This window comes from Limanda limanda, chromosome 3 (genome assembly GCF_963576545.1).
Source record: "Limanda limanda chromosome 3, fLimLim1.1, whole genome shotgun sequence".
Lineage (NCBI taxonomy): Eukaryota > Metazoa > Chordata > Actinopteri > Pleuronectiformes > Pleuronectidae > Limanda > Limanda limanda.
In genome coordinates this window covers 3,604,051-3,676,139 of record NC_083638.1, presented here as the reverse complement: position 1 = coordinate 3,676,139, position 72,089 = coordinate 3,604,051, and the positions used below count along the sequence as shown (strand labels likewise).

The 72,089-nt window shown below is 41.7% G+C and overlaps 3 protein-coding genes across 3 annotated transcripts in view; all 3 read right to left on the bottom strand.

The window, feature by feature from the left end:
- Nucleotides 1-36,731: 36,731 nt before the first annotated feature.
- LOC132998926 (globoside alpha-1,3-N-acetylgalactosaminyltransferase 1-like) lies at nt 36,732-40,889 on the bottom strand. The gene is made up of 5 exons (XM_061068673.1): nt 40,723-40,889; nt 40,494-40,626; nt 37,440-37,635; nt 36,964-37,183; nt 36,732-36,887 (listed from the first exon to the last, which is right to left on the bottom strand). The coding sequence occupies exons 1-5, from the start codon at nt 40,884-40,886 to the stop codon at nt 36,743-36,745; spliced, it is 858 nt and encodes a 285-aa protein (XP_060924656.1). The 5' UTR covers nt 40,887-40,889; the 3' UTR covers nt 36,732-36,742.
- Nucleotides 40,890-54,603: 13,714 nt separating this feature from the next.
- Nucleotides 54,604-60,211, bottom strand: LOC132998938 (globoside alpha-1,3-N-acetylgalactosaminyltransferase 1-like). The gene is made up of 5 exons (XM_061068691.1): nt 60,055-60,211; nt 56,467-56,599; nt 56,182-56,377; nt 54,822-55,041; nt 54,604-54,745 (listed from the first exon to the last, which is right to left on the bottom strand). Exons 1-5 carry the CDS (start codon nt 60,207-60,209, stop codon nt 54,604-54,606), a joined length of 846 nt encoding a protein of 281 aa, XP_060924674.1. The 5' UTR covers nt 60,210-60,211.
- Nucleotides 60,212-71,449: 11,238 nt separating this feature from the next.
- The window catches only part of LOC132998828 (globoside alpha-1,3-N-acetylgalactosaminyltransferase 1-like), an 8,590-nt gene continuing 7,950 nt past the window's right edge, over nt 71,450-72,089 (bottom strand). The window contains exons 5-6 of the mRNA XM_061068575.1: nt 71,668-71,887; nt 71,450-71,591 (exon numbers count right to left, since the gene is read on the bottom strand). Of these exons, the coding sequence (XP_060924558.1) occupies nt 71,450-71,591; nt 71,668-71,887 (362 nt within the window). The remainder of the gene's footprint in view (nt 71,592-71,667; nt 71,888-72,089) is intronic.

Here is a 72,089-nt window from a genome sequence, read left to right as displayed (position 1 = left end):
ACTTATTATTATTCAGGCAAATGATTTGGCTTTTTGAGGGCTTTAACATGCTCAACTTCTTATTAGGGCCCGAGCACAGACATCAAAGGTGTCTGGTGAGACCCTATTGAAATTGTAAGGATTATTATTTCTTTCTTATTATTATTATTATTCAGGCAAATGAATTGGCTTTTTGAGGACTTTAACATGCTCAACTTCTTACCAAAATTTGCAGAAAGTTAGAAAGTGGTGAAAATTACGTATTCTGAAGGAATTTTCAATGGGCGTCGCAAACTGGCTCAACGGTGCCCCCCAAGACAGCCCAAGACCCCTGGAAGGTGTTCCCATTGACCTATCTTCACAAAAGTCGATATACAGGTGTATCATGACCAGACAAACAAAAAAGTCTCTTGGTGCAATTGGAAAAACACAACAGGAAGCCTGCTATTTTGCATTTAGTGGCCATTTTGGCCATATTCCACATTTTTTCTTTGATACACTTGTACCAGGGTTTTCATCGGATCAACTTCAAATTGAGATGAGTGTCATCACGACAAGATGGAGATAAAAACTGACTGACGGATTTTTTTTTAATCACACGGTTTGACCGTGGCGTGGCGTCAAAGTTTGATTACACGCCATTAAAACACGATGTTCTGTAACGCGGACATACATGGACCATGAATCCTTTGATTTCAGTCTTCCTAGTTAGGGCCCGAGCACTGATCAAAGGATCAGGGAGGTCCCTATTGTTATTGTAAGGATTATTAGGGCCCGAGCACAGACATCAAAGGTGTCTGATGAGACCCTATTGAAATAGTAAGGATTATAATTTCTTTCTTATTATTATTATTATTATTCAGGCAAATTAATTGGCTTTTTGAGGGCTTTAACATGCTCAACTTCTTACCAAAATTTGCAGAAAGTTAGAAAGTGGTGAAAATTTACGTATTCTGAAGGAATTTTCAATGGGCGTCGCAAAATGGCTCAACGGTGCCCCCCGAGACAGCCCGAGACCCCCGGAAGGTGTTCCCATTGACCGATCTTCACAAAAATCAATACACAGGTGTATCATGACCAGACAAACAAAAAAGTCTCTAGATACAATTGGAAAAACAAAACAGGAAGCCTGCTATTTTGTATTTAGTTGCCATTTTGGCCATATTCCACATTTTTTCTTTGATACACTTGTACCAGGGTTTTCATCGAATCAACTTCAAATTGAGATGAGTGTCATCACAACAAGATGGAGATAAAAACTGACTGACGGATTTTTTTTTAATCACACGGTGTGACCGTGGCGTGGCGTCAAAGTTTGATTACACGCCATTAAAACACAATTTTCCATGGACCATGAATCCTTTGATTTCAGTCTTCCTAGATCAAAGGAAACTTTATGTCTTTCACAACTATCAATCAATTTACATAAAATGTTCGTTATTAATTTTTTTTATTAATTGGCTTTTTGAGGGCTTTAACATGCAAAATGGAGATATAAACTTTCAATAATCACATTCACTTCGTATGGTTTTTTTCTGCGATACCTGAAATAATAGCTCGACAACTTCACACATAAGTATTAAAAAGACAGCATCACTCATTAAGTCAATCAATCAAAGTTTATTTGCATTGCTCAAATTCACAAATGTGATTTCTCTCTGTGGGGTTTACAAATATTTCTTAAAGGAAAAAAATATCCACATAAAACACCACTCACGACACAAATTTGTCTTTAAAACTTTCTGACACTTATAGTCTACTATAAAATTAGACATAGTGATAGTGATGTGTCAGTTGAAACTCTCCATCTCAGCTTCCGCACCCGATGAATCCTTCAATGTCCTCTGCTCCACTGCTTGACAATTCCTAGGGCACTCCCTTGCCCAATGCCCAATTTTGTCACATTTGTAACAGGCGTCAGTTCTTCCCCGTCCCCTTCCTCTCCATCTGTGACCATTCCCTTGGTTTTGATGCGCTGCCAGCTGTGCCATTTGCAGTTTATCTGTCAACTGCGCACTCCTTCTCTTCTTTTTGTTGCTTAAGAGTTTTTCCGCACGGATAGCATGTCATTTTGCACCATCTCACTAATCTCCATCTTCCTTAGCAGTCTCTGCAGTTCAGTGCTGGTAGGTTCAAAAATGCTTCAAATTCCCCTGTTTTCTGCACTCCCCCACTCAACACTTGTATGTTAAATGAAGTGGTAGATTCTTCCTTATCAGTGAATGTCAATGGTCTTTGCTCGAGGTTGCATTTAGGGCCATGAATTGTTCTTTTTACATTTTGCTGTGGAATATGGAATATGGGCTGCCACATATGGAGTGGTGTAAGCTGGAAGCATGTCCACATCCTCCGCTGCAACAAGGTCGGAGTCTGGATAGAGGTTAGGGACGTCTGGAGCTGCTGCCTGCGCCCTCTGCAGTGGTAGCAGCTGAGTGTCCAGCTGGTCATCAGGCTGCACCACTGCTGGCTGTGGTTGTTCTCTTGGTGGAGCTGAGTCCAAATCAGGATGAAGTCGGAGACACTGACACTCGGAGATTATTATTAAGTCCCTGATATTCACTTCAGTTACACAACATTCATTTAAACCTGTTTTCTCAAATAGGTTGTCTCAGCAGTTGTCAACCCGACTTTCAGGTTGTTTATTTCTCCTTTAGCTGTTAGCCTCAATGCAAACACCTACAGCTGTTCTAAACCAATGTCCCTGTTTATCGACCTAGATGTAAAAGAACATTCAATCCCCTCATGGTCACTAAAATATGTCGGCGAAACTAGAGTTTCTATGTCATAACAGGTTGTTTTTATATAGATATGGTCAATAAATGTACCCTTCTCAGTTGTTGCTTGGGTGACATGTTGGATATATCCTTTGTCTGCCATAAATTTAGAAGTATTAGAAGATTTGAAAATATTATCATTGAAATCTCCTATTACAGCAACTGTGGTACTTATCGGAATTAACCAATCAATTAACCTGGTAAGATTGTCTTTGAATTGTGACATAGGATATGATGGCGGCCGATAAATGACTGCTATAAGTATCCTGGATTTTGTGTAGTTGTACACCAAACATTCCAAACTCAGATGTGGTACTTTGATGACCTCATATGGTAAACTATCTAAACTATAAATGCCAACTCCACCATGTTGTTGTTCTTGTATGTTTGCCAATGTGTGGTTATTGCTACTATAAGACGCAGTACGTGGCTGGTTTTGAAAGCTATAACCTTGAATACTTACAGATTCACTTGAGAACGCTTCTGGCAGCCATGTTTCTGTAACAGCAATACAGTTAAACTGCAAATGCTTTGTACATGACACCAAATCTGTAATATGTCGGCTTAAATTTTGTACATTCATCAAAAACAATGTGAAACTATGTGTGTTTGCATTTGTAAAGCTTGGCCTTGAAATAGTTTCGACCAAGAAGGGAGGCATGTTTTTAATTGCTTCTTTGATGTCATCCTTGCAATATATGACACTGTCTTTAAAATCCTGTATAACCAACCCTGACAAACGTCTAACACGGCTTAATGCCACATATGCCTGTCCAGGTACAAAGATTTTTTTGAGACACACTACAGCCTCATCAACAGTTAAACCCTGTACTTTATGTACAGTACAAGCCCAAGCAAGTTTCAGTGGAAATTGCCAGCGCATACCACCCTTATTGGTTACTCTTTCCTCCTCTGGTCTAATACCAGTAGAGCCCATCTCAACCGCTTCAGAATATGCACAGCGTTTCCTAAACTCTGCACCGACGTCATTGTCATCAAACTTGACATACACTGTGTCAGGAAACCTTTTATTAGTACTCGGGTAAACAATATGTGTTACAGTACCACATACTCCATTTACCAGCCCGTCTGCTACGTCTACATTCCTAAGAAGCATAACACGGGCATCTATACCCAAAGCCAGTGATTCATCCAAACACGTATTCTCTGCTCGTGAATGATGCCCACTCATCAACTTCAACTTGCCTGTTCTCTTACAATTTACAAAGTCTTGAGCCTTTATCTCATCAAAATCCGAACAAGTCTTTGCAAGTTGGACAACATTATGCTCATTTACCTGTTTGTTAGTAGAAAATATGTGTAAAGCTGAGCTGACTTCACCAGTTTCACAACGTTTCAAAATCTCAATGTCACCAGCTAACATAGGGGTCCCTTTTGAACGAGTTCTAACTCTGTTCAACAACTGAGCAAACATATCATCTTGTTGCCTAATAACTGTTTTTAACTCTACAACTCTAAATATAGTAGACCACAAATCTATACCTACATTATCTTTATACAGTGGTTTCCCTCTAACAGGAGGCAACTGAAAAAAATCTCCAACCGCCACTACACTCACTTTACCAAATGGAGCAAAATCACGACATTGTTTCATCTGACGTAATCTTCCATGGATATAAGCCAACAGGTGATGACTCACCATGGAAATTTCATCAATGATCAAAATCTGCAAACTACTATATTTAGCGCGCAACGAGTTCACCTTTTCTTCACCTAGAGGTATGTACGGTAAGCGGACATCGATCCCAATGCTTAAGGCACTGTGAATGGTAGTAGCATGTAAATTGTGGGCAGCTATCCCAGTCGGAGCTGTTAACAAAACACAAATATCGTCTGGTTGACGACTCACTGTTGACAATAACCTTGTTGCTTCGTACTGAATAGCCTTTATTAAATGGCTTTTACCAGTACCTGCACCACCTGTAATGAACACATGTAATGGGTCTGGCTTCTCCCCCATTACCTTTGCTAAGCACCAATGCCTAATCTGATAAAAAATACACATCTGTGACTCATTCAGAGATCGTATTAAAGCCACACCATCATTTCGACACAAGACATTAGCTCTCTTTTCTAAATGGGCAACTCGCTCCTGAGTCACCGCTAAATCTGGAATGGGATCAGTATACTCATCCAATATCTGATTCTCATCTGCACGTAACTGTACACATTCTAAACGATCCAATTCTGCTTCTGGGCACAATTTGCACCAGGCATCTTCTACAATACCATCCGTATCAATGGTGTTTTGGATGTTATCCAACATATCTGCATCCATTTCAAAAGACTTTCTATTTACATCAACAACTGTCTTAACTGAATGCAGCCATCCATCGTCTAATTGTACATAGCCTCCTCTGTAAAACTCTTCAAATGTCACAAAACTTTCTGGTCTCAGCTGCTCATCAATCCGATAAGGTAAAAACAATTGCAGAATGCTCTGATGGAATAACTCTGGACTCTTGGTGTCTGAAAACCGTACATAACGAACAACGGCCGGTTGTGTTCGTGTTCTTTTCAAAATAAAGCCCAAATCATTGCTCAATGCAATCCTATTTCACTCTTTGACAAAATGCGATACTCTGACGCAAATGTTGCTATACACATATCATTAAAAGTACTATCTTTTGGCCTACTCTTATACCTGTCAACCAAGCTAATCATCCACATCTCTTCTGTGCTGAGGTCCTTTGATGACGACTTCTGTTGTAAAACACTTAAAGGCAAACTCATTTTAACAACATTTTCTCCTACTGGCACAAATACAACTTTCCTAGTTATTATTAGGGCCCGAGCACAGACATCAAAGGTGTCTGGTGAGACCCTATTGAAATTGTAAGGATTATTAGGGCCCGAGCACAGACATCAAAGGTGTCTGGTGAGACCCTATTGAAATTGTAAGGATTATTATTATTATTATTATTATTAGGGCCCGAGCACAGACATCAAAGGTGTCTGGTGAGACCCTATTGAAATTGTAAGGATTATTATTATTATTATTATTATTATTATTATTATTATTATTATTATTATTATTATTATTATTATTATTATTATTATTATTATTATTATTCAGGCAAATGAATTGGCTTTTTGAGGGCTTTAACATGCTCAACTTCTCACCAAAATTTGCAGAAAGTTAGAAAGTGGTGAAAATTTACATATTCTGAAGGAATTTTCAATGGGCGTCGCAAAATGGCTCAACGGTGCCCCCCGAGACAGCCTGAGACCCCCGGAAGGTGTTCCCATTGACCTATCTTCACAAAAATCGATATACAGGTGTATCATGACCAGACAAACAAAAAAGTCTTCAGTTGCAATTTATACATATTTAGCTATGATTCTATTTTTTCCCATCTCATGTGGTCGTTAGCAGGTTTTCATGACAAGTTGTACAGTTCAGAATCTTAAAAAACAAAAATGAAACCCCTTTTCAATTTTCAAGCAACCAGGGAGAATTATATTAGTCATATGGAGTTACCAGTTTTAATTTTCTCTTATAGCCACAAGCAAAACCTTGGAATGACGAAGACATCCAGAGAATTCCTAAAGAAAAAAAAAATTTGGTAATATTGTCTTGTAATTGTTACTTGACAATCTAAGCTGTATCTGAGATGTGATCAATAACGTACAAACCTTGAGTCTAAACAAATATACACATACACAAATATATTTAAATTTGAAATTTAAAAAATAGTCAAACCGCCATCTCACTCTATGCCAGTGATTCTCAAACAGCTAGGGCGCGCGACCGGGAGGGGGACATGTGTGTGTGTGTGTGTTTGTCCAGACAGCACACACACACACTCAGGCCCCGGGGCTCCGCCCCGCCCCCACCCACTCACTCAGAGACACACACAGTGGAGAGCATCGTTCACGTGAAGCAGCCGGTTAGGGACAAACAAGAGACAGTGTTCAAAAACCAAGTTGAAAAGAAAGCACGATGAAACCTGTCTTGCTCTTGGGTTCACAGTCAATGTGGTAGGACATGAGGAGAGACTAGTGTGTATTTTATGTCTGAAAACTCTATGAGACCAAACAAATTAAGAAGACACTAAGAAACATTACACCCTGTTGCATGCATGTGTTCTTTTTGGTTGAGCTTTATCATCTTGTAACAAAGTGCTTATAAGTGGTTATTTGGTTATTTATCTACTTTTGAAAAAGAACAGACTGATGGAGGCATGTAGTGATAAATGTCACCAAAAGTACTTCAATTAAGTTGAATTTAAGCAAAGTTGAAAGAGTTTAACAGAAATAAATGTTGCATGTATTAATATATCTGTTTCCTACAATCATTGTTGTGGAAATCATTGTTAATAATTATTTTGAGGAATAATTAACATTAACTTGATCAGACAGTCTCTTCACATAAATTATTAATAATATTAAAAGGTGATCTGTGCAACTCTGTTATTCAGGACGTTTGTATCAAACAAGCAGTGGTGTATAAAGTACTTTAAAGCCATACTTGAGTAAAAGTTCAGATATCTTACTTGAAAGTGACTCCGGTAAAAGTAAAAGTCACCCGTCAGAAAATAACTTGAGTAAAAGTCTTAGAGTTGCTCATATTAAATGTACTTACGTATCAAAAGTATCTGGTGTTGAAATGTACTTAAGTATCAAAAGTAAAAGTACAAGTACCAAAATTAAAAATGCTAAGTGCTTTTTATAGTAGGCCTATACAGACACAAAACAACCCAAAATTGTTCAGTTCAGGATTTATTTCAACTGACTGAAAAATTTTAACAACACTATATATTGTATAATTTTACAAATTTTGAACCCGAGATGCTGAGGTTAAAAAAGTGTTGGACAAGTGCATCTGAACTTCTAGGGACAACAAAGAATCAACACAACAGAATAAACAAGTGCCTCTTGATTCTACCTAAGAACACTAGACCTGCCACTAATAGACCAAATGAACCTTTTGTGTCTATTAGCTGTATTGTGTAACTGCCTGGATGTTTACCTGCCTGTATATCTGCCCGCCAGCTTGTCCACGCATCTACATGTAAGCCTGTTTATTTATCATTAGACTATCTTCACTGAATGGGCCTGCGGTTGTGTTTGCATTTGTTTCCAGCAGGGTGACAATACACCTGTAGGGTATCTTGCCTGTAGGGACGACAAAGTGAAGACACAACCCTGCTTGAAGTTGTACACATTAGCCAGTTTGTACAATATATATATAAAGACTCAACAGCTTCTAAGTTGTGTTGAGTCCGCACAAAGGGCGACTAAGGATTGGAATTGGCAATATATAGATATATTATATCTTTGCAAAAATTATATTGGCATTATAGTGAGTGGAAAACTGGGCCTGATTACCCAGGGTTCCATTTGGCGAGGTCCATTAAAAAACCTGAATTGTGTGCGTGAATATGCAGTAGTCCACGACACAGTGTTTGTTTTTGGTTGTGTTGGCTGAAAGTTGTTTTTGCGTTTGCTTATATAATTGGTTGTGTTGTTTGTTTTTCCATCTCGACTTGTTTTAAATCTGTTTGTTTTGTTTACGTGGACGTATAGACTAAGTAGACACGGCCAACCAATGATAGTCTATTTGCCAACAGTTTTTGTTTAAACCAAATACTTCCAATATTTTCTTTAAGAAAAGTTAACCACTTGCTGCTTCGAGCTATGTATTTATGTGCAGATGTTGACACGAAGCAGGAAAGGGAAAACGAATGTGAATCGAAATAGGAATACCTTTAAAAAATTATGTAAAGTCACCTAATAAAGGCCCTCAAAAACCAAATTCATTTTTATTATTATTATTATTATTATTATTATTATTATTATTATTATTATTATTATTCAGGCAAATGAATTGGCTTTTTGAGGGCTTTAACATGCTCAACTTCTTACCAAAATTTGCAGAAAGTTAGAAAGTGGTGAAAATGTACGTATTCTGAAGGAATTTTCAATGGGCGTCGCAAAATGGCTCAACGGTGCCCCCCGAGACCCCCCGAGACCCCCGGAAGGTGTTCCCATTGACCTATCTTCACAAAAATCGATATACAGGTGTATCATGACCAAACAAACAAAAAAGTCTCTGGGTGCAATTGTAAAAACAAATCAGGAAGCCTGATATTTTGTATTTAGTGGCCATTTTGGCCATATTCCACATTTTTTCTTTGATGCACTTGTACCAGGGTTTTCATCGGATCAACTTAAAATTGAGATGAGTGTCATCACAACAAGATGGAGATAAAAACTGACTGACGGATTTTTTTTTAATCACACGGTGTGACCGTGGCGTGGCGTCAAAGTTTGATTACACGCCATTAAAACACGATGTTCTGTAACGCGGACATACATGGACCATGAATCCTTTGATTTCAGTCTTCCTAGATCAAAGGAAACTTTATGTCTTGCAAAGGTCACGTCTCTTTCTCTCTCAGAACTGGTTATTTTTGTTTTTTCAGACAAAAAGCATGCAACGCTTCAAAATGGATGTGCTCGGGCCCACCCAGTGCTGCTTTGCAGCCCTAAAAATTTTAGTTAATATTAATGTTGTATTGTCTTCTTTTCTCCATCGCTTCTTATCTTCCTTCCTTGTTTCCTCCTTTTTCGCTTCCTTTCTTTTTATTCAAATTTCAATTAAATGCAACAAAACCAAACTGAAGTTTTCCTCCGTATATTTGTATATTTATTAGGGCCCGAGCACAGACATCAAAGGTGTCTGGTGAGACCCTATTGAAATTGTAAGGATTATTATTATTATTATTATTAGTATTATTATTATTATTATTATTATTATTATTCAGGCAAATGAATTGGCTTTTTGAGGGCTTTAACATGCTCAACTTCTTACCAAAATTTGCAGAAAGTTAGAAAGTGGTGAAAATTTACGTATTCTGAAGGAATTTTTAATGGGTGTCGCGAAATGGCTCAACGGTGCCCCCCGAGACAGCCCGAGACCCCCGGAAGGTGTTCCCATTGACCTATCTTCACAAAAATCGATATACAGGTGTATCATGACCAGACAAACAAAAAAGTCTCTTGGTGCAATTGGAAAAACACAACAGGAAGCCTGCTATTTTGCATTTAGTGGCCATTTTGGCCATATTCCACATTTTTTCTTTGATACACTTGTACCAGGGTTTTCATCGGATCAACTTCAAATTGAGATGAGTGTCATCACAACAAGATGGAGATAAAAACTGACTGACGGATTTTTTTTTAATCACACGGTGTGACCGTGGCGTGGCGTCAAAGTTTGATTACACGCCATTAAAACACGATGTTCTGTAACGCGGACATACATGGACCATGAATCCTTTGATTTCAGTCTTCCTAGATCAAAGGAAACTTTATGTTTTGCAAAGGTTACGTCTCTCTCTCTCAGAACTGGTTATTTTTGTTTTTTCAGACAAAAAGCATGCAATGCTTCAAAATGGATGTGCTCGTTATTAGGGCCCGAGCACAGACATCAAAGGTGTCTGGTGAGACCCTATTGAAATTGTAATGATTATTATTATTATTATTATTCAGGCAAATGAATTGGCTTTTTGAGGGCTTTAACATGCTCAACTTCTTACCAAAATTTGCAGAAAGTTAGAAAGTGGTGAAAACTTACGTATTCTGAAGGAATTTTCAATGGGCGTCGCAAAATGGCTCAACGGTGCCCCCCGAGACAGCCCGAGACCCCCGGAAGGTGTTCCCATTGACCTATCTTCACAAAAATCGATATACAGGTGTATCATGACCAGACAAACAAAAAAGTCTCTTGGTGCAATTGGAAAAACACAACAGGAAGCCTGCTATTTTGCATTTAGTGGCCATTTTGGCCATATTCCACATTTTTTCTTTGATACACTTGTACCAGGGTTTTCATCGGATCAACTTCAAATTGAGATGAGTGTCATCACAACAAGATGGAGATAAAAACTGACTGACGGATTTTTTTTTAATCACACGGTGTGACCGTGGCGTGGCGTCAAAGTTTGATTACACGCCATTAAAACACGATGTTCTGTAACGCGGACATACATGGACCATGAATCCTTTGATTTCAGTCTTCCTAGATCAAAGGAAACTTTATGTTTTGCAAAGGTTACGTCTCTCTCTCTCAGAACTGGTTATTTTAGTTTTTTCAGACAAAAAGCATGCAACGCTTCAAAATGGATGTGCTCGGGCCCACCCAGTGCTGCTTTGCAGCCCTAAAAATTTTATATTATTCTTGTTACAAGTTGAATCACATTTGATACTGCTCCTGTATATATTTATTTTATATATATATTTTTTAGATATATACATTTTATTTTCTATTTAAACATTTTTATATTCTATTTTATTCTATTTTTATTATTATTATTTATTATTATTATTATTATTATTCAGGCAAATGAAATGGCTTTTTGAGGGCTTTAACATGCTCAACTTCTTACCAAAATTTGCAGAAAGTTAGAAAGTGGTGAAAATTTACATATTCTGAAGGAATTTTCAATGGGCGTCGCAAAATGGCTCAACGGTGCCCCCCGAGACCCCCGAGACCCCCAGAAGGTGTTCCCATTGACCTATCTTCACAAAAATCGATATACAGGTGTATCATGACCAGACAAACAAAAAAGTCTCTTGGTGCAATTGGAAAAACACAACAGGAAGCCTGCTATTTTGCATTTAGTGGCCATTTTGGCCATATTCCACATGTTTTCTTTGATACACTTGTACCAGGGTTTTCATCGGATCAACTTCAAATTGAGATGAGTGTCATCACAACAACATGGAGATAAAAACTGACTGACAGATTTTATTTTAATCACACGGTGTGACCGTGGCGTGGTGTCAAAGTTTGATTACACGCCATTAAAACACGATGTTCTGTAACGCGGACATACATGGACCATGAATCCTTTGATTTCAGTCTTCCTAGATCAAAGGAAACTTTATGTCTTGCAAAGGTTACGTCTCTCTCTCTCTCAGAACTGGTTATTTTTGTTTTTTCAGACAAAAAGCATGCAACGCTTCAAAATGGATGTGCTCGGGCCCACCCAGTGCTGCTTTGCAGCCCTAAAATTTTTATTATTATTATTATTATTATTATTTTTTAATTATTTCCCTAAATGAGGTGATCATATGTTTGCTATGGCTTAGAATAAAGGGCATGGGATATTTAAGATGTATATATATAGTTATTATTATTAGGGCCCGAGCACAGACATCAAAGGTGTCTGGTGAGACCCTATTGAAATTGTAAGGATTATTATTATTATTATTATTATTATTATTATTATTATTCAGGCAAATGAAATGGCTTTTTGAGGGCTTTAATTATTATTATTATTATTATTATTATTATTATTATTCAGGCAAATGAATTGGCTTTTTGAGGGCTTTAACATGCTCAACTTCTTACCAAAATTTGCAGAAAGTTAGAAAGTGGTGAAAATTTACGTATTCTGAAGGAATTTTCAATGGGCGTCGCAAAATGGCTCAACGGTGCCCCCCGAGACAGCCCGAGACCCCCGGAAGGTGTTCCCATTGACCTATCTTCACAAAAATCGATACACAGGTGTATCATGACCAGACAAACAAAAAAGTCTCTGGGTGCAATTGGAAAAACACAACAGGAAGCCTGCTATATTGCATTTAGTGGCCATTTTGGCCATATTCCACATTTTTTCTTTGATACACTTGTACCAGGGTTTTCATCGGATCAACTTCAAATTGAGATGAGTGTCATCACGACAAGATGGAGATAAAAACTGACTGACGGATTTTTTTTTAATCACACAGTGTGACCGTGGCGTGGCGTCAAAGTTTGATTACACGCCATTAAAACATGATGTTCTGTAACGCGGACATACATGGACCATGAATCCTTTGATTTCAGTCTTCCTAGATCAAAGGAAACTTTATGTCTTGCAAAGGTTACGTCTCTCTCTCTCTCTCAGAACTGGTTATTTTTGTTTTTTCAGACAAAAAGCATGCAACGCTTCAAAATGGATGTGCTCGGGCCCACCCAGTGCTGCTTTGCAGCCCTAAAAATGTTCTATTTTCATATATTTTAGTTCAGACTTACATTTTGTGCCACAACATTAGCAGATGCTAGTTGTTTTTGTTACTGAAGAAATGTATTCTAAACTGCTGTATTTATACGGTTCAGTATTTCATTTTTATTGTAAATAATTTTAATGTTTCCTTTTTACTGTTTTTCAAATGGCTGTGCACACAGCACTTTCTTCAAGTCATTTTATTTAGACATATATGTTAATGTTCGACCTGGGGCCTTTCAGGACATCCGACAATGATTGTCATCATTTCACTTTGAGTAATTTAGTAGTCTAAATAAGCGTCTGCTGGAAACATATCTAGTAAAGTACCACAGTAACTTTCATACACGAATGCCAAATTAAATCACCAATTAATAGCATAAATGATGTCATATTTATTATTATTATTATTATTATTCAGGCAAATGAATTGGCTTTTTGAGGGCTTTAACATGCTCAACTTCTTACCAAAATTTGCAGAAAGTTAGAAAGTGGTCAAAATTTACGTATTCTGAAGGAATTTTTAATGGGTGTCGCAAAATGGCTCAACGGTGCCCCCCGAGACCCCCCGAGACCCCCGGAAGATGTTCCCATTGACCTATCTTCACAAAAAATTGTAAAAACAAAACAGGAAGCCTGATATTTTGTATTTAGTGGCCATTTTGGCCATATTCCACATTTTTTCTTTGATACACTTGTACCAGGGTTTTCATCGGATCAACTTCAAATTGAGATGAGTGTCATCACAACAAGATGGAGATAAAAACTGACTGACGGATTTTTTTTTAATCACACGGTGTGACCGTGGCGTGGCGTCAAAATTTGATTACACGCCATTAAAACACGATGTTCTGTAGCGCGGACATACATGGACCATGAATCCTTTGATTTCAGTCTTCCTAGATCAAAGGAAACTTTATTTATTATTATTATTATTATTCAGGCAAATGAATTGGCTTTTTGAGGGCTTTAACATGCTCAACTTCTTACCAAAATTTGCAAAAAGTTAGAAAGTGGTGAAAATGTACGTATTCTGAAGGAATTTTCAATGGGCGTCGCAAAATGGCTCAACGGTGCCCCCCGAGACAGCCCGAGACCCCCGGAAGGTGTTCCCATTGACCTATCTTCACAAAAATCGATATACAGGTGTATCATGACCAGACAAACAAAAAAGTCTTTAGGTGCAATTGGATGAACACAACAGGAAGCCTGCTATTTTGCATTTAGTGGCCATTTTGGCCATATTCCACATTTTTTCTTTGATGCACTTGTTCCAGGGTTTTCATCGGATCAACTTCAAATTGAGATGAGTGTCATCACAACAAGATGGAGATAAAAACTGACTGACGGATTTTTTTTTAGTCACACGGTGTGACCGTGGCGTGTCGTCAAAGTTTGATTACACGCCATGAAAACACGATGTCCTGGATATTAAAACACGATGTTCTGTACATACATCGACCATGAATCCTTTGATGCTGAGCCGGTCAAATATCAAAGGAATCCCTGTTTTTTTATTATTTTCAGGCAAAACGCATGCAACGCTTCAAAATGCATGTGCTCGGGCCCGCCCAGTGCTGCTTTGCAGCCCTAGAAATTTTATTGTTTATTATTATTATTATTATTCAGGCAAATGAAATGGCTTTTTGAGGGCTTTAACATGCTCAACTTCTTACCAAAATTTGCAGAAAGTTAGAAAGTGGTGAAAATTTACATATTCTGAAGGAATTTTCAATGGGCGTTGCAAAATGGCTCAACGGTGCCCCCCGAGACCCCCCGAGACCCCCAGAAGGTTTTCCCATTGACCTATCTTCACAAAAATCGATATACAGGTGTATCATGACCAGACAAACAAAAAAGTCTCTTGGTGCAATTGGAAAAACACAACAGGAAGCCTGCTATTTTGCATTTAGTGGCCATTTTGGCCATATTCCACATTTTTTCTTTGATACACTTGTACCAGGGTTTTCATCGGATCAACTTCAAATTGAGATGAGTGTCATCACAACAAGATGGAGATAAAAACTGACTGACAGATTTTTTTTTAATCACACGGTGTGACCGTGGCGTGGTGTCAAAGTTTGATTACACGCCATTAAAACACGATGTTCTGTAACGCGGACATACATGGACCATGAATCCTTTGATTTCAGTCTTCCTAGATCAAAGGAAACTTTATGTCTTGCAAAGGTTACCTCTCTCTCTCTCTCAGAACTGGTTATTTTTGTTTTTTCAGACAAAAAGCATGCAACGCTTCATTAGGGCCCGAGCACAGACATCAAAGGTGTCTGGTGAGACCCTATTGAAATTGTAAGGATTATTATTAGGGCCCGAGCACAGACATCAAAGGTGTCTGGTGAGACCCTATTGAAATTGTAAGGATTATTATTATTATTATTATTCAGGCAAATGAATTGGCTTTTTGAGGGCTTTAACATGCTCAACTTCTTACCAAAATTTGCAGAAAGTTAGAAAGTGGTGAAAATTTACGTATTCTGAAGGAATTTTCAATGGGCGTCGCAAAATGACTCAACGGTGCCCCCCGAGACAGCCCGAGACCCCCGGAAGGTGTTCCCATTGACCTATCTTCACAAAAATCGATATACAGGTGTATCATGACCAGACAAACAAAAAAGTCTCTTGGTGCAATTGGAAAAACACAACAGGAAGCCTGCTATTTTGCATTTAGTGGCCATTTTGGCCATATTCCACATTTTTTCTTTGATACACTTGTACCAGGGTTTTCATCGGATCAACTTCAAATTGAGATGAGTGTCATCACAACAAGATGGAGATAAAAACTGACTGACAGATTTTTTTTTAATCACACGGTGTGACCGTGGCGTGGTGTCAAAGTTTGATTACACGCCATTAAAACACGATGTTCTGTAACGCGGACAAACATGGACCATGAATCCTTTGATTTCAGTCTTCCTAGATCAAAGGAAACTTTATGTCTTGCAAAGGTTACGTCTCTCTCTCTCTCAGAACTGGTTATTTTTGTTTTTTTCAGACAAAAAGCATGCAACGCTTCAAAATGGATGTGCTCGGGCCCACCCAGTGCTGCTTTGCAGCCCTAAAAATTTTATTATTATTATTATTATTATTCAGGCAAGTGAATTGGCTTTTTGAGGGCTTTAATTAGTTATTATTATTATTATTATTATTCATTATTATTATTATTAGTATTATTATTATTAGGGCCCGAGCACAGACATCAAAGGTGTCTGGTGAGACCCTATTGAAATTGTAAGGATTATTATTAGGGCCCGAGCACAGACATCAAAGGTGTCTGGTGAGACCCTATTGAAATTGTAAGGATTATTATTATTATTATTCAGGCAAATGAATTGGCTTTTTGAGGGCTTTAACATGCTCAACTTCTTACCAAAATTTGCAGAAAGTTAGAAAGTGGTGAAAATTTACGTATTCTGAAGGAATTTTCAATGGGCGTCGCAAAATGGCTCAACGGTGCCCCCCGAGACAGCCCGAGACCCCCGGAAGGTGTTCCCATTGACCTATCTTCACAAAAATCGATATACAGGTGTATCATGACCAGACAAACAAAAAAGTCTCTTGGTGCAATTGGAAAAACACAACAGGAAGCCTGCTATTTTGCATTTAGTGGCCATTTTGGCCATATTCCACATTTTTTCTTTGATACACTTGTACTTATTATTATTATTATTATTATTATTATTATTATTATTATTATTATTATTCAGGCAAATGAATTGGCTTTTTGAGGGCTTTAACATGCTCAACTTCTTACCAAAATTAGCAGAAAGTTAGAAAGTGGTGAAAATTTACGTATTCTGAAGGAATTTTCAATGGGCGTCGCAAAATGGCTCAACGGTGCCCCCTGAGACCCCCCGAGACCCCCGGAAGGTGTTCCCATTGACCTATCTTCACAAAAATCGATATACAGGTGTATCATGACCAAACAAACAAAAAAGTCTCTGGGTGCAATTGTAAAAACAAAACAGGAAGCCTGATATTTTGTATTTAGTGGCCATTTTGGCCATATTCCACATTTTTTCTTTGATACACTTGTACCAGGGTTTTCATCGGATCAACTTCAAATTGAGATGAGTGTCATCACAACAAGATGGAGATAAGAACTGACTGACGGATTTTTTTTAATCACACGGTGTGACCGTGGCGTGGCGTCAAAATTTGATTACACGCCATTAAAACACGATGTTCTGTAACGCGGACATACATGGACCATGAATCCTTTGATTTCAGTCTTCTTAGATCAAAGGAAACTTTATGTCTTGCAAAGGTCACGTCTCTTTCTCTCTCAGAACTGGTTATTTTTGTTTTTTCAGACAAAAAGCATGCAACGCTTCAAAATGGATGTGCTCGAGCCCACCCAGTGCTGCTTTGCAGCCCTAAAAATTTTAGTTAATATTTATTATTATTATTCAGGCAAATGAATTGGCTTTTTGAGGGCTTTAACATGCTCAACTTCTTACCAAAATTTGCAGAAAGTTAGAAAGTGGTGAAAATTTACGTATTCTGAAGGAATTTTCATTATTATTATTATTCAGGCAAATGAATTGGCTTTTTGAGGGCTTTAACATGCTCAACTTCTTACCAAAATTTGCAGAAAGTTAGAAAGTGGTGAAAATTTACGTATTCTGAAGGAATTTTCAATGGGCGTCGCAAAATGGCTCAACGGTGCCCCCCGAGACAGCCCGAGACCCCCGGAAGGTGTTCCCATTGACCTATCTTCACAAAAATCGATATACAGGTGTATCATGACCAGACAAACAAAAAAGTCTCTTGGTGCAATTGGAAAAACACAACAGGAAGCCTGCTATTTTGCATTTAGTGGCCATTTTGGCCATATTCCACATTTTTTCTTTGATACACTTGTACCAGGGTTTTCATCGGATCAACTTCAAATTGAGATGAGTGTCATCACAACAAGATGGAGATAAAAACTGACTGACAGATTTTTTTTTAATCACACGGTGTGACCGTGGCGTGGTGTCAAAGTTTGATTACACGCCATTAAAACACGATGTTCTGTAACGCGGACAAACATGGACCATGAATCCTTTGATTTCAGTCTTCCTAGATCAAAGGAAACTTTATGTCTTGCAAAGGTTACGTCTCTCTCTCTCTCAGAACTGGTTATTTTTGTTTTTTTCAGACAAAAAGCATGCAACGCTTCAAAATGGATGTGCTCGGGCCCACCCAGTGCTGCTTTGCAGCCCTAAAAATTTTATTATTATTATTATTCAGGCAAGTGAATTGGCTTTTTGAGGGCTTTAATTAGTTATTATTATTATTATTATTATTCATTATTATTATTATTAGTATTATTATTATTAGGGCCCGAGCACAGACATCAAAGGTGTCTGGTGAGACCCTATTGAAATTGTAAGGATTATTATTAGGGCCCGAGCACAGACATCAAAGGTGTCTGGTGAGACCCTATTGAAATTGTAAGGATTATTATTATTATTATTCAGGCAAATGAATTGGCTTTTTGAGGGCTTTAACATGCTCAACTTCTTACCAAAATTTGCAGAAAGTTAGAAAGTGGTGAAAATTTACGTATTCTGAAGGAATTTTCAATGGGCGTCGCAAAATGGCTCAACGGTGCCCCCCGAGACCCCCGAGACCCCCGGAAGGTGTTCCCATTGACCTATCTTCACAAAAATCGATATACAGGTGTATCATGACCAAACAAACAAAAAAGTCTCTGGGTGCAATTGTAAAAACAAATCAGGAAGCCTGATATTTTGTATTTAGTGGCCATTTTGGCCATATTCCACATTTTTTCTTTGATACACTTGTACCAGGGTTTTCATCGAATCAACTTCAAATTGAGATGAGTGTCATTACAACAAGATGGAGATAAAAACTGACTGACGGATTTTTTTTTAATCACACGGTGTGACCGTGGCGTGGCGTCAAAATTTGATTACACGCCATTAAAACACGATGTTCTGTAACGCGGACATACATGGACCATGAATCCTTTGATTTCAGTCTTCCTAGATCAAAGGAAACTTTATGTCTTGCAAAGGTCACGTCTCTTTCTCTCTCAGAACTGGTTATTTTTGTTTTTTCAGACAAAAAGCATGCAACGCTTCAAAATGGATGTGCTCGGGCCCACCCAGTGCTGCTTTGCAGCCCTAATTATTATTATTATTCAGGCAAATGAATTGGCTTTTTGAGGGCTTTAATTATTATTATTATTATTATTCAGGCAAAGTGATTGGCTTTTTGAGGGCTTTAACATGCTCAACTTCTTACCAAAATTTGCAGAAAGTTAGAAAGTGGTGAAAATTTATTATTATTATTATTATTATTCAGGCAAATGAATTGGCTTTTTGAGGGCTTTAACATGCTCAACTTCTTACCAAAATTTGCAGAAAGTTAGAAAGTGGTGAAAATTTACGTATTCTGAAGGAATTTTCAATGGGCGTCGCAAAATGGCTCAACGGTGCCCCCCGAGACAGCCCGAGACCCCCGGAAGGTGTTCCCATTGACCTATCTTCACAAAAATCGATATACAGGTGTATCATGACCAGACAAACAAAAAAGTCTCTGGGTGCAATTGGAAAAACACAACAGGAAGCCTGCTATATTGCATTTAGTGGCCATTTTGGCCATATTCCACATTTTTTCTTTGATACACTTGTACCAGGGTTTTCATCGGATCAACTTCAAATTGAGATGAGTGTCATCACGACAAGATGGAGATAAAAACTGACTGACGGATTTTTTTTTAATCACACGGTGTGACCGTGGCGTGGCGTCAAAGTTTGATTACACGCCATTAAAACACGATGTTCTGTAACGCGGACATACATGGACCATGAATCCTTTGATTTCAGTCTTCCTAGATCAAAGGAAACTTTATTTATTATTATTATTATTATTCAGGCAAATGAATTGGCTTTTTGAGGGCTTTAACATGCTCAACTTCTTACCAAAATTTGCAAAAAGTTAGAAAGTGGTGAAAATGTACGTATTCTGAAGGAATTTTCAATGGGCGTCGCAAAATGGCTCAACGGTGCCCCCGAGAGCCCTGGAACGTGTTCCCATTGACCGATCTTCACAAAAATCGATACACAGGTGTATCATGACCAGACAAACAAAAAAGTCTTTAGGTGCAATTGGATGAACACAACAGGAAGCCTGCTATTTTGCATTTAGTGGCCATTTTGGCCATATTCCACATTTTTTCTTTGATGCACTTGTTCCAGGGTTTTCATCGGATCAACTTCAAATTGAGATGAGTGTCATCACAACAAGATGGAGATAAAAACTGACTGACGGATTTTTTTTTAGTCACACGGTGTGACCGTGGCGTGTCGTCAAAGTTTGATTACACGCCATGAAAACACGATGTCCTGGATATTAAAACACGATGTTCTGTACATACATCGACCATGAATCCTTTGATGCTGAGCCGGTCAAATATCAAAGGAATCCCTGTTTTTTTATTATTTTCAGGCAAAACGCATGCAACGCTTCAAAATGCATGTGCTCGGGCCCGCCCAGTGCTGCTTTGCAGCCCTAGAAATTTTACATATTTTGATACTGTATTTTTGCTATCATATTTTTATTTTGATGTTGGATCTCTAGGAATAATTTTATTTTAAATCACTTTTTTAAGGTAAAAATCCTATAATAATAACTGTGCTTAATCCCAGGATTCCTTATTGTCATTATTACAGCAGTGTTTGTCTTCCTTTGTTTGCAGGTGTTGGTCTCGGCCCCACAATGGACTTTGTCATCGCCATCCATCCGATGTGTGTGAAGCTACTCAGTGCACAAGTGATGTTTTGAGGTTGTGTACAGGTCCTAAGGAAATTAGTGTCTTTACTGAGAACTTACAGTTTTTCTGGTTTGTTTCTCCTCAGCTACATTGTGACGGCTTTCCTCTGGACCTCGGTGATCTTTGTCTGCTTCACCTTCAGCGCCCTGTACGCCAAGCGCAGGAGCTACCTGTTCCTGGGAGGTAAATCACCTTCTCATGGTTGTGACCTTGTACAAATCATCTTTTAATGTTTTATTTTGTAAATAACGCTTTTTTTGTCCACCAGAGAAATTATATTTTTGGTCAAACATACGTGAAGGCAAAGTGAATATCGAGGACCGGCTCTCATGTTGGATTTCTTCTCTTCTTTATGTTTTTGTATGAACCTGTTTTTTCCTCTCAGTCACCCTGATGTCTGGTCTCTCCCTCCTGTTCCTGTTGTCCATGATGAATGTGTTCGACGGAGATTTGATGCTGTTAAAGGTTGTTAGATCTCACCCACACTGAAGCTTTGATGGGTTGTGTGTCACAGTGGACGTGTCACTAACGTGTGTTTTTCTTTGGGACAGGTTCACATGTACGTGGGGCTGACCACCATCTTCATCCTCATGGAGCTTGACGCTCCCATCGAGGAGGAGGCAGAGAGCGGAGAAAAGGACTGCGTCTGGTGAGGATTTATACTTTATCATCAACACGTCTGGTTGTATATTATTTCTTTAGAAATAAACTGATCTTGGTTCTTCCCTATCCCATAATCGCAGCCTTCCACCACGTCCTGTTGTATTTATTATTATTATTATTATTCAGGCAAATGAATTGGCTTTTTGAGGGCTTTAACATGCTCAACTTCTTACCAAAATTTGCAGAAAGTTAGAAAGTGGTGAAAATTTACGTATTCTGAAGGAATTTTCAATGGGCGTCGCAAAATGGCTCAACGGTGCCCCCCGAGACCCCCCGAGACCCCCGGAAGGTGTTCCCATTGACCTATCTTCACAAAAATCGATATACAGGTGTATCATGACCAAACAAACAAAAAAGTCTCTGGGTGCAATTGTAAAAACAAATCAGGAAGCCTGATATTTTGTATTTAGTGGCCATTTTGGCCATATTCCACATTTTTTCTTTGATGCACTTGTACCAGGGTTTTCATCGGATCAACTTAAAATTGAGATGAGTGTCATCACAACAAGATGGAGATAAAAACTGACTGACGGATTTTTTTTTAATCACACGGTGTGACCGTGGCGTGGCGTCAAAGTTTGATTACACGCCATTAAAACACGATGTTCTGTAACGCGGACATACATGGACCATGAATCCTTTGATTTCAGTCTTCCTAGATCAAAGGAAACTTTATGTCTTGCAAAGGTCACGTCTCTTTCTCTCTCAGAACTGGTTATTTTTGTTTTTTCAGACAAAAAGCATGCAACGCTTCAAAATGGATGTGCTCGGGCCCACCCAGTGCTGCTTTGCAGCCCTAAAAATTTTAGTTAATATTAATGTTGTATTGTCTTCTTTTCTCCATCGCTTCTTATCTTCCTTCCTTGTTCCCTCCTTTTTCGCTTCCTTTCTTTTTATTCAAATTTCAATTAAATGCAACAAAACCAAACTGAAGTTTTCCTCCGTATATTTGTATATTTATTAGGGCCCGAGCACAGACATCAAAGGTGTCTGGTGAGACCCTATTGAAATTGTAAGGATTATTATTATTATTATTATTATTATTATTATTATTATTATTATTATTATTATTATTATTATTCAGGCAAATGAATTGGCTTTTTGAGGGCTTTAACATGCTCAACTTCTTACCAAAATTTGCAGAAAGTTAGAAAGTGGTGAAAATTTACGTATTCTGAAGGAATTTTTAATGGGTGTCGCAAAAAGGCTCAACGGTGCCCCCCGAGACCCCCCGAGACCCCCGGAAGGTGTTCCCATTGACCTATCTTCACAAAAAATTGTAAAAACAAAACAGGAAGCCTGATATTTTGTATTTAGTGGCCATTTTGGCCATATTCCACATTTTTTCTTTGATACACTTGTACCAGGGTTTTCATCGGATCAACTTCAAATTGAGATGAGTGTCATCACAACAAGATGGAGATAAAAACTGACTGACGGATTTTTTTTTAATCACACGGTGTGACCATGGCGTGGCGTCAAAATTTGATTACACGCCATTAAAACACGATGTTCTGTAGCGCGGACATACATGGACCATGAATCCTTTGATTTCAGTCTTCCTAGATCAAAGGAAACTTTATTTATTATTATTATTCAGGCAAATGAATTGGCTTTTTGAGGGCTTTAACATGCTCAACTTCTTACCAAAATTTGCAAAAAGTTAGAAAGTGGTGAAAATGTACGTATTCTGAAGGAATTTTCAATGGGCGTCGCAAAATGGCTCAACGGTGCCCCCGAGAGCACTGGAACGTGTTCCCATTGACCGATCTTCACAAAAATCGATACACAGGTGTATCATGACCAGACAAACAAAAAAGTCTTTAGGTGCAATTGGATGAACACAACAGGAAGCCTGCTATTTTGCATTTAGTGGCCATTTTGGCCATATTCCACATTTTTTCTTTGATGCACTTGTACCAGGGTTTTCATCGGATCAACTTCAAATTGAGATGAGTGTCATCACAACAAGATAGAGATAAAAACTGACTGACAGATTTTTCTTTCTTATTATTATTCAAGCAAATGAATTTGCTTTTTGAGGGCTTTAACATGCTCAACTTCTTACCAAAATTTGCAGAAAGTTAGAAAGTGGTGAAAATGTACGCATTCTGAAGGAATTTTTATTTTTTTTATTGCATTAATGCATGTGTTTGTTCACCATTTCTTTGTCACTTGTGCTCTTCCATGGAACTCAGTGTGTCACCTTACAGGATCATTTCGTTGTCTGTGGAGCTCCAGGTGGTTCCTGTCTAAAACATCATCTTCTGTACAATTAAAATCTCCTTAAAAATAAAAGATCATACATTTTTACTTAAAACCGTGTCTAAATCCTTTAAAAAACAGACTCTGTCGGGTCCTGAGACCGGAGCATAAACATTCATAACCTCATGACCTTTGCCCTTACCACCAGTAGTCTGCCCTCCACCACCTCTTTAATAAAAACATCAAATGAGACAGAAATCTTATGCTAGATGATACCGGGAATCAGAAGTGGATCCTCATTAGAACACCAATGCACTCAATTCACCTCTTGTCATGAGTGCACTCACCTGGTTTTAGGCTGGTGACAAAACCGGTTATTCTACAAGATAGCAAACAATTCCCACAAAATCGGGGTTGTCAGTATCCTGCACTCAGCGATCTACGCTAAACTTGATGTGATGATAAAAAAACTAAATGCTCAAAGGAAGAAAGAGGGAAGAGTAGTGAAGGTAGTGCAGCTCTACCTAGAGGGATTTCTAGTTGATGCTTAGACAGTGAAATAATCACATTCCAATCCAACAATAACAAGCAAAGGCACTGCCTCTGTTACTAGACTCAGACTCAGACTCCTGCCAGGGAGGGGCTAAATTTATAAAGCGGCAGCTTCAAGCCCCAACTCACCTTATTGGGAACACACTTCCTTTACCTGTCTGCCGCTGGCCATTTTGACTTGGGGCACCTTGTTTGGCTGGTCAGTGTAGACGAACACATGCACATCTGTGAAGAAGTGCTGCTCCATGGTCTCCAGAAACTTTTTCAGGAACCTAATGTACCTGTGGAGTAGGTGAGAGGAGTCACCTCCAGGCAAAGGTCAAACCAGAAACTCTGTGTTCATGGGGTGTAGACAAGTAAACACTGTGACATCTTACTTTCCCTGGGCGAACACAGTGGCTGCGATGGTGAGGTTCTTCACCTGGTAGAGGCTGTCGAGGAGAACCGGGTCGAAGGTTCCCTCCCAAACCACTGGAACCGACCAGGACGTCATCGTCTGCACGTCAGTACGACCAGGGGCGTCTCCTGGCATAGGCGACACCGGCGGTTGCCTAGTGCGCAAAACATCGAGAGGGCGCCACAAGAGGCTGACTTATCATGACGTGATACATGCAATGTTGACCAATGCAGTAACATCACCATCCTCCTCTAACCCCAGAGACACACCGGAGGCAGAACCGCCGCAAAGCACCTCGAAAAGCTGTACTCCTCATTTCCGTGCCCATGATAATCAATCGGGCTGTTCGCTCCGGCAGCGAAGTACTGGTAAGTGCCGGGAAGGTACGCGGTCGGCTCATGATCTACAGAGATGGTTTTCGGGGTCTGTTTTATTGTTTCTGCTCACCTTGAGCAAATCAGGTCAGAATAAACACAGAAAAATGGATTGTGTCCAAACAGAAACACACAAGCACACAATCTCTTGGTGGGGGGGTGGGTGGCTATAGGCTTGTGCAGGTCAGTCACCTGTGAAGACCAGCATCATTTACCCCCTGATCCGGCGCGGAGAAATGCACATCATTTATGTTTATTTTTGTGGACATGAATAGCTATCGGCTGTCAGTACAGCAGATTTCAGACTCTTTCTATATTTTTTATTATAAATTTGTATTGTTTTTTATAGCCTACATGCAGTATTTCATTAAAAACATTTTTTTGTAAACTCGTTTTAGTATCTAATAAATGTAACCTTTGGAGTGAAGTAAGGAATTTGTGTGTGTATGTGTTCATGTGTGTGGGTGTGTGTATACGTGTGTGTGTGGGGGTCGGGGGGGGTGCCAATCTGAAATCTCGCCTAGGGCTCCAACATTGCCAGGGCCAGTCCTGAGTACGACTATGATCAAAGACACAAACTGACGTATAAACTACCAGCTCCCTCTACAGGGTGTTGATCTCCACACCTCCCTCATTACACAAGTACACATCATCTGATATGCTTAAATCCAATAGGCATTCAAGTTTATACAGCTTGGAGTTGGAAAATATGCATAAAACTGATGATATGTTCAAAATACCCCTTGCCTAATAATTGTGCACACAGTGTATAGGCAGGTGACATCACTAAAACAGAATGAAAGCGGAAGGACACAAAACAGCCTGTCAGACTAACTGAACAGAAAAATAAAGAGTTACTGACCTTCTTTTAGGTCAAATCTGACTCTGTTTTATGGGATTTATAACTCTAGAAAACAAAAACACAAGATCAATTATTATTTAATAACCAATCAATTAATCAGTTAATATTAAAACAAAGAACATTCGTTTGTGTGTGTTACCTGCTGGAATTCCAGACTGAGCTGTACAACAGTCTGTAGATATAAACAGAAACACAATCATTCAACAGTTCAGTCAGTGTCATCAATCGTATCAATAGCATCAGAATCAATGTCAATGTCAATTTTATTTATACAGCTCATTTAAAACAACTTGGTTGACCAAAGTCCTGTACAGGATGAGTGGCACGGCCAAAGGACAGTTACAACGTGGTACATTAAAATTCAAGTAATACATTAAACATACATTAAAGTTCAAGTGATACAAATAAAATACAATTATTAATGTAAAATCAAAATATATAAGAATATTAATAATAATAAAAATAATAGAACTAAATAAAATATAAATATACGATATGAAAAATAAAATCAGCTGCACTGAAACACACTCAATAGAAAGCCTGGGAGAACAGGTGCGTTTTTAATAATGGTTTAAACAGTGTTGGAGACGGGGCAGATCTAATATGAAATGGTAGGTTGTTCCACAGGTTTGGGTCGGCCACTACGAATGCGCGTTCTCCTCTTGTTACTAGTTTTGTCTGTGGTTTGTCGAGGAGAAGTTGAGTGGCTGATCTCAGTTCCCTTACTGGAGTGTGTATAATAAGAAGTTCTGTTATATGACGGTGCCAGTCTGTTAAAAGTCTTAAAAGTTAAAAGTAAGATTACTCACCCCAGCAGCAGAACACACAGCAGAATCACTGCCCAAGTTTTAATTTTCAACAAAACCATGTCTGAATCAGAACAGGATAGTTCTGATCAACAGGGTCGGAATCCTTAGCCCAGATCAGGTCCACTAAATCCAGGTCCAGCAGTGGGTATTTCCAAATATCTAGTAGATCTAAGTCCTCTGGAATGAATCAGTCCCTGTATTGTCCTGCTTCCGTCTAGTTTCTAAACCAGGATCTAACCCAGGATGTATGACCTGCCAGGTCACAAGAATTTCACTGCTCCGATGTCATTGGTACATGTGACAATAAACTTTTATTTGATTTGATTTGAGATCGGGCAGCTGTGACTGTAACTCCTCCTGTCCGATTAGCTAGAACATCAGGGCCCGCCTTCTCCCTAGGAGCTCCAACCAATAGCCTGTCAGGATGAGACAGGCAAGAGAGTGAAGATGTTTCCAAGGAAACTCTGGACGTCCGACGACACTCTGTCATTAAATCTGAGTTCAGCTCCTTTATTGTCGTTATGCTGCTGGAGTTAACGAGGAGACGTCTCCTTTATTGTCGTTATGCTGCTGGAGTTAACGAGGAGACGTCTGAGTCTCAAGGACGCCCTGGACACACACAAACACACCCACACACTCCTTGCTGTCTCTGAGCAGCTTCACACTGCTAGAGCTGCTTCTGTCTCCTCTGTCCTCATCATTCTAGACCTCTCCGCTGCATTTGACACAGTGAACCACCAGATCCTTATTTCCTCCCTTAAGGACCTGGGTGTCTCAGGCTCTGCTCTCTCCCTGCTCCTTCCTAACTCAATGACCACACTTATCGAGTAACTTGGAGAGGATCTTTTTCTGAACCTTGTCCTCTCACTACTGGGGACCCTCAGGGTTCCGTCCTGGGTCCTTTTCCTACCATAGCTATGCTGATGACACCCAACTAATCCTGTCTTTCCCCCGAGCTGAAACCTGGAATCACAAAGCTTTAATTTTAAAAGTTGTGAACTTGGGTCTAAAGATTGTATCGATTGCTTAACAGACCTCTGAAATAGCCTCTCAATTTGACTTGAGATCTTTAATATGATCACGATTTCCAGTGGAATCTATTAAATCTCTAGATCCTCCATAGATCTGGTTATGTCTCTTGTAACATTGAGAGTATACTGTTGACAGAGATGCTTTTTTTCAACCTTCCCACAGTCCCACCACAGTTTTAAAGAGATAAAATATTTTTTTTTCTTTAAAACCGCTACAAAAAAACTTAAAAACATCCTTAAAATGTGCATCACATAAAAGCGACGTGTTAAAATGCCAGTATGCACTTCTGGACTTTAATTTAGAGATAAAAACGTTGCGCACAACCAGCGCGTGATCCTTAAAACCAACAGGAAGTATACTGCACTTTCTGAAGATGCTAAAACTATGTTTAAAACAATAAAACCGGTCCAACCTCGCCATGGAAACGAGATTCCCTCGGCAATGAGTCCAGGTGTATTGTCTCTTATTGTCATTCATTCTTCTCCAAACATCACACAGATCATGGGCCTGCAGCAGCTGCCTCAGAGCACTCTGTGATGCTCTCTGGGGCTCCATGTGGTTGCTGTCTAAAACATCATCTTCTGTGCAATTAAAATCTCCTCCTAAAAATAAAAAATCATACATTTTTGCTTTGCTTAATACCATGTCTAAAACCTTTAAAAAACAGACTCTGTCGGGTCCTCAGACCGAAGCATAAACATTCATGAAAACAAAATAAAACTGCTCGACCTTTGCCCTCACCAACAGTAGCCTGCCCTCCACCACCACCTCCACTTCCTCCACTTCCACTTCCCCCCCACTGGTTGTGCTAAGGTGGCTCAGGACCACCTGCCCCTCCCACTCTCTTTTCCAGTCATTCTCATTTTTTGAGTCACTATGTGTTTCTTGTAAGAACGTCACTTCAGTTCTTTTCAGTTTCATTTGCTGGAACATCAGAGACCTCTTCACAGTGTTAATGTTCAACAAGCTAATGTTGAAAAGACTCATGTTGTAAAATAATAAAAACCCACACAAAAACAGGACTGATTGGTTATCAGGATTTAAAACTTTATTCATCATCATCATCATTATTTTTCTGTTGTCTAATTGTCTGAACAATCTTCTTGAGTCTATGCATCTCCTGGTCAGTGAAACCTCCTCTGCCTTTGCTGCTCATGTGCAGCCGGGCAGAGTTTGAAAAACTGTTCTTTATCAGAGAAGTAATCCTCTACTTTCAATTCCCTCATGTTCTTTGTTTTCTAGAGAAACACTTCCATCTTCCCCTCACTGTAGCTTCTTGAGTTCTTCTGGCTTCCTGCCCTGACGTGGGAGGATTCACTGTCAGCAGAGTCTGTCTCCATGCTCTACTTTCAATCCCTTCATGTTCTAAGTTTTAGAACTCTGACTCTGCTGCTCCTCTCCCTCCTTTCTTCACTGTCCCTTTTTTAGCTTTTGAGCTTCCACTGTTGCTCCTGGTCTTTCTTTTTTTTTTTTTTTAACAATATATTTATTGAGTTTTACATATAAGAAACATACATTCAAACATTTATAAACATACAAACGTTTATGAACACCCCCCAACCCACAATCAAACACTCAGGGTCTGGTCTTTCTTTTTAGACGAGGAACTTTAAGCACCTCCTCATCTCTCTCCATGTCAATATTACTTAAGGCTGATTTATAGTCGGTTTTTGCGCACGCACGCACGCACGCAGCTTCTACGGACTCGTTTTGTTCATAGATCCCCTTCGGTTGCGCATGTTGCAACGCAATTCACCGCCAGAAAACTAGGCGGAGTAACGTTTTTTGTCGAAGACGGCTTAGAGACGCCTTCTTTGTTGGTGTGACGTCGTCGTTAAGTGTTTCTCCCAGTTCTGTTCGCGCCACACACACCGTGAACGATGGAGTACTTGAGTCAAAGTGAGTTGGACGAGATGGAGATGATTACCATTCAACAGCAAATGATAATATTGCGAAGGAGGATGCGAGAAGAACAACCACAACAGAGGAGACGGAGGTGGCATGTGCGTCCACTGAATCAATCGAGGCAGAGGATGGGCGAATATGCAACGCTTGTTCGACCGCTGAGGGACATGGACAAAGAAATGCACTTCCTGTATTTTAGAATGTCGGCTGCAAGATTTGATGACCTTCTTCGTCGTGTGGAACCACATATACGGCATTGTGAGACACACAACATGCCAATTGATGCCGCCCAGAGACTGGCTGTGACGTTGCGAGTTTTAGCTTCTGGTGGAAGCCAACAGGCTGTAGCGGCAAGCTACAAACTGGCGTCCTGCACCGTATCTGCCATTGTTTCCGAGGTCTGCAAGGCGTTGTGGACAGCTCTGCAACCAGATCACCTGCCCTGTCATTCAACCAGCCAGTGGACAGCAGTAGCAGCGGATTTTTGGCGACTTTGGAACTTCCCAAACTGTGTTGGAAGCCTCGACGGGAAGCACGTTAGCATCAAGGCACCACCTCATGCCGGGAGTGACTACTTCAATTATAAAGGTAGTCACTCTATTGTCCTGATGGCAACGTGCGACGCCAGGTATCGTTTCACTATGGCGGACGTCGGGGGATATGGACGGGAGAGCGACGGTGGCATTTTTAAGAAGAGCGCATTTGGATCATAGCTGCTCGACAGCAAGATGAACCTGCCGCCATCAACTTTTCTTCCCGGGACCAGGATCGATGCCCCCCACGTCATTGTTGCTAATGCTGCCTTTCCCCTGCACACCCACATCATGCGTCCATTTCCAGGTATGTCACAAACCATAAATGAATTGCATAGATATTTGAAAGAATGTTGTATCTTATCTATGATTGTGGTGCAACCGTGTTCTATTCAGTAACACTCTGCATTTTTTGTTGTATTATCAGGGGCAAATCTGAGCAGGGAGAAGCAGATTTTCAACTACAGACTCTCCAGAGCCAGGAGGGTCATTGAAAATGCCTTTGGGATCATGGCGGCACGTTGGAGAATTCTTGGCAGGGCAATTGAGTTCCTACCAGACAAAGCTGTGGATGTTGTGAAGGCCTGCTACACAATTACCTGGCCTATACAGATGAGGCAAACACACCCGGGACCTGCTACATCCCACCCAGTTTCTCTGATGCAGACTCCGGAGGATCGGTACAGCCTGGTGAGTGGCGCAGAGTGGTGGCTGGCGACTCTAATCTCTCACAGACACCACAGATCGCAAGGAGCCGTTCCACCAGAGCTGCTATGGCTGTGAGGAAGGAATTTTCGCAATTCTTTCTGAGACCAGAGGGAGCGGTTACATGGCAGAACGACATAGTGTCCCGTGGCACACTTGCCCCTGATGATTCCTGTTATGCTGACTTTTAGAATCATAAATAAACAACTGTTTCTATACCCATTTGTTGTCTTATTTTGTCTTTACTTTCCATATGTTGTGCAATAGGAGTAGACTTGACGTTGGCTAATTATTAATAATCATGAAATATGATTATTAAAATACTAGAAATTATCTATCAAAAATAATTAAATTATTAATTGAAGATGATCAGTAATCAAATAACAATAAAACCACTAATGAGAAAATAGGAATTATCAATTAGAAAGTACAAGCTATCAATTAACAATGATAAGGTTATCAACCAAGAATAATGAAAATAATTAGTCAAAAACAATAAAATTATCAATTTAAGAATAATACTATCTATATTAATAATTGAGAAAGGGGGGGCACCACCCTGGTTTCCAGGGACCAACGATGTCAAGCTATAATTATCAGTCTCATAATGATAAATGTCAAATTAATAATGTCAATATTTTAATATTAACGATTACTTAATAAACAGTGAAGGCTTCTAAGTTCGAGCACAGGCAATCATAATCCAGCTGCAATCACACACTTATGCACAAATAATCACAGACTACAGATACTTTAATTACAAAAGTATTTATTAAAAAGGGGAAATAAAGTTATAATGTTATTCAATGATTTATCATTTTAACAAGCTCCAATATTTCAAAGATAAACACAGCAGCAGCACTTATCACAATTCGGAAAATACATGTAAAACCTGCGGTCTACCTATGTATGTCTGTCTCTATGTGTGTGTGTCTGTGTCAAAGTGTCTCTCTGTGTATGTGAGTCTATGTGTGTGTATGTGAAATAAAGTTAGTGTTATTTAATGATTTATCATTTTAACAAACTCCCATATTTCAAAGATAACAAGAGCAGCTTATCACAATTTAGAACACGCATGTAACCTCTGGTCCATCTATGTGTCTCTGTGTGTGTGTATCTGTCTGTGTCTATCAAAGTGTCTGTGTGTGTGTGTGTGTGTGTGTGTGTGTGTGGGTGTGTGTGTGTGAGAGAGAGAGCGAGAGAAAAGAAAGGGGGCGTGGCGATGACGCAGTCACATCTAAGATGGCGGCCGATCATGATTCGTGGAATCAAGGCCTAAAAACTCTCAAAATGGCGGATTGACTACAAAACAAGATGGCGGAGCCGTTATGAATTTAGAGCCAGGATGGGAGGAGAGAGAGAGCGGAGGCGTGGCAGTAATAGACTCAAAATGGTGGGTTAACTTGCGTTATTCAAGATGGAGTCTATGTTAATGACACCATGTGGCCGGAGCGCACACTGGTGGTCGTCACATGAATTACACAAAGGAAATTTTAGACAAAGAGAATTCTTATCTCTGCTTGGCTTTGGGGGCCGAATGGTTTCCAGATGTGTTCAGCCTCTCTAAGCATAGATTTAACTATGTGACATGACCTGTATTATAAATACAGATCGGAAGTGTGTATAGGTCGGTTTAGAAGGAGAGAGAGAGAGAGAGAGAGAGAGAGAGCATGTAAGGAGAGTTCAAAGAAGCTCTTAAAAACAAGCCAGAGATAGATTAACAGTGATTCACCCCTCAGCCCTCAAGCGAACGTTGTGGGCCGAGGTTCTGATCGGTGAAATCACTGCAGACTCACACAGACGTTAACAGTGCGGGCGGAGGCGCTTCTCGCGGCCCTATTTACTGTAACACAAAAACATTGCCATCAAACCGGAAACCGGAAGTAGCGGCTCGGAGTAGTGGCCGGCTAAAACAATGGAACACGGAGGTTCCATCAACAAAATACACTCAAGTATTAAATCAATACGCTACGTATTAAAACTAACATCTGCCCAGACAACATAAGCCTCTCTTACTGTAACCATGGTTTCGTGGGTTGCATGCGCGTGGCGCGAATCTCCCGGAGGTTCAGTGAATCGCTTGAAGTCTCTCAGGCGGGCTCTCGTGAGCACCGCAGCTGGGCCGGAGCGGATCCGTCGTGCTCCGTGACGGGATGAGGCTTCGTCTTCTTCGGTAGCAGCGGAGATCGTGCTGCCTCACAGGAACGTGCGGCTGCTTGTAGCCGTTGTAGATCGTGTGGAGAAAGAATAAAAGTAAAGTCCGTGTGGAAAATGAAACAGTCTGAGATCGTTCCGCGGGTAATTTCCTGTTTCGTCCTTCAAGTTAAAACAGGAAAAGTCCTTTCCAAAATAAAACGTCGACTAAGGTGAAAGAATAAAATGAAATGAATTAAAATAAATGTCTTATCGCCTCCATTAGTTTACTGAGTCGTCTGGTAAAGCCTCGGGAGGCTTAGTGGTAACTTCAGCGTTGGAGTAGAAAAAGAGGACAAAGAGTTAGTTGCTTCCTTAAGTTGCTGGGTTAACTGGTGAGACCCCGGGGGGGGGTCTCGTTGTCACATCAGCATCGGAGGAAAAGAGAAAAGTTTCTGGGAGCACAGCCTTTTTAAGTCATGTTCCAGGTGACTCCCCCCTGGGAGGAGGGGTCAGGGGTCAGTGTGGCCCCCGGCCAATTGAGTTGTCAGGATTTGGCCCCCAGGGGCGGGCTTACAGTGGGGGACCCAGGAAGTGATTTTCTCTCACATGGAGATAAGATCTCCATGCTGGATTTTTAAATGTAAGGGGTCTCCTGAGGCGATTCCCCAAGTTTTACGACTCTTTGTTATAAGTCAGATCACTGGGACCTCAGTCCCAACACATACAAACAAGGTGCCACACACAAGCTATTCAAATAATACTAGAAAACTATTTACAAAGTGCAAAGAAGCAGCATACTGTCTTTAGGCATATGAGCAGTCCTGTTGTTAATAAAGCAGGCTGTATGAACACCTATATGCATGCAAAATGAAGTGATGCAATTATTTTGTGCTAGAGGACCTGTATTTACAAAGTGCAAAGAAGCAGCATACTGTCTTTAGGCATATGAGCAGTCCTGTTGTTTATAAAGCAGGCTGTATGAACACCTATATGCATGCAAAATGAAGTGATACAATTCTTTGGTGCTAGAAGACCTGGTGCCATGACAGAACAGCAGGCGCTGGCACACTTGACCCTGGGTGACCTGATCTTACCTGTTATGCTGAGTTTTAGAATTGTAAATAGAATTGTAAAAAAAAAAATCCCAACTGTTTAACAACAAACCAAATGTTTTTTATAAACACAAAAGAAAAATACAAACAAGGTGCAAAATATCAAAGTGCAAAAACCACTGCAAAACAATTCCAAGTAGACAAACTATTTACAAAGTGCATTCAAAATGTCTGGCGTTCATTTCGTTACAAAGTCCATAGCCGTGTTATAAACTGTGCGCATGGCTTGATTCATTGTCTCTGCGGGCACCTGCCGCACAATGTCTGCCACAGTAGCACCAAAGCGTGTGAACGCATCCACCTCCTTGTTTTGGATCAGAGACACTCTCTGTTCCAGAGCCTCCAACGCCACCCTGTCCTGCTCCCTCTGCCTTTTTTTTGAGGCCGGGCGGCACAGAGGAGATGGCGACATGATGGCGGCTGGAGGGGTGGACTCAGCCAGTAGACTGGGGTGCAGAGCATAGGGATGGCTGGACGGCGGCCTCAGGTGCTGGGGTGGATGGTTTGGGGGAAGGTGATGATGTGGATGGTGAAGTTGAGGGCTGTTGATAACAAAAGAACATATAGTTGGTCTGTTAGCAATATGGCTACAATGTTGAAAGTAACATAACTGCATCTTACATCAGTGTGGGCACTTTAAGAACATGCAGTGGCTTTTTGTCCATACATTTAGAGTCTATGACCAGGAGATTTTTATGGAATGGATTACTAAAGACTAGGGCTGCCACTTTCATATAGCTACAGTGATATGAAAACAGCCTGTAGCTACAATGGCAAAGGTTACAGTCAATTGCACCCTCAAATTTCCCCACTGTGGGACTATTAAAGGATTCTGATTCTGATTCTGATTACATCTACAATGCAGGCTCTTTTCCACCATTCATCCCGTTTGCAATATGATGAAGCATACTCCAACCATGTGAACTGTCCAACTCTGATTACACTGCTAGCTCGAACACACAGCGGCTGTTAAAAAACCCAGAACTTCATATTTACCTTGTCGTAGTTGGACGACGTCCGCCGGTGTTTTATATGTGGTCCCAACCACGAGAGGAACACATAAAATGCAGGGACTTTCTTTCCCCTTGCATCGCCACTGCTGCTCCTCATCATTTTTTTTTGCCGGACAAATTTGTCTCGGATTCTCCTCCACTTCTTCAGGCACTCGTCGACGCTCAACCCGACGTTCTCCGAGATCTCCTTCCATGAGTTAAGGGCCATCTGTGTGTCCTTGTATTCGGACAACGACGGGTTATATAAATGGTCATATTTGCGAACTTCTTCAGCCAAACGTTCCTCCAGCTGATCCATCTTCAAAATGACGTGGCTGTGCTCTAAAACCTGAAACTAGACTCCGGACGGGATGTAGTAAGCAGACCAATCACAAGCCTTGCGGGCTGCGTGAGGCCCGCGTTGCTTTGTAGTATACTTAGAAAAATTGGCTGACGCACGCAAGCCGCAAGAGGGGCCCCGCAAGTACGCGAGGGGCGTGTAGCGTCTCTGTATAAATCCGAGTATAAATTGGCCTTTACTTGGTCCTTTAGGACCCTGCCTGTCTCCTTCTGTCCCTCCTCACTCACCTGGCCCTCTTGCTGGACCCCCCCCTGTCCCCTCCTGTTGTTCCTGAGTGTCAGCTGTCTTATTTCTCTATGGACACACTTTAGCCTGGTGTCCTTCCTTCCCACAGCTGAAACACTTCGTATTGTTAGACGTTACAAAAAAAACATAATCAAACTCCTCCACTCTGATTTTGAACACCAGGTTCACCACCATTTTGAGTTCACCTCCCTGGATTTGTCGGCCATCTTAATTTCGTGAATCATTATCGTCCCCCCTCCTTTCTCTTACATACACACAGACACACACGCACAAACACACATACATAGAGACACACACATAGATATACCATCGGTATTACATGTGTCTGTTATAAATTGTGATAAGTGCTGCTGTTGTTGTTATCTGTGATATAGTGGAGTTTTGTAAGAATAGTAATCATTGATTTACATTAATGTTGTTACCTTTTTAAAAAATTCTAGTGTATTTAAAGTATCGGTATTTTGTGATTATTTGTGCATATGTATGTGAATACAGCTGGAGTAGGATAGCCTGTGCTCGAACTTAAACCCTTCATTTTTCATTATATATCGTTAATATTAAATATTGATTTTATTAATTGAACTTTTGTAAACTGAGACTGATTTTTACAGATTGAAGTTGGTCTCTGATACCAGGGTGTGCCCCGTCTTTGATCAATTATAATTACAGATTGTATTATTCTTAATTGATAATGTTATTGTTTTTCATTAATTATTCTTAATTGATAACCATATCATTTCTAATTAATAATTGTATTATTCTTAATTGATAGCTTAATCATTTGTAATTATTTTTCATAAATAATTTTTATTATTTTAATAATTATATTTCATGATTATTAATAATTAGCTAACGTCATGTCTACTACTAATGCACAACAATATATAAAACAGAATAACCAACATATAGAACAAAATTGCACAAAAGAGAGAGAGAAACAAACATAGTCAGAGTATTTTACTTGAATATAAGGTCTGAACACACACACACAGATTCCTGTCTTTGTGGAACATGCTTTTATTCTCATTATCATCACCAGAAGATGGCAGCATTTGTATCTGAGAAAATCTTGCTTCAGGAAGTGGAAAAGTGTCATCAACTTTATTCAACATTCAACAAAATCAGCAGAGGCCAAACCAGGCCGGGTCTATACCAGGACCCTATCCCCCCTGAACCCCCATATCTACTAATTTTGACCTTAAGTGCTTTTCTACACTATACAGAAAATGAGCCAGGACTACATAGCTGACTTTCACAGTCCGTATGGTGCAGTCTGGTTCTCTCAGGGCCAATTCGGTCGGATCTCTGCGTAGTACTTCACAATTCCAGAGAACCTGATGATGTGAATTTCAGGGGCGTCGGGTCTAAAGTCTTGCCACTGGTACTCAGGTGACAGAACCTTACTGGGCTTATTGATCCACATATACCTGAAACCATGGAACAGGCAAAACAGTCATTACAATATTAACCAAGGTCAATGCCTGCTCTAGTGACTCTGCTCACCTGTTAATATGACTCTCCTCCTGCCAGGCTGCCTCGATGCCTTTTATACGATCATCCCAAAAGTTGATGGCGCAGGTTTGGCAGAGCCGTTCAACTTCCTGCAGGTTGCCTCCGAATACCCCCATAGCGTAGTAGGAGTCCCCTTCCTCAGGAGCCATGTAGGCTTTGGAGATTGGCCGCCGCTCATAGGTGAATGCGCTGCGGTGGGCTTTGTAGAAATCTGCAGACACAAGTTGGAAAACGTGGGAGCATACCCATTATTAATTAATGTGAGACTTCATCTGGAATGGTACAGCTGAGTGGTCCTGTTGGCTCCACGTAGCTTCATCTAAAACACATCCGACATTGTTATCACACAACTGAGTTAAACTGGGAATTCACTACACAACAGTAGGTGTCCCTCTATAGTGGAGACACCAGTGGGTACGATATACAACCATAATGTTGACACAAAGAGTAGAATATTCTCTGCTTACCTGGATGGAGCACACCGACCAGATCTCCCAATGACTCTGTCCCCCAATGGCCGTGGAATTCGGAGTCCACATCCATACAGAAGATGAAGTCGGCGTAGTCACGAAGCTCATTGTCTATTAGGGCCTGGACCAGAAACATCCTGCTAGAAGTGATTTCCTGCCAACGGTTAAGGGTGGGCACTGTTTTCACCGTCAGCTGGAGGTGGAGCAAAACTTGTTTTTAGAAACCAGGCAGACAGAGTCCAGCTGACCTGGACTCATCCTTTTGGGAACACACTTTCTTTACCTGTCTTCCGCTGGCCATTTTGACTTTGGGCACCTCATTTGGCTGGTCAGTGAAGACGAACACATGCACATTGAAACCAGTGAAGAAGTGCTGCTCCATGGTCTCCAGAAACTTTTTCAGGAACCTAATGTACCTGTGGAGTAGGTGAGAGGAGTCACCTTCAGGTAAAGCTCCAACCAGAAACTCTGTGTTCATGGGGTGTAGACAAGTAAACACTGTAACATCATACTTTCCCATGGCGAACACAGTGGCTGCGATGGTGAGGTTCTTTGCTTGGTAGTGGCTGTCGAGGAGAACCGGGTCAAAGGTTCCCTCCCAAACCACTGGAACCGACCAGGACGTCATCGTCTGCACGTCAGTACGACCAGGGGTGTCTCCTGGCATAGGCGACATGGGCGGTTGCCTAGTGCGCAAAACATCGAGAGGGCGCCACAAGAGGCTGATTTATCATGACGTGATACATGCAATGTTGACCAATGCAGTAACATCACCATTGTTCTCTAACCCCAGAGACACACCGGAGGCAGAAGCGCCTCAAAGTGCCGCGAAAAGCTGTACTCCTCATTTCCGTGCCCATGATAATCAATCGGGCTGTTCGCTCCGGCAGCAAAGTACTGGTAAGCGCCGGGATGCTACGCGGCCGGCTCACGATCTACAGCGATGGCTCGCCGTGAGCAAATCGGGTCGGAATAAACACAGAAAAATGGATTGTGTCTAAACAGAAACACACAAGCACACAATCTCTTGTGGGGGGTGGCGGCTATAGGCTTGTTCAGGTCAGTCACCTGTGAAGACCAGGATCATTTACCCCCGGATCTGGCACGGAGAAATGCACATCATTTATGTTTATTTTTGTGAAAATGAATAGCTATCGGCTGTCAGTACAGCAGATTTCAGACTGTTTTTTTTATTTATTTGTATTGTTTTTTATAGCCTACAGGCAGTATTTCATTTAAAACGTTGTTTTTGTAAACTCGTTTTACGAAGTTATCAATGTTACCTTTGGAGTGTAGGAAGGAATTTGTGTGTGTGTGTATGTTTGTGTGTGTGTGTGTGTGTATACGTGTTTGGGGAGGGTGTGCCAATCTGAAATCTGCCTATGGCTCCAACATTGCCAGGGCCGGCCCTGAGTACGACGATGATCAAAGACACAAACTGACCTATAAACTACCAGCTCCCTCTACAGGGTGTTGATCTCCTTAGGCCACACCTCCCTCATTACACATAATCTGATATGCTTAATCCAATGGGCATCCAAGTTTATACAGCTTGGAGTTGGAAAATATACATAAAAATGCCTAATAATTGTGCACACAGTGTATAGGCAGCTGACATCACTAAAACAGAATGAAAGTGTGAAGGACACAAAACAGCCTGTCAGACTAACTGAACAGAAAAATGAAGAATTACTGACCTTTTTGTAGATAATATCTGACTCTGTTTAACGGGATATATAACTCTAGAAAACAAAAACACAAGATCAATAATTATTTAATTACCAATCAATTAATCAGTTAATATTAAAACACGGAACATTCGTTGGTGTGTGTTACCTGCTGGAATTCCAGGCTGAGCTGTACAACAGTCTGTAGATTCAAACATAAACACAATCATTAAACAGTTCAGTCAGTGTCATCAATCGTATCAATAGCATCAGAGTCAAGACTCACCCCAGCAGCAGAACACACAGCAGAATCCCTGCCCCAGTTATAATTTTCAACAAAACCATGTCTGAATCAAAACAGAATAGTTCTGATCAACAGGGTCGGAATCCTTAGCCCAGATCAGGTCCACTAAATCCAGGTCCAGCAGTGGGTATTTCCAAATATCTAGTAGATCTACGTCCTCTGGAATTAATCAGTCCCTGTATTGTCCTTGTTCCATCTAGTTTCTAACCCAGGATGTATGACCTGCCAGGTCACAAGAATTTCACTGCTCACATGACGCTGTCATTGGTGCATGTGATTTGAGATCGGGCAGCTGTATACTCCTCCTGTCCGATTGGCTAGAACATCAGGGTCTGCCTTCTCCATAGGAGCTCCAACCAATAGCCTGTCATGATGAGACAGGTGAGAGAGGCCGGGGTGTGTGTGGGTTGGCACGTGAGTGCCCTACCCTTCTCTTTTTCTGTCTCCTCCGCTTTGTCTGAGCCCCGTCCACGACCGTGCAGTGCCTCCTTCTCCTCTATTCCAACCCAGGATGTATGAGCTTCATCGTGCTGCAGTCTAATTGGACCGTTTCAGCTGCATATATGCCCATTGAAAATGATCACATTTTATTACAATGCAAATACATTAAAGTACCATATGTGTACTACTGAGCATTAACATGCGTTTCATGTAGCGGAAGACATGATAACTAGTTGCCAATAAGTATTGTAACAGTGCAAAAAGTCAAACTTCAGTGGAATGTTATCAATAACCTTTATTAGAAGAGACCTTAAGACCTTTGGATTCAATCCTGTATGTACAACAACACCACCAGTTGGATTTGTTCAGCCGCAAAAGCAGCAGGTTCTCCAAGTTAATTAAGGCTATGCCTGAGGAAGGATCATAACCGGTACAACATGATTCCACTCTGCCCCCGCTCCGCCCCGGTGCCACCTCAACCATGACCTCAATCATGTCAAACTGTGTCAAATGGGTCTCAAGACATTGATAATGAAGATATAAGATTACTGTGACTTTTCGCAAAACTTGTTTTTAGAAACCTGGTGGACAGAGTCCAGCTGACCTGGACTCACCTTATTTGGAACACACTTCCTTTACCTGTCTTCCGCTGGCCATTTTGACTTGGGGCACCTCGTTTGGCTGGTCAGTGAAGACGAACACATGCACATTGAAACCAGTGAAGAAGTGCTGCTCCATGGTCTCCAGAAACTTTTTCAGGAACCTAATGTACCTGTGGAGTAGGTGAGAGGAGTCACCTTCAGGTAAAGCTCCAACTAGAAACTCTGTGTTCATGGGGTGTAGACAAGTAAACACTGTGACATCATACTTTCCCACGGCGAACACAGTGGCTGCGATGGTGAGGTTCTTCGCCTGGTAGAGGCTGTCGAGGAGAACCGGGTCGAAGGTTCCCTCCCAAACCACTGGAACCGACCAGGACGTCATCGTCTGCACGTCAGTACGACCAGGGGCGTCTCCTGGCATAGGCAACATGGGCGGTTGCCTTGTGCGCAAAATGTCAAGAGGGCGCCACAAGAGGCTGATTTATCATGACGTGATGCATGCAATGTTGATGTTAATTAAGGCTATGCCTGAGGAAGGATCATAACCGGTACAACATGATTCCACTCTGCCCGCGCTGCGCCCCGGTGCCACCTCAACCATGACCTCAATCATGTCAAACTGTGTCAAATGGGTCTCAAGACATTGATAATGAAGATATAAGATTACTGTGACTTTTCGTCAAACGCCATATTAATGGCGTGGCATTAAAGTTCATCAACTCGCCGTGAAGCACGAAATTCCTGTAACTTCCGTGTTCATGGTTCCATCTCACTCAAACTAGATGTATCAACAGCCCCGCCCCCCCTGAAGATATTCATATGGTTTTAAGGCCGTGTGACCGTGGCGTTTGAAGTTTGATTAAACGCCATCAAAACACGAGGTTCTCTATCTCTGACATATATTGTCCAATCGAGTCCAAACTAGACATTTAAGACAAGAGTCCCGGCCTGATGACATCTACATAGAAATTATGACTTGAAATCACAGGGCCCCCTGGTGGCTAAAGGAAGTGACATGTTTTATACTTTGATGAAATGCTCATGGCTGCTTTACAATATACAGCTCAAAACAGCTCAGTCAAGTCATTGGATCATGGTCAGAATTGTGACATTTCCTCATATCGTGTAAACATTGATGAGCGGCGAAGGATCATCCTTCGCCAAAGGACACGATATTGTCATAACTCCACTCTGCATTGTCCTATCACTACCAAACTTCTGTCACATGATCAGAGTCTAAGCCTGAACAGCTCTATGTGTCAATATTTCCTGAGTGTCATAGCGCCACCTACTGATTCGTCATTAAACAGGAAGTACTTTGTAATCCGCTCTACTTTATCTAACCGGCTCCGAATTACTGACCTATTATCACAATCCTGATCTGAACAGCTCCATATATAAATATTAGTTCAGGGTCATAGCGCCACCTATGATCAGTGTAAATATTAAGTTGTGGTAACATTGTCCAATTGACACAAAATTACTCATGCTACATCAGCGTGCCTACTTGAACAGATCTATATGTTTGTGCGTAATAATTGTGATGGCGACACCTACTGGCAAAAGGAAGTAAGCTTTGTTTTACAACTATCATTCGATTTACATACAATTTTCACAGTGTGATGTGCTATTGATAGTGTGGAGCGTAATGAGCAATTAGCAGGCAAGCATCGACATTGTGTGACGGACGCAGCAAGTGAAGCGTTTATCCTTGCCGCAGTGAGCAACACGCATGCAACGCAGAGACGTGCGCTTGGTCATCGATCGCACTCTCCACCGACCGCAACAGGCTTCAACGTGTAGGTGCTCGGGCCCGCAAGTGCTACAACATAGCCCTAGTCTGTTGTGGATTAGTAAACATATTTTGGGCATGTTTGTTGTGGTTTAAAATGTTGTTTGGTAGTTGTCCCAGTTTGCTGCCACTGTTGTTCGGCTAGTCACGAGATCTTCAATTGAAGGACTCTATTCCCAGGGTTATGTTCATGTAATGACGTCAGTGCTCTTTGGTAAGCCTAACCCTTGAGACAGAAAAATCCCAACTATTCCTATCACTCTGTTTCTATAAGGGCATTACAATTACTGAATTAATAAAGCGGCTTTTTACTTTTGTCTTACTTGGACAACTGCAGAGGGCAGCAGACAAAGGCAGTTTATGATCTAACATCATTTCTGTTGCCTTCCACATAGACATATCCACATGTTTAACCGTTATGTAGTCTTAGTCTGTGCCAGGGCCGGACCTGGCAATGTTGGAGCCCTAGCCGAGATTTCGTATTGAGTGTGTGTGTGTGTGTGTGCAGGAGAGGAGGCTCTGCGGCTGGTCTTCACAGACAAGATGTTGGACAGAGACTTCACGCTGCTCTCTGAATATGGAATCCAGCATCTGTCCCTGATCTAGATGGCATTGAAGGTTCCTGGAGGACGGACGGCCGGACAGAGAGGACGTCCTCCCATAACAGGTGCTTCACCAAGCTACTTCCTGTTTAAAAATGTCCAACCTTTATTCCAATTAACCTTTTAACAATGTTCCCAAGTTGCTTTGAAATATACTTGAAAGGTGGCTGTTGCACAAAATAAGACCGTCCAATGTCTCATGTTTGATCAGTGAGAGGATATCAGGAGGTTAAAGTGAAGCCTCAAGACTCTTTAACAGGGAATCAAATACTGGTAAAAAAGTCAGATGTTTTAACAATAACTTGACTATACTCCGTCTAAAAGGAGCAGGAAGTTTGACTGAAGGCTCCAACATGGATCATGCAAAGCCTCGATCAACCTCCATCAACTAAACAGAGAATAATAATGATTCTATTGCATCAAATCAGTTCCTATGGCATTTTATTAATTTTTAGATTGATAACGTAACAATAAAACATAGTCTACGTACACATGAGAGAAAACAAACATATGTATGGGTTAACTGTACGTGTATGATCGACAGATGAAAGTGTCACAGTTATTTTTAGAATTCTTTCTCATTGCACATAAAAATATCGAATCTAAAGAGGATCAACTTTACAACATACTCTATTCATTTATTGATTCTTCAATTATGTCAATAAATGCATTAATGCATGTGTTTGTTCACCATTTCTATGTCACTTGTGCTCTTCCATGGACCTCAGTGTGTCACCTTACAGGATAATTTCGTTGTCTGTGGAGCTCCAGGTGGTTCCTGTCTAAAACATCATCTTCTGTACAATTAAAATCTCCTTAAAAATAAAAGATCATACATTTTTACTTAAAACCGTGTCTAAATCCTTTAAAAAAAAAACTCTGTCGGGTCCTGAGACCGGAGCATAAACATTCATAACCTCATGACCTTTGCCCTCACCACCAGTAGTCTGCCCTCCGCACCTCTTTAATAAAAACATCAAATGAGACAGAAATCTCATGCTAGATGATACCGGGAATCAGAAGTGGATCCTCATTAGAACACCAATGCACTCAATTCACCTCTTGTCATGAGTGCACTCACCTGGTTTTAGGCTGGTGACAAAACCGGTTATTCTACAAGATAGCAAACAATTCCCACAAAATCGGGGTTGTCATTATCCTGCACTCAGCGATCTATGCTAAACTTGATGTGATGATAAAAAAACTAAATGCTCAAAGGTGTCAGGCCTGGACAGGAATGAGGACTCAGAAGCAGAGAATATCACGTACCAGCACACTTTATTGATTTCAGAACCTCAATGCAGAGTGACAAACAAGAAGGCTATGAAAATCTCACTAACTATATCTATAATATAATATAATACTTGGCAAGCAATAACTGGGGAAAAAGAACTTCCTAATAAATACAAAACATACACTAGAAAAAGAAAAAGCTTTTAAACATTAACCACTCCCGAAGGAGGACAAACAAATGGCAAGAGCAAGAAATCAAAAGCGCTCCTGAAGGAGGAAAACCAAACTACTAATAAATGGGGCAAAAGAAAAGGCTCACCTAAACAGGAGGCTCAACAAACTAACTAAATCTCTCTTAACATAAATCGCTCCAAAAGGGAGTAAGAAAAACCGTTTACAAAACAACACAAAACAAAGCTAAACTGGAAAACTTTAACAAACAAAAAATCACTCTCAAGGAGGAAACAGACAACAACTTAGGTGGCGTAGCAAGAAACTCTTTGGCAAAAACGACAATGACTGTGGGTAAGGCTTAGGTGCACGAACAAGAACGAACACTTCGGCACAAGACAAAGGGGAGACGCAGACTATAAGCACATGAGGGTGAAGGGAACAGGTGGAAACAATCAGAGACAATCAGACCGGTGACACATGAGGAAGGGCAAGTGACCTGAAACGAGAGGAGAGTTAGGATTTCAAAATAAAACAGGAAGTTACGAGACAAAAACCCCAAGACAAGACAAACCTCACCGCGGTGTGACAAAAGGAAGAAAGAGGGAAGAGTAGTGAAGGTAGTGCAGCTCTACCTAGAGGGATTTCTAGTTGATGCTTAGACAGTGAAATAATCACATTCCAATCCAACAATAACAAGCAAAGGCACTGCCTCTGTTACTAGACTCAGACTCAGACTCCTGCCAGGGAGGGGCTAAATTTATAAAGCGGCAGCTTCAAGCCCCAACTCACCTTATTGGGAACACACTTCCTTTACCTGTCTGCCGCTGGCCATTTTGACTTGGGGCACCTTGTTTGGCTGGTCAGTGTAGACGAACACATGCACATTGAAACCAGTGAAGAAGTGCTGCTCCATGGTCTCCAGAAACTTTTTCAGGAACCTAATGTACCTGTGGAGTAGGTGAGAGGAGTCACCTCCAGGCAAAGGTCAAACCAGAAACTCTGTGTTCATGGGGTGTAGACAAGTAAACACTGTGACATCATACTTTCCCACGGCGAACACAGTGGCTGCGATGGTGAGGTTCTTTGCCTGGTAGAGGCTGTCGAGGAGAACCGGGTCAAAGGTTCCCTCCCAAACCACTGGAACCGACCAGGACGTTATCGTCTGCACGTCAGTACGACCAGGGGCGTCTCCTGGCATAGGCGACATGGGCGGTTGCCTAGTGGCAAAATGTCGAGAGGGCGCCACAAAAGGCTGATTTATCAAGACGTGATACATGCGGAAGGATCATAACCGGTACAGCCTGATTCGACTCTGCTCGAGCAACAGGTGCTTAGGGTCTCGCACTGCGCCCCAGGGCCAGCATGTCTCCTTAGTGACGCCCCTGACGCGCCTCGCTGTAGTCATAACGGCCTTTAGAAAAATGGTTTTTTTTGGAGGGGGTGGGGTAGTGCACTATAGGTCCCTGAGACGTGGCTTAAGAGTTTGTCCTTAATGGAAAAAAAATTCCCCCTACATTACTTTTACTTTTATACTTTAAGTAGTTTTGAAACCAGTACTTTTACACTTTTTCTTAAGTAAAAAGCTTGAGTTGATACTTCAACTTCTACAGAAGTCCTTTTAAACCCTTGCATCTATACTTCTACTTGAGTAATGAATGTGAATACTTTTGACACCTCTGACAAGCACACAATCTCTTGTGGGGGGGTGGCGGCTATAGGCTTGTGCAGGTCAGTCACCTGTGAAGACCATCATCATTTACCCCCCGATCCAGCGCGGAGAAATGCTCATCATTAATGTTTATTTTTGTGGACATGAATAGCTATCAGCTGTCAGTACAGCAGATTTCAGACTCTTTGTATGTTTTTTATTCTATATTTGTATTTTTTTTTATAGCCAACATCCAGTATTTCATTTAAAACGTTTTTTTTGTAAACTCGTTTTATTAAGTTATCAATGTTACCTTTGGAGTGCAGGAAGGAATTTGTGTGTGTGTGTGTGTGTGTTTGTGTGTGTGTGTGTGTGTGTGTGTATCTATACGTGTGTGGGGAGGGTGTGCCAATCTGAAATCTCGCCTAGGGCTCCAACATTGCCAGGGCCGGCCCTGAGTACGACTATGATCAAAGTCACAAACTGACGTATGAACTACCAGCTCCCTCTACAGGGTGTTGATCTCCTTAGGCCACACCTCCCTCATTACACAAGTACACATCATCTGATATGCTTAAATCCAATAGGCATTCAAGTTTATATAGCTTGGAGTTGGAAAATATGCATAAAAGTGATGATATGTTCAAAATACCCCCTTGCCTAATAATTGTGCACACAGTGTATAGGCAGTTGACACTAAAACAGCCTGTCAGACTAACTGAACAGAAAAATAAAGAGTTACTGACCTTCTTTTAGGTAAAATCTGACACTGTTTTACGGGATCTATAACTCTAGAAAACAAAAACACAAGATCAATAATTATTTAATAACCAATCAATTAATCAGTTAAAATTAAAACAAGGAACGGTTGGTGTGTGTTACCTGCTGGAATTCCAGACTGAGCTGTACAACAGTCTGTAGATTCAAACAGAAACACAATCATTCAACAGTTCAGTCAGTGTCATCAATCGTATCGATAGCATCAGAATCAAGACTCACCCCAGCAGCAGAACACACAGCAGAATCACTGCCCAAGTTTTAATTTTCAACAAAACCATGTCTGAATCAGAACAGGATAGTTCTGATCAACAGGGTCGGAATCCTTAGCCCAGATCAGGTCCACGAAATCCAGGTCCAGCAGTGGGTATTTCCAAATATCTAGTAGATCTAAGTCCTCTGGAATGAATCAGTCGCTGTATTGTCCTGGTTCCATCTAGTTTCTAACCCAGGATCTAACCCAGGAAGAATTTCACTGCTCTGATGTCATTGGTGCATGTGACAATAAACTTTTATTTTATTTTATTTGAGATCGGGCAGCTGTAACTGTAACTCCTCCTGTCCGATTAGCTAGAACAGCAGGGCCCGCCTTCTCCCTAGGAGCTCCAACCAATAGCCTGTCAGGATGAGACAGGCAAGAGAGTGAAGGTGTTTCCAAGGAAACTCTGGACGTCCGACGACACTCTGTCATTAAATCTGAGTTCAGCTCCTTTATTGTCGTTATGCTGCTGGAATTAACGAGGAGACGTCTGAGTCTCAAGGACGCCCTGGACACACACAAACACACCCACACACTCCTTGCTGTCTCTGAGCAGCTTCACACTGCTAGAGCTGCTTCTCTCTCCTCTGTCCTCCTCGTTCTAGACCTCTCTGCTGCATTTGACACAGTGAACCACCAGATCCTTATTTCCTCCCTTCAGGACCTGGGTGTCTCAGGCTCTGCTCTCTCCCTGCTCTCTTCCTACCTCAATGACCGCACTTATCGGGTAACTTGGAGAGGATCTGTTTCTGAACCTTGTCCTCTCACTACTGGGGACCCTCAAGGTTCCGTCCTGGGTCCCCTCCTCTTCTCTCTGTACACCAACTCTCTCGGCTCTGTCATTCACTCATGGCTTTTCCTACCACAGCTTTGCTGATGACACCCAACTAATCCTGTCTTTGCCCCGAGCTGAAACCTGGAATCACAAAGCTTTAATTTTAAAAGTTGTGAACTTGGGTCTAAAGATTGTATCGATTGCTTAACAGACCTCTGAAATAGCCGACATGGAAGGTATAAAAAAACTGTAAAAGCATTTGAGTGAATCATTGGAACGCATTTATATATAAACCACACACATGAACAGCAATAAAGAAAAGTCAGTTTGATTTTTATGAACAACTCTGACTATAAAATATGAACTGCACATAAACCAGGTAGGATGAGCCGTCTGGAACCGTGACCTGACCAGTGCTCGCTGAGCCTTCGTGCCCAGTAGGTCTGTATGACCAGATTTTTTTGACTTGAGATCTTTAATATGATCTCGATTTCCAGTGGAATCTATTTAAATTCTAGATCCTCCATAGATCTGGTTATGTCTCTTGTAACATTGAGGGTATACTGTTGACAGAGATGCTTTTTTTTCAACCTTCCCACTGTCCCACCACAGTTTTAAAGAGATAAAATATTTTTTTTACTTTAAAACCGCTACAAAAAAACTTAAAAACATCCTTAAAATGTGCATCACATAAAAGAGACGTGTTAAAATGCCAGTATGCACTTCTGGACTTTAATTTAGAGATAAAAACGTTGCGCACAACCAGCGCGTGATCCTTAAAACCAACAGGAAGTATACTGCACTTTCTGAAGATGCTAAAACTATGTTTAAAACAATAAAACCGGTCCAACCTCACCATGGAAACGAGATTCCCTCGGCCATGAGTCCAGGTGTATTGTCTCTTATTGTCATTCATTCTTCTCCAAACATCACACAGATCATGGGCCTGCAGCAGCTGACTCAGAACACTCTGTGATGCTCTGTGGAGCTCCATGTGGTTGCTGTCTAAAACATCATCTTCTGTACAATTAAAATCTCCTCCTTAAAATAAAAAATCATCTTCTTTTATTTTGCTTAAAACCGTGTCTAAAACCTTTAAAAAACAGACTCTGTCTGGTCCCGAGACCGGAGCATAGACATTCATAACAACAAAATAAAACTGCTCGACCTTTGCCCTCACCACCAGTAGTCTGCCCTCCACCACTTCCTCCACTTCCACTTCCCCCCCACTGGTTGTGCTTAGGTGGCTCGGGACCACCTGCCCCTCCCACTCTCTTTTCCAGTCATTCTCATTTTTTGAGTCACTATGTGTTTCTTGTAAGAACGTCACTCCAGTTCTTTTCAGTTTCATTTGCTGGAACATCAGAGACCTCTTCACAGTGTTTATGTTCAACGAGCTAATGTTTAAAAGACTCATGTTGTAAAATAATAAAAACCCACACAAAAACAGGACTGATTGGTTATCAGGGTGTAAAACTTTATTCATCATCATCATTATTTTTCTCTTGCCTAACTTTTTGAACAATCTTCTTGAGTCTATACATCTCCTGGTCAGTGAAACCTCCTCTGCCTTTGCTGCTCATGTGCAGCTGGGCAGAGTTTGAAAACTGTTCTTTATCAGAGAAGTAATCCTTTACTTTCAATCCCTTCATGTTCTTTGTTTTCTGGAGAAACACTTCCATCTTCCCCTCACTGTAGCTTCTTGAGTTCTTCTGGCTTCCTGCCCTGAAGTGGGAGGATTCACTGTCAGCAGAGTCGGTCTCCATGCTTGACTCAGACTCTGCTTCCTCTCCTTCCTTTCTTCACTGTCCCTTTTTTTGCTTTTGAGCTTCCACTGTTGCTCCTGGTCTTTCTTTTCTGTTGAGGAACTCTTTAAGCACCTCCTCATCGCTCTCCATGTCAATATCGCTCACCTGATCTACCTGTTAGACCCCCCTTCCCCTGTCCCCTCCTGTCCTTCCTCACTCACCAGGGGTCTCATTTATAAAAGAGTGCGTGGGTTTCATACTAAAAGTGTACGTACTTACAAAATCCGGAAATGGCGTACGCAAAAGATAATTGTGATTTATAAAACCGTGCGCAAGCTCACCTGAACGCAATGTTCGCTTTAAAAATCACAGTCCACCTGGAAACGTTCGTACGTGGATCTGCCTCCAAATCTGCCCTCCACACGCCCACTTTCAACCATAAATGGTCAATACAAAGCACGGCGTGAATATTAAATAATGCCGTTGACCAATGGGTTTCCACCGTGAGTCCTGACGGAGTCACCGCATCAAGCGATGTGAAGAGGAAGTGAAACTTTCTGACACTGACATCAAGATGTCTGTTAGTGAGGTGGAGGTGAAGAGCGACTTTATGGGACAGCAGTGATGTCACTAGTAAAGAAAATACACTGATACTCTGCTGCTGCTGTGGAGAACACACTGTGTGAGATCAGAGATCGCTGAACCCTCGCTTCCCCCTCGTTCTTTCATTCACATGCACACATCGAGCAGAACCCCGCACCGGTGTCACGGCAGTATTTATTTATTTAGAGCATCGGACCGATTCCCTCACATCAGTGGATCCTCAGCTCCTCTGGGATATTATTTGGAAAGTTCCCTCATTTCTTATAAGTAATCTCCAGTGTGCTCTGTGCTCTGTGTTCTCTCTGGCTCAGTCCCGTTCACTGCAGCGATCTGATGATACACGCACAGTGTTAGAAGATATTATTAAAACCTATTAATGACTCGGCACCGTACCTCTGCCGTTAAATCGAATCTGAACCTTATTTGCTTAAAGTTGTTTTATATTTTTTTAATTAAAAGGCTCGTGTGGAACAGATACGTCGCGTGAGAAAAACTGTTTTACGGTTTTAATGTAAATTATGAATTGGATCAATAATCTGCTGCAGTTCACCACCTCGCGTCTGTGTCGCCATTTTCCCGTCTCCCCAAAACGCTCGTAAGAGTGGGTCTAAGTTTGCGTAGAAATACGCACATTTTCCCATCAAGTTTGTTTTTATAAATCCCAACGTTGGCGTGAGAGGTGGCGTACGCACGTTTCAGGCCCGTTTTGTGCGTACGCAACGGTGATAAATGAGACCCCTGAACCTCTTTTGGGACCTCCCCTGTCCCCTACTCACACACCTGATCTACCTTTTGGACTCCACTTGTCCCCTCCTGTTCCTCCTCACTCGCCTGTCCCTCCTGCTGGACCCCCTGTCCCCTACTGTTGTTCCTGAGTGTCAGCTTTCTTATTTCTCTGTGGACACACTTTAGCCTGGTGTCCTTCCTTCCCAAAGCTGAAACACTTTGTATTGTTAGATGTTACAAAAATCATATAATCAAACTCATCCACTCTGAGTTTGAACACCAGGTTCAGGTCCTCAGTCCTGTTGTTCAGAATCATAAAAAGATGTCTTCTGTGGGACACCACGTGTCTTAACAGAGGGGACCTGCATCCTAAGGACACTCTCTTTACCTGAGACTCTACCTTACCGTGTCTCGATAGTTCTCTTAACAATGTCTCATCTCTGATAAACGGGGGGACGTTGGACCGAGTCACTTTAACCGCCGGTGTGGCGAGAGGCAGAACAGATACGAACGTATCGTTCACTTCAATCCCGTTCGCCACCACCGTGTTCACCTTCTCTACGCTGTCTAGAAACATGACAACTGCGTTGTTCATCCTCGCAGCGGACTTCATGCTGCTGTGCCCGACCACCCCCCCCCCCCCCCCCCACGGCCAGGCTGCGCTCCTCCACGGAGCAATCACTCAGACGTTTGTTTTAATTTAATTTAGTTTTATCTTAAAGTTTACGCTTTTATTTTGATAATACTCTTTGTATTCTACTTTGAAAAGCCTGCGGCAGAGAAAGTTTCCCTTGCAGGCCGAGCTCACAGAGACTTTTCCTCGATCCACAAACAGCTGCTCCACAGCGGTTAATACCTGCAGACGGACAAAGTTCATTCCGTCGAAGGAGAAAGAGACGAATTCTCTCTTTTTCGGCCCAGCGCTGATTCCCGTTGTCACCAACCGAACCAGCGGAGCAGAGCTTTCGAGGCCACAAAAACATTTCACTGGTCTTTCCGGAATCCACGCCGCCCGCACACGAACGAACCGGAGCAACAACTAGTAAGAGGCTTTTATGTCTGGGCAGAGACTAGTTGTAATAATTAGCGTGTCATTATTTGAGTGTACGATTGTGTAAAACCGCTGCGTCTATTTTTGTCCCGTGCAAAGCTAGTCGTGACGAAACCAGCGTTTCCCGGCTGCATTGTTACGTCAGGTCCATTCCACTCCAAGCCACGTGGTCCGTCGGCCATTTTGACTCCAAATCTAGTGGGAAAAACCACCATTTTCTCTTATTAAACTCAGATAAAACGGAGGTTATAATACTCTGCCCTAAACACCTTAGAGAGACATTATCTAATGATGAAGCTGCGCTAGATGACATTGCCCTTGCTTCCAATGACACAGTCAGGAACTTGGGAGTGATCTTCGATCCTGATTTGTCCTTTAATTGTCACTTAAAACAAATTTCTAGGACGGCCTTTTTCCACTTGCGTAATATCTCAAAAATCTGACATGTCCTTTCGCAAAAAGATGCAGAAAAACTAGTCCACGCCTTTGTTACATCGAGACTGGACTATTGTAATTCATCATTATCAGGCTCCAGCAGCAAGTCGTTAAAGACTCTGCAGCTGTTCCAAAATGCTGCAGCATGTGTCCTGATGAGAACCAAGAAAAGAGAGCACATTTCTCCAGTATTAGCATCGCTACACTGGCTTCCTGTTAAATCTAGAATACAATTTAAAATTCTCCTCCTCACTTTCGAGGCCCTTAATAATATGGCGCCTTTTTACCTTAAAGAGCTGTTAGTACCTTATCAACCCACGAGAGCACTCTGCTCCCAGAACTCAGGTTTACTTGTTGTCTCTAAAGTCTCTAAAAGTAGAGTAGGAGCCAGAGCTTTTAGCCATCAAGCAAGGAAGCAGACACGATCTCTTCGTTTAAGAGTAGGCTTAAAACCTTCCTTTTTGATAAAGCTTATAGTTAGAGCTAATTAGTGTGGCAGAGAGTAACTCGTCCTATGTTCCAAAATAGGAAGCATTTAGTTTAAAAAGGCATAGAGGTATTGATGTCTGATCTACTGAGTGGGCCACATGGTTTTCATCATACTACAAACCAGTAGCCAGTCAGATTTACCTTGAGCCTCAGTGTACCCTCAAGTTCGGCCTGTATCATTGTATCATTGATTAAAAGGCAAAAACCCCTGATGACGCTAAGACGCAAAGGGAATTTATGACACATGACACACGGAGCTTCTCTTTCCAGCTTCTCCTTCCTTTTCTCCATCCCTATCACATCAAAGTAATTCTTATCTGATCAGTACATGTTACTAACTTGACCCCTTCCCCGGAGTTTCTGTGCCTTAGCGCCCGCAGATGCACGGCCACAGCTGTGGCCGCACCATGGATTACTATTGTGGATCGCGCATCAGAGGTCGCAATGGTGGATCCAGTATGGCGGTTTCTATATAGTGCGGGCTGATCGTAGTGGTAATGGAGGATCCTTTGTCACGTTGGCATCGGATAGTGATGGACCACGACCGAGGCACGCACATACATAGAGACACACACACACATAGATATACCATCGGTATTACATGTGTGTGTTATAAATCGTGATAAGTGCAGATGTTGTTGTATTTGTGATATAGTGGAGTTTTGTGAGAATAGTAATCATTGACTTTATGACATAATTGTTGTTACCTTTTTTAATAAATTCTAGTGATTATTTGTGCATATGTATGTGAATACAGCTGGATTATGATAGCCTGTGCTCGAAATTAAACCCTTCATTGCTCATCATATATCGTTGTAATTAAATATTGATGTTATTAATTGAACTTTTATAAACTGAGACTGATCTTTACAGATTGATTGTTGGTCCCTGATACCAGGGTGGTGTCCTGTCTTTGATAAATTATAATTACAGATTGTATTATTCTTAATTGATAATGTTATTGTTTTTCTTAATGATTTAATTATTCTAATTGATAACCGTATCATTTCTAATTAATAATTGTATTATTCTTAATTGATAGCTTTATCATTTTTAATTATTTTTCATAAATAATTTTAATTATTTTAATAATCATATTTCATGATTATTAATAATAAGCCAACGTCATGCCTACTACTAATGCACATCAATATATATACCAAAATAACCAACATAAAGAACAAAATTGGGCAAACCTTTCATTTACCGCCACCAGCTCTCAGAGAGAGAGAGAGAGAGAGAGAGAGAGAGAGAGAGAGAGAGAGAGCGAGAGAGAGAGAGAGGGAGAGACAAACTTAGTCAGAGTATTTTACTTGTATATAAGGTCTGAACACACACACACAGCTTCCTGTCTTTGTGGAACATGCTCTTTCTCTCATTTTCAGAAACTGATGATCTCTGTTCAAATGATTTTTATCATTTTGATTTGAATTAGTTATTATATGATAAAGAAATGGATCAGACGTCGTGATTGACAGCAGACACTGACTCAAGATTGGTTAAGAGTGTGTATGGGCGGGACCTTGACACCATGATCACTACTGAACTGACTCTGACTGGAAATGACATCATCACCAGAAGATGGCAGCATTTGTATCTGAGAAAATCTCGCTTAAGGAAGTGGAGAAGTGTCATCAACTTTATTCAAACTGACAGGTGAAAACCCAAACAAAATCGGCAGAGGCCAAACCAGGCCAGGTCTAGACCAGGACCCTATGCCCCCTGAACCCCCATGTCTACTAATTTTTACTTTAAGTGCTTTTCTACACTATACAGAAAATGAGGCAGGACTACAAAGCTGACTTTCACAGTCCGTATGGTGTAGTCTGGTTCTCTCAGACATTCGGTCGGATCTCTGCGTAGTTCTTCACAATTCCAGAGAACCTGATGAGGTGGATTTCAGGGTTGCGGGCTAAAAAGTCTTGCCACAGGTACTCAGGTGACAGAACCTTACTGGGCTTATTGATCCACATATACCTGAAACCACGGAACAGGAAAAACAGTCATTACAATATTAACCAGGGTCGATGCCTGCTCTAGTGACTCTGCTCACCTGTTAAGATGACTCTCCTCCTGCCAGGCTGCCTCGATGCCTTTTATACGATCATCCCAAAAGTTGATGGAGCAGGTTTGGCAAAACCGTTCTACCTCCTGCAGGTTGCCTCCAAATGCCCCCCCACAGTAGTAGAAGTCCCCTTCCTCAGGAGCCATGTAGGCTTTGGAGATTGGCCGCCGCTCATAGGGGAATCCGCTGCGGTCACTTTTGTAGTAACCTGCAGACACAAGTTGGAAAACTTGAGAACATACCCAAAAATTAAGGTGAGACTTCATCTGGAATGGTACAGCTGAGTGGTCCTGTTGGCTCAGTGTAGCTTAATCTAAAACACATCCGACATTGTTATCACACAAATGAGTAAAACTAGGATTTCACTACACAACAGTAGGTGTCCCTACAGTAGGTGTCCCTAATGAATTTGAACGGTGAACACGTTCATATTGTAGCGTCCTCGCTTATAGACGGCAGGAAACTTCTCTCTTTATGTGTAACTTTATTAAAGTCCAACGAACACGAGACACTTCTTGTTCGTAACTCCGACACTCCTCTCATAAAATGTCCGCGATGTAGCCTCACCTAAACCAACTAACTCGACTTCGCACTACGTTAAATATGATTCATCGCATACACATGTAGACCAAACAAGCAACGTATTCCAATTGTCTTCTTCTCTGGCCAGTGTCTCGGCTCAGCTCACGGGTTATCTTGGCTCGCTGTCTGGCCGGTAACCAGCCGTCCGGACCGCTCCGTGGATAAGGAGGAGGAGATGTTTCTTTACTTGGAATGCGGCCACTTTTTTTCTCGGATAAACAGCCGGAGCAACACTCGCTCACCTCTAGGTGGTCCGTCACTTCTCGTTATACACACACTTTTAGCGTCTTTTCCCACAATACCCAGGTGCACTACGTCACACAATACACACTTTCCTTAAAGGGGCAGGCCATACCTGCAACACAACAGCTCTCGGTCTCATATACAAATGGCAAGAGAAAGCAGAGAAGCAGACTCAGTGACTACATCCGATGCACCTTATTATTATCTGAGGGATTTTTACACATTGTCTGATAAAGATTTCGACAGTAAAGGCAAGGGGTAGTGATGGATAAGGTTTTATTTAACAAGTTAAGTCTTTCATTATCACTTTCCACCTTAAAACTATGAAATGAACTGAACTATGAACTCGTTCAGAATTTAAATGGTGAACTATGAACGTGAACTATTTATGTTTACTTGTATGAACTGAACTTTGAACTAGTTCATGAGAGGTGTGAACTTGCACAACACTGTGGACCACACCAGTGGGTGCGATATACAACCATAATGTTGACACTAAGAGTAGAAAGGATTCTCTGCTGACCTGGATGGAGCACACCGACCAGATCTCCCAATGACTCCGTGCCCCATCGGCCGTGGAATTCGGAGTCCACATCCAGACAGAAGATGAAGTCGGCGTAGTCACGAAGCTCCTCCTCTATTAGGGTCAGGACCAGAAGCATCCTGCTAGCACTGATATCCTGCCAACGGTTAAGGGTGGGCACTGTTTTCACTGTCCGCTGGAGGTGGAGCAAAACTTGTTTTTAGAAACCAGGCAGACAGAGTCCTGCTGACCTTGACTCACCTTATTTGGACGCACTTTCTTTACCTGTCTTCCGCTGGCCATTTTGACTTTGGGCACCTCGTTTGGCTGGTCAGTGAAGACGAACACATGCACATTGAAACCAGTGAAGAAGTGCTGCTCCATGGTCTCCAGAAACTTTTTCAGGAACCTAATGTACCTGTGGAGTAGGTGAGAGGAGTCACCTTCACGTAAAGCTCCAACCAGAAACTCTGTGTTCATGGGGTGTAGACAAGTAAACACTGTGACATCATACTTTCCCACGGCGAACACAGTGGCTGCGATGGTGAGGTTCTTTGCTTGGTAGTGGCTGTCGAGGAGAACCGGGTCGAAGGTTCCCTCCCAAACCACTGGAACCGACCAGGACGTCATCGTCTGCACGTCAGTACGACCAGGGGCGTCTCCTGGCATAGGCGACACCGGCGGTTGCCTAGTGCGCAAAACGTCGAGAGGGCGCCACAAGAGGCTGATTTATCATGACGTGATACATGCAATGTTGACCAATGCAGTAACATCACCATCCTCCTCTAACCCCGGAGACACACCGGAGGCAGAAGCGCCTCAAAGTGCCTCGAAAAGCTGTACTCCTCATTTCCGTGCCCATGATAATCAATCGGGCTGTTCGCTCCGGCAGCAAAGTACTGGTAAGCGCCGGGATGCTACGCGGCCGGCTCACGATCTACAGCGATGGCTCGCCGTGAGCAAATCGGGTCAGAATAAACACAGAAAAATGGATTGTGTCTAAACAGAAACACACAAGCACACAATCTCTTGTGGGGGGCTGGTGGCTTTAGGCTTGTTCAGGTCAGTCACCTTTGAAGACCAGCATCATTTACCCCCCGATCCGGCACGGAGAAATGCACATCATTTATGTTTATTTTTGTGAAAATGAATAGCTATCGGCTGTCAGTACAGCAGATTTCAGACTGTTTTTTTTATTTAATTGTATTGTTTGTATTGTTTTTTATAGCCTACATGCAGTATTTCATTTAAAACGTTGTTTTTGTAAACTCGTTTTACGAAGTTATCAATGTTACCTTTGGAGTGTAGGAAGGAATTTGTGTGTGTGTGTATGTTTGTGTGTGTGTGTGTGTGTGTATACGTGTTTGGGGAGGGTGTGCCAATCTGAAATCTGCCTATGGCTCCAACATTGCCAGGGCCGGCCCTGAGTACGACGATGATCAAAGACACAAACTGACCTATAAACTACCAGCTCCCTCTACAGGGTGTTGATCTCCTTAGGCCACACCTCCCTCATTACACATAATCTGATATGCTTAATCCAATGGGCATCCAAGTTTATACAGCTTGGAGTTGGAAAATATACATAAAAATGCCTAATAATTGTGCACACAGTGTATAGGCAGGTGACATCACTAAAACAGAATGAAAGTGTGAAGGACACAAAACAGCCTGTCAGACTAACTGAACAGAAAAATGAAGAATTACTGACCTTTTTGTAGATAATATCTGACTCTGTTTAACGGGATCTATAACTCTAGAAAACAAAAACACAAGATCAATAATTATTTAACTACCAATCAATTAATCAGTTAATATTAAAACACGGAACATTCGTTGGTGTGTGTTACCTGCTGGAATTCCAGGCTGAGCTGTACAACAGTCTGTAGATTTAAACATTAACACAATCATTAAACAGTTCAGTCAGTGTTATCAATCCTATCAATAGCATCAGAATCAATGTCAATGTCAATTTTATTTATACAGCTGATTTAAAACAACTTGGTTGACCAAAGTCCTGTACAGGATGAGTGGCACGGCCAAAGGACAGTTACAACGTGGTACATTAAAATTCAAGTAATACATTAAACATACATTAAAGTTCAAGTGATACAAATAAAATACAATTATTAATGTAAAATAAAAATATATAAGAATATTAATAATAATAAAAATAATAGAACTAAATAAAATATAAGAATACGATATGAAAAATAAAATCAGCTGCACTGAAACACACTCAATAGAAAGCCTGGGAGAACTGGTGCGTTTTTAACAATGATTTAAACAGTGTTAAAGACGGGGCAGATCTAATATGAAATGGTAGGTTGTTCCACAGGTTTGGGGCGGCCACTACGAATGCGCGATCTCCTCTTGTTACTAGTTTTGTCTGTGGTTTGTCGAGGAGAAGTTGAGTGGCTGATCTCAGTTCCCTAACTAGAGTGTGTATAATAAGAAGTTCTGTTATACGACGGTGCCAGTCTGTTAAGAGACTTAAAAGTTAAAAGTAAGATTACTCACCCCAGCAGCAGAACACACAGCAGAATCACTGCCCAAGTTTTAATTTTCAACAAAACCATGTCTGAATCAGAACAGGATAGTTCTGATCAACAGGGTCGGAATCCTTAGCCCAGATCAGGTCCACTAAATCCAGGTCCAGCAGTGGGTATTTCCAAATATCTAGTAGATCTAAGTCCTCTGGAATTAATCAGTCCCTGTATTGTCCTTGTTCCATCTAGTTTCTAACCCAGGATGTATGACCTGCCAGGTCACAAGAATTTCACTGCTCCCATGACGCTGTCATTGGTGCATGTGATTTGAGATCGGGCAGCTGTATACTCCTCCTGTCCGATTGGCTAGAACATCAGGGTCTGCCTTCTCCATAGGAGCTCCAACCAATAGCCTGTCAGGATGAGACAGGTGAGAGAGGCCGGGGTGTGTGTGGGTTGGCACGCGAGTGCTCTCCTCCCACCTACCCCCGCCCCCCCCCCCCCTTCTCTTTTTCTGTCTCCTCCGCTTTGTCTGAGCCCCGTCCACGACCGTGCAGTGCCTCCTTCTCCTCTATTCCAACCCAGGATGTATGAGCTTCATCGTGCTGCAGTCTAATTGGACCGTTTCAGCTGCATATATGCCCATTGAAAATGATCACATTTTATTACAATGCAAATACATTAAAGTACCATATGTGTACTACTGAGCATTAACATGCGTTTCATGTAGCGGAAGACATGATAACTAGTTGCCAATAAGTATTGTAACAGTGCAAAAAGTCAAACTTCAGTGGAATGTTATCAATAACCTTTATTGGAAGAGACCTTGAGACCTTTGGATTCAATCCTGTATGTACAACAACACCACCAGTTGGATTTGTTCAGCCGCAAAAGCAGCAGGTTCTCCAAGTTAATTAAGGCTATGCCTGAGGAAGGATCATAACCGGTACAACATGATTCCACTCTGCCCCCGCTGCGCCCCGGTGCCACCTCAACCATGACCTCAATCATGTCAAACTGTGTCAAATGGGTCTCAAGACATTGATAATGAAGATATAAGATTACTGTGACTTTTCGCAAAACTTGTTTTTAGAAACCTGGCGGACAGAGTCCAGCTGACCTGGACTCACCTTATTTGGAACACACTTCCTTTACCTGTCTTCCGCTGGCCATTTTGACTTGGGGCACCTCGTTTGGCTGGTCAGTGAAGACGAACACATGCACATTGAAACCAGTGAAGAAGTGCTGCTCCATGGTCTCCAGAATCTTTTTCAGGAACCTAACGTACCTGTGGAGTAGGTGAGAGGAGTCACCTTCAGGTAAAGCTCCAACTAGAAACTCTGTGTTCATGGGGTGTAGACAAGTAAACACTGTGACATCTTACTTTCCCACGGCGAACACAGTGGCTGCGATGGTGAGGTTCTTCGCCTGGTAGAGGCTGTCGAGGAGAACCGGGTCGAAGGTTCCCTCCCAAACCACTGGAACCGACCAGGACGTCATCGTCTGCACGTCAGTACGACCAGGGGCGTCTCCTGGCATAGGCAACATGGGCGGTTGCCTTGTGCGCAAAATGTCGAGAGGGCGCCACAAGAGGCTGATTTATCATGACGTGATGCATGCAATGTTGATGTTAATTAAGGCTATGCCTGAGGAAGGATCATAACCGGTACAACATGATTCCACTCTGCCCGCGCTGCGCCCCGGTGCCACCTCAACCATGACCTCAATCATGTCAAACTGTGTCAAATGGGTCTCAAGACATTGATAATGAAGATATAAGATTACTGTGACTTTTCGTCAAACGCCATATTAATGGCGTGGCATTAAAGTTCATCAACTCGCCGTGAAGCACGAAATTCCTGTAACTTCCGTGTTCATGGTTCCATCTCACTCAAACTAGATGTATCAACAGCCCCGCCCCCCCTGAAGATATTCATATGGTTTTAAGGCCGTGTGACCGTGGCGTTTGAAGTTTGATTAAACGCCATCAAAACACGAGGTTCTCTATCTCTGACATATATTGTCCAATCGAGTCCAAACTAGACATTTAAGACAAGAGTCCCGGCCTGAAGACATCTACATAGAAATTATGACTTGAAATCACAGGGCCCCCTGGTGGCTAAAGGAAGTGACATGTTTTATACTTTGATGAAATGCTCATGGCTGCTTTACAATATACAGCTCAAAACAGCTCAGTCAAGTCATTGGATCATGGTCAGAATTGTGACATTTCCTCATATCGTGTAAACATTGATGAGCGGCGAAGGATCATCCTTCGCCAAAGGACACGATATTGTCATAACTCCACTCTGCATTGTCCTATCACTACCAAACTTCTGTCACATGATCAGAGTCTAAGCCTGAACAGCTCTATGTGTCAATATTTCCTGAGTGTCATAGCGCCACCTACTGATTCGTCATTAAACAGGAAGTACTTTGTAATCCGCTCTACTTTATCTAACCGGCTCCGAATTACTGACCTATTATCACAATTCTGATCTGAACAGCTCCATATATAAATATTAGTTCAGGGTCATAGCGCCACCTATGATCAGTGTAAATATTAAGTTGTGGTAACATTGTCCAATTGACACAAAATTACTCATGCTACATCAGCGTGCCTACTTGAACAGATCTATATGTTTGTGCGTAATAATAGTGATGGCGACACCTACTGGCAAAAGGAAGTAAGCTTTGTTTTACAACTATCATTCGATTTACATACAATTTTCACAGTGTGATGTGCTATTGATAGTGTGGAGCGTAATGAGCAATTAGCAGGCAAGCATCGACATTGTGTGACGGACGCAGCAAGTGAAGCGTTTATCCTTGCCGCAGTGAGCAACACGCATGCAACGCGGAGACGTGCGCTTGGTCATCGATCGCACTCTCCACCGACCGCAACAGGCTTCAACGTGTAGGTGCTCGGGCCCGCAAGTGCTACAACATAGCCCTAGTCTGTTGTGGATTAGTAAACATATTTTGGGCATGTTTGTTGTGGTTTAAAATGTTGTTTGGTAGTTGTCCCAGTTTGCTGCCACTGTTGTTCGGCTAGTCACGAGATCTTCAATTGAAGGACTCTATTCCCAGGGTTATGTTCATGTAATGACGTCAGTGCTCTTTGGTAAGCCTAACCCTTGAGACAGAAAAATCCCAACTATTCCTATCACTCTGTTTCTAAAAGGGCATTACAATTACTGAATTAATAAAGCGGCTTTTTACTTTTGTCTTACTTGGACAACTGCAGAGGGCAGCAGACAAAGGCAGTTTATGATCTAACATCATTTCTGTTGCCTTCCACATAGACATATCCACATGTTTAACCGTTATGTAGTCTTAGTCTGTGCCAGGGCCGGACCTGGCAATGTTGGAGCCCTAGCCGAGATTTCGTATTGAGTGTGTGTGTGTGTGTGTGTGTGTGCAGGAGAGGAGGCTCTGCGGCTGGTCTTCACAGACAAGATGTTGGACAGAGACTTCACGCTGCTCTCTGAATATGGAATCCAGCATCTGTCCCTGATCTAGATGGCATTGAAGGTTCCTGGAGGACGGACGGCCGGACAGAGAGGACGTCCTCCCATAACAGGTGCTTCACCAAGCTACTTCCTGTTTAAAAATGTCCAACCTTTATTCCAATTAACCTTTTAACAATGTTCCCAAGTTGCTTTGAAATATACTTGAAAGGTGGCTGTTGCACGAAATAAGACCGTCCAATGTCTCATGTTTGATCAGTGAGAGGATATCAGGAGGTTAAAGTGAAGCCTCAAGACTCTTTAACAGGGAATCAAATACTGGTAAAAAAGTCAGATGTTTTAACAATAACTTGACTATACTCCGTCTAAAAGGAGCAGGAAGTTTGACTGAAGGCTCCAACATGGATCATGCAAAGCCTCGATCAACCTCCATCAACTAAACAGAGAATAATAATGATTCTATTGCATCAAATCAGTTCCTATGGCATTTTATTAATTTTTAGATTGATAACGTAACAATAAAACATAGTCTACGTACACATGAGAGAAAACAAACATATGTATGGGTTAACTGTACGTGTATGATCGACAGATGAAAGTGTCACAGTTATTTTTAGAATTCTTTCTCATTGCACATAAAAATATCGAATCTAAAGAGGATCAACTTTACAACATACTCTATTCATTTATTGATTCTTCAATTATGTCAATAAATGCATTAATGCATGTGTTTGTTCACCATTTCTATGTCACTTGTGCTCTTCCATGGACCTCAGTGTGTCACCTTACAGGATCATTTCGTTGTCTGTGGAGCTCCAGGTGGTTCCTGTCTAAAACATCATCTTCTGTACAATTAAAATCTCCTTAAAAATAAAAGATCATACATTTTTACTTAAAACCGTGTCTAAATCCTTTAAAAAAAAAACTCTGTCGGGTCCTGAGACCGGAGCATAAACATTCATAACCTCATGACCTTTGCCCTCACCACCAGTAGTCTGCCCTCCACCACCTCTTTAATAAAAACATCAAATGAGACAGAAATCTCATGCTAGATGATACCGGGAATCAGAAGTGGATCCTCATTAGAACACCAATGCACTCAATTCACCTCTTGTCATGAGTGCACTCACCTGGTTTTAGGCTGGTGACAAAACCGGTTATTCTACAAGATAGCAAACAATTCCCACAAAATCGGGGTTGTCATTATCCTGCACTCAGCGATCTATGCTAAACTTGATGTGATGATAAAAAAACTAAATGCTCAAAGGTGTCAGGCCTGGACTGGAATGAGGACTCAGAAGCAGAGAATATCACGTACCAGCAAACTTTATTGATTTCAGAACCTCAATGCAGAGTGACAAACAAGAAGGCTATGAAAATCTCACTAACTATATCTATAATATAATATAATACTTGGCAAGCAATAACTGGGGAAAAAGAACTTCCTAATAAATACAAAACATACACTAGAAAAAGAAAAAGCTTTTAAACATTAACCACTCCCGAAGGAGGACAAACAAATGGCAAGAGCAAGAAATCAAAAGCGCTCCTGAAGGAGGAAAACCAAACTACTAATAAATGGGGCAAAAGAAAAGGCTCACCTAAACAGGAGGCTCAACAAACTAACTAAATCTCTCTTAACATAAATCGCTCCAAAAGGGAGTAAGAAAAACAGTTTACAAAACAACACAAAACAAAGCTAAACTGGAAAACTTTAACAAACAAAAAATCACTCTCAAGGAGGAAACAGAAAACAACTTACGTGGCGTAGCAAGAAACTCTTTGGCAAAAACGACAATGACTGTGGGTAAGGCTTAGGTGCACGAACAAGAACGAACACTGCTCCGATGTCATTGGTGCATGTGACAATAAACTTTTATTTTATTTGATTTGAGATTGGGAAGCTGTAACTGTAACTCCTCCTGTCCGATTAGCTAGAACATCAGGGCCCGCCTTCTCCCTAGGAGCTCCAACCAATAGCCTATCAGGATGAGACAGGCAAGAGAGTGAAGGTGTTTCCAAGGAAACTCTGGACGTCCGACGACACTCTGTCATTAAATCTGAGTTCAGCTCCTTTATTGTCGTTATGCTGCTGGAATTAACGAGGAGACGTCTGAGTCTCAAGGACGCCCTGGACACACACAAACACACCCACACACTCCTTGCTGTCTCTGAGCAGCTTCACACTGCTAGAGCTGCTTCTCTCTCCTCTGTCCTCCTCGTTCTAGACCTCTCTGCTGCATTTGACTCAGTGAACCACCAGATCCTTATTTCCTCCCTTCAGGACCTGGGTGTCTCAGGCTCTGCTCTCTCCCTGCTCTCTTCCTACATCAATGGCCGCACTTATCGGGTAACTTGGAGAGGATCTGTTTCTGAACCTTGTCCTCTCACTACTGGGGACCCTCAAGGTTCCGTCCTGGGTCCCCTCCTCTTCTCTCTGTACACCAACTCTCTCGGCTCTGTCATTCACTCATGGCTTTTCCTACCATAGCTACGCTGATGACACCCAACTAATCCTGTCTTTGCCCCGAGCTGAAACCTGGAATCACAAAGCTTTAATTTTAAAAGTTGTGAACTTGGGTCTAAAGATTGTATCGATTGCTTAACAGACCTCTGAAATAGCCGACATGGAAGGTATAAAAAAACTGTAAAAGCATTTGAGTGAATCATTGGAACGCATTTATATATAAACCACACACATGAACAGCAATAAAGAAAAGTCAGTTTGATTTTTATGAACAACTCTGACTATAAAATATGAACTGCACATAAACCAGGTAGGATGAGCCGTCTGGAACCGTGACCTGACCAGTGCTCGCTGAGCCTTCGAGCCCAGTAGGTCTGTATGACCAGATTTGTTTGACTTGAGATCTTTAATATGATCTCGATTTCCAGTGGAATCTATTTAAATTCTAGATCCTCCATAGATCTGGTTATGTCTCTTGTAACATTGAGGGTATACTGTTGACAGAGATGCTTTTTTTCAACCTTCCCACAGTCCCACCACAGTTTTAAAGAGATAAAATATTTTTTTTTCTTTAAAACCGCTACAAAAAAACTTAAAAACATCCTTAAAATGTGCATCACATAAAAGAGACGTGTTAAAATGCCAGTATGCACTTCTGGACTTTAATTTAGAGATAAAAACGTTGCGCACAACCAGCGCGTGATCCTTAAAACCAACAGGAAGTATACTGCACTTTCTGAAGATGCTAAAACTATGTTTAAAACAATAAAACCGGTCCAACCTCGCCATGGAAACGAGATTCCCTCGGCAATGAGTCCAGGTGTATTGTCTCTTATTGTCATTCATTCTTCTCCAAACATCACACAGATCATGGGCCTGCAGCAGCTGACTCAGAACACTCTGTGATGCTCTGTGGAGCTCCATTTGGTTGCTGTCTAAAACATCATCTTCTGTACAATTAAAATCTCCTCCTTAAAATAAAAAATCATCTTCTTTTATTTTGCTTAAAACCGTGTCTAAAACCTTTAAAAAACAGACTCTGTCTGGTCCCGAGACCGGAGCATAGACATTCATAACAACAAAATAAAACTGCTCGACCTTTGCCCTCACCACCAGTAGTCTGCCCTCCACCACTTCCTCCACTTCCACTCCCCCCCCACTGGTTGTGCTTAGGTGGCTCGGGACCACCTGCCCCTCCCACTCTCTTTTCCAGTCATTCTCATTTTTTGAGTCACTATGTGTTTCTTGTAAGAACGTCACTCCAGTTCTTTTCAGTTTCATTTGCTGGAACATCAGAGACCTCTTCACAGTGTTTATGTTCAACGAGCTAATGTTTAAAAGACTCATGTTGTAAAATAATAAAAAACCCACACAAAAACAGGACTGATTGGTTATCAGGATGTAAAACTTTATTCATCATCATCATTATTTTTCTCTTGCCTAACTTTTTGAACAATCTTCTTGAGTCTGTACATCTCCTGGACAGTTAAACCTCCTCTGCCTTTGCTGCTCATGTGCAGCCGGGCAGAGTTTGAAAACTGTTCTTTATCAGAGAAGTAATCCTTTACTTTCAATCCCTTCATGTTCTTTGTTTTCTGGAGAAACACTTCCATCTTCCCCTCACTGTAGCTTCTTGAGTTCTTCTGGCTTCCTGCCGTGAAGTGGGAGGATTCACTGTCAGCAGAGTCGGTCTCCATGCTGGACTCAGACTCTGCTTCCTCTCCTTCCTTTCTTCACTGTCCCTTTTTTTGCTTTTGAGCTTCCACTGTTGCTCCTGGTCTTTCTTTTCTGTTGAGGAACTCTTTAAGCACCTCCTCATCGCTCTCCATGTCAATATCGCTCACCTGATCTACCTGTTAGACCCCCCTTCCCCTGTCCCCTCCTGTCCTTCCTCACTCACCAGGGGTCTCATTTATAAAAGAGTGCGTGGGTTTCATACTAAAAGTGTACGTACTTACAAAATCCGGAAATGGCGTACGCAAAAGATAATTGCGATTTATAAAACCGTGCGCAAGCTCACCTGAACGCAATGTTCGCTTTAAAAATCACAGTCCACCTGGAAACGTTCGTACGTGGATCTGCCTCCAAATCTGCCCTCCACACGCCCACTTTCAACCATAAATGGTCAATACAAAGCACGGCGTGAATATTAAATAATGCCGTTGACCAATGGGTTTCCACCGTGAGTCCTGATGGAGTCACGGCATCGAGCGATGTGAAGAGGAAGTGAAACTTTCTGACACTGACATCAAGATGTCTGTTAGTGAGGTGGAGGTGAAGAGCGACTTTATGGGACAGCAGCGATGTCACTAATAAAGAAAATACACTGATACTCTGCTGCTGCTGCTGTGGAGAACACACTGTGTGAGATCAGAGATCGCTGAACCCTCGCTTCCTCCTCGTTCTTCCAGTCACATGCACACATCGAGCAGAACCCCGCTCCGGTGTCACGGCAGTATTTATTTATTTAGAGCATCGGACCGATTCCCTCACATCAGTGGATCCTCACCTCCTCTGGGATATTATTTGGAAAGTTCCCTCATTTCTTATAAGTAATCTCCAGTGCGCTCTGTGCGCTCTCTGGCTCAGACCGTTCACTGCAGCGATCTGATGATACACGCACAGTGTTAGAAGATATTATTAAAACCTATTAATGACTCGGCACCGTACCTCTGCCGTTAAATCGAATCTGAACCTTATTTGCTTAAAGTTGTTTTATATTTTTTTAATTAAAAGGCTCGTGTGGAACAGATACGTCGCGCGAGAAAAACTGTTGGTTTTAATGTAAATTATGAATTGGATCAATAATCTGCTGCAGTTCACCACCTCGCGTCTGTGTCGCCATTTTCCCGTCTCCCCAAAACGGTCGTAAGAGTGGGTCTAAGTTTGCGTAGAAATACGCACATTTTCCCGTCAAGTTTGTTTTTATAAATCCCAACGTTGGTGTGAGAGGTGGCGTACGCACGTTTCAGGCCCGTTTTGTGCGTACGCAACGGTTATAAATGAGACCCCTGAACCTCTTTTGGGACCTCCCCTGTCCCCTACTCACACACCTGATCTACCTTTTGGACTCCACTTGTCCCCTCCTGTCCCTCCTCACTCGCCTGTCCCTCCTGCTGGACCCCCCCTGTCCCCTCCTGTTGTTCCTGAGTGTCAGCTTTCTTATTTCTCTGTGGACACACTTTAGCCTGGTGTCCTTCCTTCCCACAGCTGAAACACTTTGTATTGTTAGATGTTACATAAATCATATAATCAAACTCATCCACTCTGAGTTTGAACACCAGGTTCAGGTCCTCAGTCCTGTTGTTCAGAATCATAAAAAGATGTCTTCTGTGGGACACCACGTGTCTTAACAGAGGGGACCTGCATCCTAAGGACACTCTCTTTACCTGAGACTCTACCTTACCGTGTCTCGATAGTTCTCATAACAATGTCTCATCTCTGATAAACGAGGGGACGTTGGACCGTTTCACTTTAACCGCCGGTGTGGCGAGAGGCAGAACAGATACGAACGTATCGTTCACTTCAATCCCGTTCGCCACCACCGTGTTCACCTTCTCTACGCTGTCTAGAAACATGACAACTGCGTTGTTCATCCTCGCAGCGGACTTCATGCTGCTGTGCCCGACCACCCCCCCCCCCCCCCCCACGGCCAGGCTGCGCTCCTCCACGGAGCAATCACTCAGACGTTTGTTTTAATTTAATTTAGTTTTATCTTAAAGTTTACGCTTTTATTTTGATAATACTCTTTGTATTCTACTTTGAAAAGCCTGCGGCAGAGAAAGTTTCCCTTGCAGGCCGAGCTCACAGAGACTTTTCCTCGATCCACAAACAGCTGCTCCACAGCTGTTAATACCTGCAGACGGACAAAGTTCATTCCGTCGAAGGAGAAAGAGACGAATTCTCTCTTTTTCGGCCCAGCGCTGATTCCCGTTGTCACCAACCGAACCAGCGGAGAAGAGCTTTCGAGGCCACGAAAACATTTCACTTGTCTTTACGGAATCCACGCCGCCCGCGCACGAACGAACCGGAGCAACAACTAGTAAGAGGCTTTTATGTCTGGGCAGAGACTAGTTGTAATAATCAGCGTGTCATTATTTGAGTTTACGATTGTGTAAGACCGCTGCGTCTATTTTTGTCCCGTGCAAAGCTAGTCGTGACGAAACCAGCGTTTCCCGGCTGCATTGTTACGTCAGGTCCATTCCACTCCAAGCCACGTGGTCCGTCGGCCATTTTGACTCCAAATCTAGTGGGGCAAACCACCATTTTCTCTTATTAAACTCAGATAAAACGGAGGTTATAATACTCTGCCCTAAACACCTTAGAGAGACATTATCTAATGATGAAGCTGCGCTAGATGACATTGCCCTTGCTTCCAATGAAACAGTCAGGAACTTGGGAGTGATCTTCGATCCTGATTTGTCCTTTAATTGTCACTTAAAACAAATTTCTAGGACGGCCTTTTTCCACTTGCGTAATATCTCAAAAATCTGACATGTCCTTTCGCAAAAAGATGCAGAAAAACTAGTCCACGCCTTTGTTACATCGAGACTGGACTATTGTAATTCATCATTATCAGGCTCCAGCAGTAAGTTGTTAAAGACTCTGCAGCTGGTCCAAAATGCTGCAGCATGTGTCCTGATGAGAACCAAGAAAAGAGAGCACATTTCTCCAGTATTAGCATCGCTACACTGGCTTCCTGTTAAATCTAGAATACAATTTAAAATTCTCCTCCTCACTTTCGAGGCCCTTAATAATATGGCGCCTTTTTACCTTAAAGAGCTGTTAGTACCTTATCAACCCACGAGAGCACTCTGCTCCCAGAACTCAGGTTTACTTGTTGTCTCTAAAGTCTCTAAAAGTAGAGTAGGAGCCAGAGCTTTTAGCCATCAAGCAAGGAAGCAGACACGATCTCTTCGTTTAAGAGTAGGCTTAAAACCTTCCTTTTTGATAAAGCTTATAGTTAGAGCTAATTAGTGTGGCAGAGAGTAACTCGTCCTATGTTCCAAAATAGGAAGCATTTAGTTTAAAAAGGCATAGAGGTATTGATGTCTGATCTACTGAGTGGGCCACATGGTTTTCATCATACTACAAACCAGTAGCCAGTCAGATTTACCTTGAGCCTCAGTGTACCGTCGGGTTCGGCCTGTATCATTGTATCATTGATTAAAAGGCAAAAACCCCTGATGACGCTAAGACGCAAAGGGAATTTATGACACATGACAAACGGAGCTTCTCTTTCCAGCTTCTCCTTCCTTTTCTCCATCCCTATCACATCAAAGTAATTCTTATCTGATCAGTACATGTTACTAACTTGACCCCTTCCCCGGAGTTTCTGTGCCTTAGCGCCCGCAGAGGTCACAATGGTGGATCCAGTATGGCGGATTCTGTATCGTGCGGGCTGATCGTAGTGGTAATGGAGGATCCTTTGTCGCGTTGGCATCGGATGGTGGTGGACCACGACCGAGGCACGCACATACATAGAGACACACACACACAGAGACACACACACACATAGATATACCATCGGTATTACATGTGTGTGTTAAAAATCGTGATAAGTGCAGCTGTTGTTGTATCTGTGATATAGTGGAGTTTTGTGAGAATAGTAATCATTGACTTTATGACATTAATGTTGTTACCTTTTTAATAAATTCTAGTGATTATTTGTGCATATGTATGTGAATACAGCTGGATTATGATAGCCTGTGCTCGAACTTAAACCCTTCATTGTTCATCATATATCGTTGTAATTAAATATTGATATTATTAATTGAACTTTTATAAACTGAGACTGATCTTTACAGATTGATTGTTGGTCCCTGATACCAGGGTGGTGTCCTGTCTTTGATAAATTATAATTACAGATTGTATTATTCTTAATTGATAATGTTATTGTTTTTCTTAATGATTTAATTATTCTAATTGATAACCGTATCATTTCTAATTAATAATTGTATTATTCTTAATTGATAGCTTTATCATTTTTAATTATTTTTCATAAATAATTTTAATTATTTTAATAATCATATTTCATGATTATTAATAATAAGCCAACGTCATGCCTACTACTAATGCACATCAATATATATAAACAAAATAACCAACATATAGAACAAAATTGGGCAAACCTTTCATTTACCGCCACCAGCTCTCAGAGAGAGAGAGAGAGAGAGAGAGAGAGAGAGAGAGAGAGAGAGAGAGAGAGAGAAAGAGAGAGAGACAGAGAGAGAGAGAGAGAGAGAGAGAGAGAGAGAGAGAGAGAGAGAGAGAGAGAGCGAGAGAGAGAGGGAGAGACAAACTTAGTCAGAGTATTTTACTTGTATATAAGGTCTGAACACACACACACAGCTTCCTGTCTTTGTGGAACATGCTCTTTCTCTCATTTTCAGAAACTGATGATCTCTGTTCAAATGATTTTTATCATTTTGATTTGAATTAGTTATTATATGATAAAGAAATGGATCAGACGTCGTGATTGACAGCAGACACTGACTCAAGATTGGTTAAGAGTGTGTATGGGCGGGACCTTGACACCATGATCACTACTGAACTGACTCTGACTGGAAATGACATCATCACCAGAAGATGGCAGCATTTGTATCTGAGAAAATCTCGCTTAAGGAAGTGGAGAAGTGTCATCAACTTTATTCAAACTGACAGGTGAAAACCCAAACAAAATCGGCAGAGGCCAAACCAGGCCAGGTCTAGACCAGGACCCTATGCCCCCTGAACCCCCATGTCTACTAATTTTTACTTTAAGTGCTTTTCTACACTATACAGAAAATGAGGCAGGACTACAAAGCTGACTTTCACAGTCCGTATGGTGTAGTCTGGTTCTCTCAGACATTCGGTCGGATCTCTGCGTAGTTCTTCACAATTCCAGAGAACCTGATGAGGTGGATTTCAGGGTTGCGGGCTAAAAAGTCTTGCCACAGGTACTCAGGTGACAGAACCTTACTGGGCTTATTGATCCACATATACCTGAAACCACGGAACAGGAAAAACAGTCATTACAATATTAACCAGGGTCGATGCCTGCTCTAGTGACTCTGCTCACCTGTTAAGATGACTCTCCTCCTGCCAGGCTGCCTCGATGCCTTTTATACGATCATCCCAAAAGTTGATGGAGCAGGTTTGGCAAAACCGTTCTACCTCCTGCAGGTTGCCTCCAAATGCCCCCCCACAGTAGTAGAAGTCCCCTTCCTCAGGAGCCATGTAGGCTTTGGAGATTGGCCGCCGCTCATAGGGGAATCCGCTGCGGTCACTTTTGTAGTAACCTGCAGACACAAGTTGGAAAACTTGAGAACATACCCAAAAATTAAGGTGAGACTTCATCTGGAATGGTACAGCTGAGTGGTCCTGTTGGCTCAGTGTAGCTTAATCTAAAACACATCCGACATTGTTATCACACAAATGAGTAAAACTAGGATTTCACTACACAACAGTAGGTGTCCCTACAGTAGGTGTCCCTAATGAATT

Excerpts from the sequence above, each read along its gene's own strand:
- LOC132998926 (XM_061068673.1), bottom strand. The coding sequence starts at position 40,886 with ATGTTGCCTATGCCAGGAGACGCCCCTGGTCGTACTGACGTGCAGACG. Across the intron at positions 37,636-40,493 it reads AAATGGCCAGCGGAAGACAG|CTGACGGTGAAAACAGTGCC; the intron begins GTAAAGGAAGTG and ends CTCCACCTCCAG. Across the intron at positions 37,184-37,439 it reads GGTCGGTGTGCTCCATCCAG|ATTTCTACAAAGCCCACCGC; the intron begins GTAAGCAGAGAA and ends TTGTGTCTGCAG.
- LOC132998938 (XM_061068691.1), bottom strand. The coding sequence starts at position 60,209 with ATGCCAGGAGACGCCCCTGGTCGTACTGACGTGCAGACGATGACGTCC. Across the intron at positions 56,600-60,054 it reads ACTGTGTTCGCCGTGGGAAA|GTACATTAGGTTCCTGAAAA; the intron begins GTAAGATGTCAC and ends CCTACTCCACAG. Across the intron at positions 56,378-56,466 it reads AAATGGCCAGCGGAAGACAG|CGGACAGTGAAAACAGTGCC; the intron begins GTAAAGAAAGTG and ends CTCCACCTCCAG.